The sequence below is a fragment of the Carassius gibelio genome, chromosome B18, assembly GCF_023724105.1.
Source record: "Carassius gibelio isolate Cgi1373 ecotype wild population from Czech Republic chromosome B18, carGib1.2-hapl.c, whole genome shotgun sequence".
NCBI lineage: Eukaryota > Metazoa > Chordata > Actinopteri > Cypriniformes > Cyprinidae > Carassius > Carassius gibelio.
In genome coordinates, this window is record NC_068413.1 from 4,967,030 (window position 1) to 5,039,118 (window position 72,089).

Here is a 72,089-nt window from a genome sequence, read left to right on the forward strand (position 1 = left end):
CTTTAGGCAACAAATAAACATTCTCAGCCAACTGATGAACTGCAAGAAGTGCCAATAAAATCAATAATTGAATGTTAATGTTTCATGATTTCTTTTTAACGAATGAAAATAAGTGTTGAGTTGACAATTAGAATACTGTATGTGTATTTCAGTTTTTCCTACAGAATGCTGTTTTTTAATCAAAAAGTATAAATGAAAAATGCAATTATATCCAGCTGCAAATGTAATGTTTTCAGTGTTGTATACTGGGGTAAAATAATATTTCCGAACATTTTTATTATTTTTGCAATATTTAATGCTGTTGCACTTCAATATTAATTAAATTCCACCAAATTGTTGAGACTTTTGTTAAAACTACACAACTACTGTTTGAAACTAATACATTTTTCAAACCTCTTTCAAATTATACTTAACAAGGCTGAATGTATTCTATAAAGAGCACAGTAAAGACATACATATTTTGAAAGTATTATTACAATTTAATATTTTAATATGTTTAAAATGGCAAAAAAAAAATATTTTTAGTTTAAAATAACTAAATCTTTTTATTTCTGTAATAAACAGCCTTTACTCCAGTCTTTGGTGTCTTATAAATCAAGCTGATATATAAAACATTTCTTAACGTCAATGTTGAAAAAAGTTTAATATTTTATGCTAAATATTTCTGTGGGAACTTTGATGCATTTATTTAAGGATTTTGTCCTCATGATTCTTTGATTAACAAAGATCAAAAGAACAGCATGTATTTAAAACATACATCTTCTGTAATATTATAAATGTCTACTTTGATCAATTAAGTGTACCCCTTGCTGTATAAAATATTAATTTCTTAAAAAAAAAAAAAAAAAAAAAACTTACCCCAAACTTTTGAATGGTAGTGTACATTCTGGATTTGTTTTGTGGATAAGTTATACAATCAAACAATTGTTATATGAAGTTCAATGAAAATGTGTTAAACATATTTAGAAAATCCATGCAAAAACTCATTCCAACTTTTACATTTTAGTCACAAAGCTGCTATTATTTCCATTATTTTGTGAAACACTATTTTGAACAAGGCGTTTTTTTTTTCATACAATAAAAATGAGTGAGTTCCAGTGTTACAGTGACATGACTTTGAGTAAGTGATTTTAAAATGCTCATTGTTGTGTGAACTAACCTTTTAAAATGATGTCTGAGTATGCAACTCACTAGGTTTTGGAACATCACTATAATTTCTCACAGGATGTTTTTCATGGAGACCACATAAACCCACCTGAAGCACCCTTTTGTGCTCTAATAACCTCTCCTGCGCTCATGAATAAAGCATTCCTCAGAGGGCAGACAGATGTGAGCCACTGAACTTTAGGACTTCATGCTTCTCTGTGATCATCAAGCCCTCCGTGTGTGTGTGGATATGTGTTTGTGTGAGTGTGACCCCGTGGCCGCTATGATCTGAGGCTCGTTATGCACCACCGAGCATGCTGGGTAGCGGTAAACAGCCTGTGATTACCAAGAGAGCAGGTGATGTGTAACAAAGAACTTTCACGCACACATCCCCATTTATACATTTACATGCACACAGGCCGCTGCAAAAACCAGTGTCACTCTGTTTTAAAGAGAGGGAGGAGAGCTATAAAAGAGAACGCTATAAAGAAAACTCATGGCTAAAAACTCGTTCGGCGATGACAGTACGTAACAAGCTGCCAAGCGCAGCAGATTTCCAATATAATATACTCATCTCCTGTTACACTTACTAAAGACATGCACACATGTTGGGACGGTTTTGGATATTTAAGATGTGTATAATTGATTCCTGACAAAGAGCTTATGCATAATGTTTCAAGTCGGCAGCCGTTTATGCTTGCTTATGTTTACTGCTCCTTCTGTAAAATCGGTGGTCTCGATGAGGCTTAAATCTGCATAGTTTAGAGATGTATCAACCCTCTCTTATGATATAAGCTGTTGAGAACTGTAAGAACGGTTTGTTTTAATGACTTTGCTGTTTTCCCACCTTTTTTTCCAAGAATGTACCGGGCTGAGAAGCTCCCAAACACAAATTTGGTTTTTCTGATCTCTGACGCCAAGAGTTCCTGTCTGTCCTGCGATCCCAAACCACTGAGACAAGCCGAACAACCCTGTATCCTTCAAATGATTCACTCGTGTTCATTCAGAAGAGCATGGTGCCTGAAACAACAGAGTCGTGGGTTTGATTCTTAAAGGAATAGTGCACAGTGCATATGACTTTCAGACAAATCCAAGCGGAGTTATATCAAAAAATGTGCTGGCTCTTACAAGCTTTATAATAGCATTGAATCGGGTTCGAGATAGATCATAGAAGTACTCCACACAGCTCTGGGGGTCAGTAAAGGCTAACCCAACATCTACATCCTACACCATCTGCTGCAACACCACTAACTACAGCTAGCAGAAGCTTGAGATAATTGTTTGTCAAGTATTAAATATGGATATTTTTCTTGCACAAACGCATCTCTTTGTTTCAGAAGGCATTTTTTAAACATTGGTCTCAAACTCAATTCCTGGGGGGCCACAGCTCTGCACAGTTAGCTCCAACCCTAATCAAACGCACCTGATCCAGATAATCAAGCTCTTCAGGAATACTAGAAAGGTTTGATTTGGAGCTAAACTGCAGAGAAGGAATTGAGTTTTGAGTCCACTGTCCCGAATGTACTTTTTTTGGACTTCAAAAAATGGGGTAATTTTCATTTTGGGCAAAGTATTTATTTAGTTGTTTGTGTTCTTATTTAGCTGGCTCAAATATGATATAAATAAATGAAAAACACAACAATAAATAACTCCCAGACCACTACATTACATAAATGTTATTAGAGGTCGACTTAGTGGTTACTAAGACTAAGTTCCCACCCAAGAAATGGGTCCCAAACATAGGGGTGGAAATGTATTGAATTAGTCCTCAAGTATATAAGCCTGGCCAACTTTATTTTTTCAGTTTTGGCTATTGTCCTTATTGGTTTCTTTCAGCTACTGGTCCTGATCCATGTGTGCTGGCCCAGACCCCTCGGTACAGGAAAGGACCGGACGTCTGCTTTGACAACAACATAGATGTAAGTTATAACCAAAATGGGTCATTCTCCACAAATGTGTCTTCATCATTCACTGCTTGCTTTTCTTCTTTTTTAACTAACATACATTTCCTTTCTGTTTGCACGTTGAATGCTCATTGGTTGCTCATCATGCCCGTCACTGCTAGGATGAGCCTTTGTGTCCAATCAGTGGCTCTTCTTCATTGACCTTTAACCCATCCATCATTTTGCTGCTGTTTCTGCTTTGTGTTTGATGGTCAGTTTCATCTTGTTGTGTGCTGCCATTTATATTTTGAACTATTTCTTTGAATCGTTCTTAACTCTTTATTGAAATAATTGTAGCATGCTAGACTTTATCTGGTTGTCATATAAGGGTCTAGATGTAGGTTAAAATATTGTTTATTCATTGCCTCAGTATGGATCTAGAGGCAGGACGCCACTGCTTTCCTCCTGCTGTGAAAGTAGGAAGTGCATTTTCAGCTAGTTCCCTGAGAGATTTTCTGTGGTATAAACATAGGAAACTCCAGATGTGTTTCCATCTTAACGTCGATGATGCGCCTCTATGCCTCTCAAACCTGGGGCATCCCAGGACTTTCATTGGCAAGCCCTTCATACACATACTGTAGCAAGCAAGTCTAGTTTCACCTAGACCATCAGTCGTGCATTATTTCTACAGAAAGAGTATTTGCATGCATGCATGTCATTGATTTTATTTATTCTTTTTGACTTTAGCCAAAACATGTTTTGATATTCACAATATATTTTTCATTTCTCATATATCATACTGTCATGTAATTGAGCTGCATTCTTTGTGGGTCTTCTTCCTGCTGAAAAACAACAACAACTTGTGTGTGTGTATGCATATATATATATATTTAAACAAAAGGGCAACAAAATTAATAACTTTAAATAAAATAAAAACAACTAAGATATGTTAAAAATAGTAATGATGTTAGCATGTGTTATTTGCATTCCATTGCACTATTTATTTGTATATTTTCAGCTTACATTTAAATTTAGTTACTTTAATATTTTTTTGTTTATTTTTTTTATTGTGTATTATTATTATTATTGTAAGATTATTTTAATTTAATTTTCTGTCTGTTTTCATTTTAGTATTTTTAGTTCATAAATTTTAAGCCAAAGCAACATATTTTTTATTTATTTTTTACATTTTTACAATTTTAGTTTTAGTTAACAATATAACCCTTGTTAAAGCATATATACTACCTTAAACCAGAAACAAACCAAATGCGATGTTTAAAAAAAAAACACACTGGTTAGAAATTTTCACACATTAAAAAAATATATAGCCTCACGTTGTGTTAATCACATTGACACACTGACTCCTAAACATACAGTATGTCTGTCATAAAAAAAAAAAAAAAATTTAAAATCTGATCAGGTTCTATATTCTGTGTTTTCGCATCCATAGCAAGTACTTTGATAAGAAAAGATGGCAAATAAAAGAAAGAAGAAGAAAGAAAAAATGAATATGTTAATTTCTCACTCTGTGTGCAAGGATTTTTAAGCTGCTTTGTCTGAACTGAACTGTCTGGTCTTACTTACGTGTTTATGTGAGGTTGAAATCACTAACGTCTCTGTACTGACCGCAGGAGGACGCGTCTGACTGTGGTGGTGGCTGCAGTTTGAGTCCATCTCTCTGGCCGATGTTGGTCCTTCAGCTTCTTCTACTCTGGCTGCTTACTGGACCCAGAACCTGTTTGTCCTGACCAGAGCACATCTACAGACTAGACTGACTGAAGTGCTTATTATACAGACCACAACATAACCACACTTTGACTATATGACCTACGATTGTTTGTTAGTCGACCCAAAACAATTCGACTAATGCAGATTCAAACTTTACTGTAAAATTGACATGACTCATCAACTCACTGCCAAATACTGCCCTCTCAGACCAACCAGAAAAAGCAACACAGTCAGACACGAGAGACATATATACACTTATGTTTATGACTTTGGAACACAAAACCACATTATGACCACAGAATTGAAAATGGTTCATGCTAAATGTTTAGTGCCACAAACAGGCAAATATAATGTGTCAACAAAGTGGTCAAAGATGGCTTGCAGCACCAGCCTAGATCTGAAGCAGGGTTTAATGGGACAGGAAAGGCTGTTCAGCTCTGGAGCTCATTATGAATTCTGCTGGAAGTGAGATTTGCAGCAGTAGCAGGTCAGTGATGTCACACCCAAGCCCTTTAGGCCCATCAAGAGCTGTTTTACTTGTTTTATGTTCTTTGATTTCTCTGGTATGTGCAGTAGGGGAAATCTCATGAAGAAATCTGTAAGTCATATTTCACCTCAACATTAAAAGATATGAATATATATATACAGTACCATTGAAAAGTTGGGGGTTGGTAAGAATTTTTGTAATGCTTTTGAAAGAGGTCTTTTATGTTCACCAAGGTATTTATTAAGAATACAGCAAAATATTATTACAACTAAAAAAATTAACTGTTTGTATTGTAATGTTTTTAAATGTAATTTAATTTCAATGTAAAAATGTTAAAAACATTTTTTTTTTGTTTTTTGACATTGTAAAAGTATTTACTGTTATGTTCACTTAATGCATATATATAAGATAAAAAAAAACTTACTGTCCCCAAAGTTTTAAACTTGTGTTGTGTGTATGCTTTAAAAAAAAAAATCGTCCTTTACAATTTAAATAAAATATTTTTATTTATTATATTTCAAATATTTTTTGCTTTTCACATTAGAATAAATAGCAAAAATTTGGGAGAAGATCATTGGCATGAAAATAAAGTCAGTATAGACTTTCTTTATATGTGAAAAAAAGTGTTTGTGTAATTTATTAATTTATTTATTTATTGAGGTGACATATGACCTGGACATTTCTTTCCAGTTCATTTGAGACTAACCCATGTGATTTTATCAAATTTTTGCTCTTTGGGCTTAGCGTACTTTTGTTGCTAATCATAAACATCTCAGAGATCCCCTAATAACTCGATCATCTGAGGTAACTGTAAGCATATGATATAAACGTTCGAAAAAAGTGCCATGTTGAATGTCATGATTCAAGGAAAATTTCATATGCGATCAAACCACATATGAATGCATCATCTGATGTGAAATGCAGACGACTCTAAAGACTGAACAGCCTCCGATTAGTATAGCGAAGCCTTTTTTGTCGTGTCAGAAGTCACACGCTTGCGTCCAAATGTCCAAAGCATGTTGAATGTGCTTTGTACCCTCCCTATCCCGTCTGCAGGGCCCCTGCTATCAGACGATTGCGTGTTTTACTGTATGTCGTCCAGATATTTCATCTGTCAGATTTTGTTCCAGCACGACAGACATGATATCACAAGCGTGTCAGATATTACATCCACATGTTGAACCACTATGCGAAAACACAGCACATGACAGGTTATAAAAATGCTCAACCCTGGAGAACCGTGCATTTATGATGGTTTAATGTATGTTTGTTTTATTTATTTATTTGATCGAAGGTCCGTGCATGAGATTAGACGATATCAATCAAAACTACTGCCAATGGGGGAATATTTCCATGTTCCTTTGAATGTTCTGGAAGAGGAACAAAAACCAATGGCAATGCCTAGAGCTATGAAAAATGAGATATTTATCCATCACAATCCAAAGGCCAAGTATCCAGGAATAAAATAGCATGCTTCTCTCATCGTTTGAGAGAAGTTTTAACATTTGATGGCTTAAAAGCGTTGTCTATTTTAACAGTCAGTGTGTGCATGAGTCTATGGCTTGATATTCATGCAAAAAAGAAATGATGATGGCTTAATTAGACTGAATGGAGCTTTACAGTTTTAATTTTTTTTGTGAAAGCCTTTTTGATGAGGAGCCTGTAAAAGTGATATAATTACAGTGATGATATTAAGTGCAACTGAAATTAAAGGCGGAAGGTTTAATTTCATAGTGATTGCCAAATGAGTATGAAATGTAAAGAAATGCACGAGGTAGATTTAAAGTAAAGTGTGTGTTTAGTTAACTGGAAATCCGCAAAATATAGCTCGCACCTGTGCGTCCACGTCAGGCTTTATCCTTCGGAATGAGATGAATTTTTCTTTCTGTCTTCACTGATGTAGCATTGAGTTATAGGCCTAAATATGCAGCGCATTTATGAATTATTACAGACGTTTTTGGACTCCTCTGAGGCTTTGGGGGTCTGGATTTCTCATCTCAGGCCTGGGGTGGAGGCTGTAGGATGTAATATTTAAATACCTCACTAAACGAAGATGTGAGATGTGATTTGATCCAAGAGAGCTGAACTAGCTCCCTTCTTTACAAACTATACTGGGTTTTAAATGCCAGCGAAATGTATACAAACCCCACAGAGACCGCTTCACCGTTTGAACGCAAATTGATCTCATGCCATGTCCGACAAAGAACGTCCGCAAAACGTGAAACAGGTTAATGACATGATTATTCTAAAACTAAAAACTTGAAATCTGGCAGTGCCTATACATGGTTAGTCAAGAACAGCAAATTACCTAAAAGTAGCATTCATCTGGGGTTTTATTGGCTTGCTTCAAAACAAAGTGTTTTCATATGTTGTCCATCATGGTGGAATACAAGATCATTTTTTTTATTTTTCAACTTTTATTATTACACATCACACACACAAAAATAATTTTATGACACACTCTTAAAAATAAAGGTTTAAAAAAGTAGAACAAAATCATAAAGCATTTTTGGTTCTTCAGACAGCTTTTCAATGAAAAGTTCTCAAAGGAATTGTTCACCCAAAAATAAAACCTCAGAGCAGCTGTACTCATGGCGACCCGAGTTTGATTCCCCTTTGCCAATCCTGCTCCCCTTACTCCACTCAATGCTTTCCTGTTGTCACTCTACTGTACTGTCTAAATAAAAAAAGGCATAAGAACCCCCACCCCCAAAAAACAATAAAATAAAAATGAGTTTTTATCCAACAGATGAAGTGAATGGGTGCCATCAGAATGAGAGTACAAACAGCTGACAACAATATCACAATAATCCACACAAATCCAGACCATCAATTAACATCTTTTTAAATAAAAAACTGTTTTTAAGAAACAAATGAGTCCATAATCCATGATAATGATTCTTCCAGTGAAAAAGACTGGCTGTTGTCCACTCATATTAAAATTAAACATGTTTGTTTCAGACTGTTTTAAACAGACTTTTTCACTGGAGAAAGCAATGTTATGGATAAAGAACCCCGTTACAAACACAGCTTTTCATTCACAAGATGATATATGATGGACTGGAGTCATAACTTTTGGTAATCCATTCTTTTGTGGTAAAAATTGTGATGTTTTTATCAGCTGTTTGGACTCTCATTCTGATGGAACCTATTCACTGCAGAGGATTCAATTATAAGTGATGTAATGCATAATTTTGACAAATTGTTCAGAGGATGAAACAAACTCTTAAATAGTGGCAGTAATTATTAGTGGCAGTTATTAGTGGCAGTAATAATTAGTGGCAGTAATTATTATATATATATATATATATATATATATATATATATATATATATATATATATATATATATATATATATATATATATATATATATATATATATAGGATGCCCTATTCCTTCAAAATAACCTTAGTATGATAATATTTTAATCATCTAAAGAATCTTTTTCCTCTATAAAGAACCTTTTATGGAATGGAAAGGTCTCATGGATGTTAAAGCTTAAAGAACAGGTTAAAGACCGACACAGAGCCTGTATTTTAAAAAGTATATCGTAAAGCAACTGATTAAGAAGCAGTGAAAAAAAAGACACTCAAAAGTCTAAATCATGAATCCAAAAGGTTAAAATGAATAAAATCTGTTTCATAAAAAGCATTCCACTTTACATAAGAGGGGACAGACATTTGTAAGTGTGTTCAGGTTTGCATGGTGCTCCCGCGATGCTCTTTGACATTTCGACCCTCGCATGAAAGGTTAGACGTGTACAGACATGCCACCCTCCCTCATGTAAAGAGGAATTGGTTGTGTGTATTTATTGTATGTTTTCTGAATGCTGCTCTCAGCCTCATAGGGCTGCCATGTGTCTGTACTTACTGGTGTTGGTGCTCGGTGTGCCAGAAAGTTTTCACTGAGGTTGCGCTTCTTTTCCTGAGTGTGTATCGAAGTCACTCTTTGATTCGTGTGTTCACTGGTGGGGAGGGGTGTAAGGGGTGTGGTATGTTCCTCAAAGCCCCGCCCACCTCACTATATATATCTTTTGTGGAACTTGACACGCCTGAAATTTTGTATACATTTGTACAATAATGTTGTTCAAGAAAATAAAACAAAAAAGTTTGTAAAGTTTACAAATGTGTAATTCTTGTGCAAATACAATATATTCACAATAAAATCTATCATTACTACCTCTGGGTTTAATATTGTAATTTGTTTGTTCATCTATCTATCTATCTATCTATCTATCTATCTATCTATCTATCTATCTATCTATCTATCTATCTGTCTGTCTGTCTGTCTGTCTGTCTGTCTGTCTGTCTGTCTGTCTGTCTGTCTGTCTGTCTATCTATCTATCTATCTATCTATCTATCTATTTTATCATCTATGTAGTGTTATATCTATTGTAAGTAGTGAGCACCCTAGCAATCCAAGCCCAGGCATATCTTTAAATCTGAATGTGGTTTATATCATTCATACTGGCAAGCAACCATTTAGAAACATCTACATCAAATTGTATATATGTACGCTCTTTTGAGTCGTACTAGAAAACAGAACTTCCAATATGCTACACGTGCAAGCAGTGAATAGCTACATGCTAATAGTGCCTTAGCTAAGTGCTAAAACATGATAAAACCCCCAGCTATTACATTAAAATCCTACAACATATTAAATCCTGCTGACATTGCAAACATGCTAAGAACATGTCAAAACATCATAAAACATGTAAGCATCAAGTTAATGTCATGTTAACAGTGTTAACATTATGGTAACCTTATTAGCATCTTGCTTAAATGCCAATGACATGTTAAAAACATTAGCATCATGCTAATCATATTAACTTCATTTTAACATGTTAGCATGTTGTTAGCATCTTGTTAAATGGATTTTACTGAAAAAGGTAAAGACCTCCCGAATGAAATTGGAGATCTAACAGGACTATATATATATATATATATATATATATATATATATATATGAAGAAATTATATACCAATGCTTTTTTTCTTTTTCTTTTTTTTTTTCAAGCAGCCATTACTCCAGTTGTATTATTGTTAGTATGCTGAAAACAGATGTGGTTCGCAATATTTATTTGGTTAAATGATTATTATTATTATTCTTTTTTTAGGATTGTTTGATAAAAAGAAAGTTTTATTTTAAATATAACATCATTTCTGTATAGCAATGCAAGTGTCTTACCACCACATTTGATCAATTCAACACATACTTAAATAACATTATCGATTACTTTGTTTATATACAGAAGGTATAGAATGATAGATAGAGCTATAAATGTATATTTTTTGAAGAAAATGTGAGTGGTGCATTGCTGCTTGCCATTGCACAACTCGGCAGTAGGCAGCTAACATCAACATGTTCTTAACATGAATTTATTAAGCATGTTTTTAAGCAAATATACTGTTTTTACATTTTGTTATGCTAGTTTTCACATAATATGTTTTCTACATTTTTGTTATTCACTCAAGGAATGCCCACCCAGGAAATGTGACCTCTTAAAAATTACCACAACCCTGAAACAGTAATTTCCTGCTGATTTGGCCCATCTTACGAACAGACAAAGTCAGAAAATGCACCCACCCGACCACTAAGAGGACATCCCTGCCGGCTGATGAAATGACGTTTGATTGAGGGTGACGGAGCGTGGACCTTAGTCCAGATTTTGGGAGACCGAATCTTCTGGAGCTCTTTCCTAGCTTTTTGATGGCTTTTAACAGGCTATCCATGACGACAGTCCCTGTCTGTTATTTCCATCCCATTGAGCAGAAGAGGTCCAGATGCATGTGTATCTGTGTGTGTGTGCCACGCTCCGTCTTTTAAGAGACTATCATTTAATTTCTTCAGTGGTGTTTGGAGAGCGGGTTACTTGATGTGCAGGATGCTTTTAGGGCCGGCGGATGGGTTTGAGATGGTTATCTGGGGCGTGGGGTCACCGTAATCAGATATGCCTTGTCGTCGATGCACAGCTTGTGACCCGGGGTGCAGTTACCATCTCAAAACAAGCAAGCCATGGACCAATAACAAACACGACGTGATATGAGAGACACACCATTGCTTTGCTACCCGGTAGATCTCACGACTCTATTCTCTGCAAAACCTGAGCAGAGATAATCAAAGTCTAAATAATAACAGTATTCGTTACACTTCAAGGATATTGGGAGGTTGTGGAAACTGTCAGAGGGATGAACACAGATACATGTAATGTTTAGGTTATCCATTGGGATTTAGAAAAAACCCTGTCCTTTGTGTCTATCTATGAAAATACACATACATATATTTAGGTTTAGTCTAAGCACTGCGTTTCAGTCATTACACAATTGTTTGACGTGTGAATGTTTATTTCATTTTTTTAATTTTTTTTTGTAATAGAATCATCAGTCGTGTGATTTGAGGTATGCTATTATTTTTTTAAGTGATCGAACTGGCTGACAAACAATGCGTTAGAATTATATTGCAAAGGCATTTGAGGGATCAGATTAACATTAGGCCCTTTAATGTGAGCCAGTACTGAGGTCTTGTGTGGGGCCACAGAGGCCTCTGGGGCCCCAGCTAGTCTCAGCAACCAATTACCGGACTCGTGGCAGGTTTTCCAGTGGTCACATATGTTGTCCAGAATTTTTTTTTTTTTTTTTTTTTGGTAATATTTGTGGAAAAACTTGCAGATATTTTCAGAAATAGTGCTAGTAAATGAAATTATTTGTTTAAACAGCTTTTACAGATACTTTGTTTAAGCCACGAATGCTTTTATTCACCAAGGATGTATTTAATTAATCAAATGTGACAGTAAATACATTTATGTTTTTTTGTTGTTGTTGTTGTTTGTTTGTTTTTTTATGAATTGGTTTAACTGGTTGTAACATTGCTATTATAAGAAATATTATATAGAAAATCAGCACATTAGAATGATTTCTAATGAGAATGAATGGTTTTGCATCACAGGAATAAATCATATTTAAAAAAAATAAAAAAATATATAAAACCGTTATTTTAAATTGTAATAATATTTCCCAATATTACTGCTTTAACTGCATTTTTGACCAGTTAAATGTCACCTTGATGAGCATAAGAGACTTTTAAAACATGAAAAACTACTGACCCCAAACATTTGACCCATCTAGTGTCCAACTGCACACAGTTTTTTAAATAGCTCACAGGGAAATTGTCACAATGCATTCAATTGTAATGCAGTACAGCTACCAGATTTTCTACATATATTTAACACGACTTGTTTACAGCTGGTCTCTTGTTTTAATGACGTTTTTATTCATATTTGTTGCAGGAGGTGTAGTAGCTGCCAGTAAAGAAGGTAAGACAACCACCCAGACTCTCACACAGCGCCAGACTAACTATCTGGATTCACCTCTGACCTCTGTGGACTGAAACTTAATTGGTCAGTGCTGGTTTGAGATTTGTAAGGGTGCTGTTTGTTTCTGTAAGGAGTGTGAGGGTCACAGATTAGTTCCTGTCTCTTAATAAAGCACAGATTGTGCTTTGAGAGAGTAACAAGTTCGACCGAGGACACAAGGAATTTTGTGTTCACCTTTATGTAGGTGATTTTTGTAAAATATAAGTCTACATTCTTGCCATTTTCGCTGGTGCTAACAAAGCAATAGCTGAAACTAGTTGTCCAGTTCTCAGCATGTTTTGATAATTATTTAAGATAATAAATAAAAAATAAAAAAACATGTTGTGATGCCACATTTACTTGTAGTGTTTCACATATTTGATTTCGAGTGTGTGTTTTTTACAACACGATCTCATGGCAATTCGTACATTTTTCACAAGGTGGCTTATTCGTACGAATTCGTACGACCACACTTGTACAATTTCATACGATTGTTGCCAAATCGTACGTATTTTACGAGTTGCACAATTCGTATGAATTTGTACGAATGACCTACACCTAACCCCGCCCCTAAACCTAACCGAGTGAGGTCGTACAAATTTGTACGAATAAGCCACCTCGTAAAATACATACGAATTGGTCATGAGATAGCGTATATTTTTTATTGTATTTCTATACTTATTTACAAGTTATGGTCGAATGATCAGTTATCAGCTGAAACGTGAAATAATTATTGGCTTATAGGTACTGGAAAAAAGAATATTAAACCATTCTGATGCACGTTTAACAACCTGAATACGTGAATAATGCCAGTCAAGCACTTGAACAGTGACCACTGCCAGACTCACCTGCAAGCAATAAATGCAAGAGTGCATGAAACTAGCTGCAAGTCTTCAGTGTCTTAATAGCGCAGCTTTAACTCTGGCAAATATCGATGTGGTGCTTTATTAAACAGTACAACAGGGCCCAGTCTTTGTCCTTAGGTAATTTCCATGCCTCAGTGGCTAATTGTAAAGATCTGTGCAACCACTCATATTGAACAGCCTTGTTGGACTGAGAGAAGAGAATTAGTTCTAATTTAGCTGTAATGAAATATTGATGAGTAAATATTGTATGCTATGTACTGTGTTAAAACAAGAGCCAGTGTTCATGACTGCCAGACCTTTCAGATCATTAGGAGCAACATGTTATTCTCATTACTGAGCTGTATGCTAATTAGTCATTAATATGCAAAGGGCCTGTAACGATCCTCTGGAGCTTTTTTAATGGTAGAACAAGTAAGACAACAATGTAGAACCAGTCAAATAAACAATAAAAATGAGCCCCTGTTTTCTAGATCTAGTAGATGTGCAATAAGCATAACTTCAACTGGCAGTTGCGCAGGGCATGTGCTCATGTGTAAAATCGATCGGAGAACAGAGGCTGAAACTTGATCGCGTAATCATCTACTCTTACCTCGTTGACTGTTACGTTTTATTCTCTTTGACTCATTAAATTGCCAAGACCCATATAAGCCATAGGAAGGATTTGTAGCCATTACATCTACATTACAAATCCCGAAGTTCTCCTTTATTAGTCTTCTCGTTGCTGTCAAGAGTAATGACATTCCACCATGGGAATTTCTAGCGATTAGGAAAAGGAAACCAGGGCCTCCGTGCCAACCAAGGGAATTTTTGATAAAATGGTACACAATTTAAAATGACAGATTGCAATTTGGTTTTAAAATGCAGAAGATTAGAGAGGTGCTTGTAAATAAGATGACATCAGATTCCTTTTATGAAATTTAACCATATATTTTTTTTTAGGTTGGTTTAATGTAGTTTAAGTTAAAACAACTTGATTATAATTAAAAAAATGAAAGGAAGCAACTGAATTTACGTTTGAAGTTAAAATAGGGTGGAATTCCGAAATAGGAAAAAAAATAATAATAGATAGTTATTCCTTTTAATTAAGCTTCCACTTATTGTGAATAAAGTCTTAAATTAAAATAATAGTCAATTAAGTGCATTCGAATTTGATTTACTTTCCAAATACAACATTTGGGAATTATTTTCCATAATATTAATTTGTTATTAATTATTTTTCAAATAAATTTGTGATATAGTCAAGATTTGTATATTTATATATAAAGTATTTTGTGTGTGTGTGTGTGTGTGTGTGTGTGTTCCTTAGGCGAATGACATTCAGAATAATGGGACGATTTTTATTTATTATTCTAATTTTTTTAATATGAGTCCAAATCTAATTCTTAGAAAATAAAAATAACAATAAATAATAAATAATATATATATATATATATATAAATCACCTATCGGCCTACATGTTTTGGATACATTTGCTTAAAAATCACATGTGAGCTGTCAGTGGGAACAAAGTCTTAATTCTGTCAGTATTTTTCAATGTTAAAACAGCCTAAGAGAAGAAAAAATGGCCCCGCATCAACCACAAGGAGCAAAACAATACTGCTGGCTAATTTATTATGCCCATCAGAAACACCAGACCTCCAGCGCTGCCTTCAATATGACCACTTGATAGATGATGTTCTGTCAGCAACTACTAGTTCCACTGGTTTCCTGGTACCAAACCATGACTATATTACAGAACATTAACCAAAACCTCCCACCCACATTCAACACACCCAGACATAGATTCAAAGTCATACACATAAGAAAACATGGAAGACAGAATAACACACATGTGCAAATGGCTCATCTGTTGGTCATTTAGCATCAACAGTAATTATTATACCAGGCTAGTAGTGCCATGAGCACACAAACCTCCCTGACGTTTGTTTTAAGCAACTCTATCGTGCTTATTTCAGACCTAATCGGGCTGAAAGGAGAGAAAGAGTGTGTGTGTGTGTGTGTGCGTAAGCTAAAACATTTACAGATGGCGTTAGTACTGCCTCATCAAGAGCTAATCACGCAAACATGGGGCCGCTGTAGATATGCTTCCCAAAAGCCCAAGAGTGGTGTGTGTATTTATGCCTACAGATTTGTGACTGTACACTGCATGTGCCTCGCGGTGTGTGTTTGTGTGCGTAGGTGTCAGAAGCAGGACCACACGGAATATGAGCCGGAAATCCACTAAACAAAGTACTCAGCAACTATATTCCCTTGCATGTTTGTTTATTAAAGATACACTATAAAATTCAACATATATATATATATATATATATATATATATATATATATATATATATATATATATATATATATATATATATATATATATATATATATATATATATATATATATATTAGTGCTGTCAAATTATCAATCACAATTAATCTCATCCAAATTAAAGGTTTTTGTTCAAATAATATGTGTATATATGTATATAATGTACTGTTTATTTATTATGTATATGTAAAAACAAACACATGCATTTATATATTTAAGAAAACTATGTAATGATTAAATCATAAATATATTTTGTATAATGAACACACAAATTAATAATAAATGCATACATGCACTATAATTAAATGTATTTCTTTCTTTCATTCTTTCTTTATTTATTCTTGGACTTATTAAGTCCAAAAAGGAGAATATTAATGAATATACAAAAAATATATATAATTTAATGGTTGTTAATTTCATTATGCATTCAGATATCAAAACGACTACAGTGGTCACAGTTCTGCTATTTGTAAATTAATTAATTGAATTAATCAATTCAATTGTCCAGGTATACCAAAAACATGAGCATTCACATATTCACACATCTCAAGCCTGGTTTCGCGTGGATGATTATCTTATTGCTTACAATCTGCATGGACATGATTACACTATAGGTGAGCTCAGACGGGAAACTGTACGGGTTCATATGTATTATTTTATCAGAGAATAGCATGTTTTCCGACTTACTTCTTACTACTTATATTAAATTAACTATTAAAAGCTCAATTCATTATGAGTTTCAGTTTGTAGTGTATTTTTTAGGTTTGATAACTTGAAAAGTAAAGTAAACTTGAAAGTAGCATGAAAGTAAAGTAATTAGTACTCGGATTACTTTTTTAAATGCAATAATTAGTAATGTAATCAAATTACAATTTTAAAGAAGTAATTATTTATTTTCAGTTTTTTTTTCTTGCTTACAATATTTACTGTATATACATACATATGCTTTAGCTGTTCCACAGGTTTTCCCCCAAAATCTATGCAGTAAAAAAGAAAGAAAATTCTTCACATTCCGTTTGAGGCTAGTCAGTGGTGTGAGGTGGCATTCTCCATCTCTTTGGTCTGTCAGAGCCCAGCTGTGTGCACAGGTCCCAGTGCAGAAGTTCACCGGTGTTCCCCTCAGGCTGGCTCCTTGATTCATGTCGACCAGGACCTTCTGACTTGTGTGCAGCTGCCTGTAATGGACCTTCCAAATCTGGCTACTATCAATGGAATAATTAGGGGGATGCATATTGACAGGTGCTTAGGGTATAGAGAGAGACTGATGTGTGTTTATTGTGTGTTTGGCAGCAAGTTGAGGTGGCTGGGGCTTTGTTTCTTTAAAGATCTAAAACATGGCATTTTTTTGTCATTTCAAATGTACCCCAGACTATCCCCAAATGGGATGCATTCAAACATTTGCAGTCACCATGTGAAAGATACAAGTTTTACGACCGCCTCATTAGTGTTTGCATTCACCCAGGCTCTTCTGGATCGCCCATAAGTGATTGAAACACTTTACTCTAATAGGTCTATTATAGACACAGTAAAGAAAGAACAACATGTTTGTGCACTGCACATACATGAGCAAGCTCACTTTGTCCTTCTCACATAGTTTCTCATTCTAAGTCAATATTATTTTGTACTCTTACATGTATGTTATTCAATGTGGCTGTGTAATAAATCAGTAACAATAAAACGTTGACATTTTTTTGTGAACTAAGAAACAACTTTAAAATGTTCTCACACTTTAAAACAATTTTAGTGAGTTTTAGATCAGGTTTCCTGAATCTTTTATTATTTTATTTTATTTTATTCTGTGAGACTTCAGACATTTTACATGGTCTTTTTTGGCTATACCACACAGAAGTCATAAAAAAAAAATGTTTTTGTTTTTTTACTGATCTGAGAAACAAATAACCTTAGTTATATGATATTTTGTTGGAAATTGTTTTCCCATGGCAATTTTTTAATGTATGGTTATGAAGGTTATTTCCTCGTGTTTCTTCTTTAAGTTTTCTAGTCATTTTAGAAGCAACAAAGGTAAATTGTATTACATCTTTGATTTAGTTTGATCTTTTTTGTTTATATTGGTGTATTAAAGTACTTGGGATGTTTGTTAGGTCATGTGACGTGAAAAGTCTATGGTAAAGGATGCCACTTCCAAACACTACATGACACAAACACAATGGCTTTGTCATGGGACTGTTCTGTCGACTCTACATACAATGTATTATGGCTTTCGTGTGGTAACACCCATAAATATTTGACATGACGTACAAATTTTTGCCATGTGAAGTAAATGTACGTGACTTTGAGAAAGTTCTGGAGACTTCTTGTCCAAAGGAAAGCACAATACTGTTTATAAAGGAAAACAAAAAACATCCTTAACTTTGCTTTGGTGAAACTACTTCAGAATGACCAAATTCATTGTAACTGAAACAAACTCACTTTTCACTTTTCATAATGTTTATAAATGTTGATTATAATTAAATTTCCTCTAATAGACTGGTTCCTATATCCATTTAAAAATGGTTTGGATAAAAAAAAAAAAATGAAAGAGATGTGGTTTTTATGTGAAATAAACACATTCCATGTGTTTTTTTAAAGTACTTTGTTTACATTTGGTTTTGTTGTCGATCATGATAAGTCAGTTTACAGATTTCTACTAATTTATCAAGTTATTTTCTGTCTTTTTTTCAAAGGGAAGTGCTTCACTGGGAAGAGTGTCAACTCTCAGCTATCTCTAATCCAGAGTGAGAGTCACACTCAGGAAGTGTGCGTTTATTTGGAGAGGATTCTTCTGTTTACTGTGCCTGGAAGCTTCACCACAGGATGCTCAAATGCAGCTGTATGCTTTGTTTGTAAGTGACTGCATATTATTGTATCATTTTGGGTTCCGAATACCTGCTCAACGTTTTGAGTATGTGGGGGGAGGCAAAACTCAAGTGTGTCTGTATGTATTTTAGGAGGGGTTACCAGGATAGAGTGAGTTCTTGGAGGTCAGAAACGGGTTCAGGTAATTTGCTGCAGCTGAAGCTAAAAAGTGCAGCAGATCTGAATGACAAATCTCTACAAAGTTGCAGGAAATCTATTAGCACCCTCAGGAAGTAACCTCCTATGCTTTTTTCCTGCTTGAAAATTGCTCTGTCTGTCTCTCTCCATGTGTCATAATTTCCATCTTCCCCATCTTAGTTTTCCACATGGGGCACTTTGCTCTTAATACCATCATCATTTTGTCTGCAAAGACTGTCTGCCTTGTTTTCCACTACTCCTTATTACATCAGTGCTGTGTGTGTGTAGCACTTCAGATAGCGCTCTTTCGGACTGTTCGCATACAATCTGATAACTGTTACACACATAATATACATCCTCAGAATGCAAAGTTTGATCTTATTGGCTAACATTATGCAATTTCCAGAATCCACAGCGGTGGTTTTTATCAGTCTTCTGATCAGTTTCTAATTACTAAACTGCTAAACTGGATTTGAACGCTTGCAAGGTTTATGTCAGCCAATAATATATATATATAGCAGGTTGAATTGAAATTGAATTGAAAATGCCTCTCAATTTCCAAATCATTGTCTCAGTTTGAATTAAATTTCAACTGAAGTGGCAAACAGGCTTCAGGGTAACATTTTAAATTAGGGAACGCTCTTCACTTTTAATAGTTGCTTAGCATGCATATTACTTGCATATTAGCTGTTTATTAGTACTTATAAAGCACATAATGCCTTATGGATGACCATATTCTAGATCTTTATTCCATACCTAAACACAACTAATGCAAACAACTTAAAGCTGCAGTCGGTAACTTTTGACGCTCTAGCGGTTAATAAACAGAACTGCTTGCGTCCTGCGTCTTGCGGAAGAACATCGTAGCCGGAACTACTTCTCTCTGTTTATGTCTATGAAGAATCACAAAGGTACTGGGTTACTCCGCCGCGGTACCCCCGAAGCAATCTAAAATAGTCCGAATATAAACACTTATTATAGGTGCAACCTAGTGATTCAGGACAAGCTAAAAACACGGTTTGGAAAATGGATTCATGGTGTACTCGCTTATTATATAAATTTTTCTACATTTTGAACACAAACAAAGTTACGGACCGCAGCTCTGATTGGTTGTTTCTTAACGGGAGCGATGTATTTCTGCAAATGGCAATAGGACCACTGGGAGGAGCCAGAGGAGCTTGATTTTTTCACAGATTATCTGTCTCATATTCTACTGTCAGGACATAATGACAGGTTTAACAAATATGTAAAAAAAATATTTTTACAAAAGTTACCTACTGCAGCTTTAACTTACTATCAATAAGCAGTAATTAGGAGTTTATAACTAATAGCTCTTCAATAGCTCTTCAATACCACGACTTAGGTGCCCTTGAGCAAGGCATCGAACCCCCAACTGCTCCCCGGGCGCTGCAGCATAAATGGCTGCCCACTGCTCCGGGTGTGTGCTCACAGTGTGTGTGTGTGTGTTCACTGCTCTGTGTGTGTGCATTTCGGATGGGTTAAATGCAGAGCACAAATTCTGAGTATGGGTCACCATACTTGGCTGAATGTTCTTTAATTTTTATTTTTTAGAAAACTCTAAAACAGATGGATTGACAGATGGATGGATGATAAATTGATGGGTTGATAGAATGATAGATGGTAAATGGATGGATGAATGAATGAATGAATAGATGGATAGATGACAGTCAAATGGATGTATGGATAGAATTAAAGATGATAAATATATAAATGGATTAATGACGTATGGTTTGATAGATGGGTGGATGGATGGATGGATGAATAGAATGAAAAAGTGAAAGTGACGTGAAATTCAGCCAAGTTTGGTGACCCATACTTGCTGCAGTGGGCAGCCATTTATGCCCGGGGAGCAGTTTGGGGTTTGGTGCCTTGCTCAAAGGCACCTAAGTCGTGGGATTGCCGGCCCGAGACTCGAAATCACAACCCTAGGGTTAGGAGTCATACTCTCTAACCACTAGGCCACGACTTGCCACAACTTTTAGAATGATAGATGATAAATGTATGGATGGATAGATGGGTAGATAGAATGACATGATAAATGCACTGTAAAAAATTTCTTGTTGTTTTTACAAAAACTTTTTGGCAGCTGTGGTTGCCAGAATAATTTTGTAAAAATACAGAAAACTGTAAACACATTTACGTCAAAAACTGTTAATTTTACAATATAAAGCTGTAATTTACAAACAAGAAAATGTGAATATAAACCAGTAAATTCAACAACACACAAAATTAAATCTGTTTTGTACCTTGAAAATACTGACAACCACCATAATAATAAAGATGGTACTGTATAAGAGAAAGCCACATGAAGTATCAAAGCTCATCACAAGTAGCTTCACCACAAGCAGAAGTATATATTAACATATAGAAGGTGCACATTTATGGAAACACAAAACACCATCATGGTAACACACGTGATACTTAAATAATGCAAAAAACTTTCATTAAGCAACAGAAGATGTAACATAAAGCTCAAATGTACATAACTGATAACAAGAACTATTTAAAAACATGATTATTTAAACAAAATACTTTCAAACGTGGAGTGTCACGCAGGGAATTCTGGGAATATCAGTTTACAGTTTTAGACTGTAAATTATACATTGATTTGTTCTTTTTTTACTTCTAAAAGCTGTATAATTAACAGAATTTTACTGTAAATTTACATTAAATGCTTTGTTAGATCTTTTACAGTTTTTCCCTGTATATAGTATGGGAACTTACTGTTAACCTATTATCAGTTTTTTTTCCGTAGCGTTTTTACAAAATTTTACAGTTAAAATTACACTTATTTTTTACAGTGTGGATATATGATAGATGGATGGTTGGTTGGTTGGTTGGTTGGTTGGTTGGTTGGTTGGTTGGATGGATGGATGGATGGATGGATGGATGGATGGATGGATGGATGGATAGATAGATAGATAGATAGATAGATAGATAGATAGATAGATAGATAGATAGATAGATAGATTAAGTGTGCTTGTAAATGTGTATGTTTGTGTTTATGTGCACAGCAGCAGTAACACATCCCTGTGTTGACTGAAAGGTAAATTAGTCTGCCTCTTTACATCTTTACCACATCAGTACCACACTGAATGACTCATTATATGTTTGTGTTCACTGCACATGGTCTTCGTTAGACACCAGACACACACACTAGAGTTAATTAGTATGTTGCTTTGTTTATTTGTGGGAACAAGGGCTAAACAAATAGACCAAACCACAGATATCAAGCCTGTTGAAACTTCAGCAGATTATTAATATGATTCATGCGATTTACTTTCACAAAGTACCATGTTATGTGGGAATCACAGCTGCACCTTTGTGCAGCCATAACGAAGTAACAGATTCCACATGGATAATTTGTGAACGTTCCCTTTAATTAAGGATCATTTTCAAAACTTCTTCCTTGAAGACTGAAAGTGACCTTTAGATGTGTTGTTCTGACCACCCTGAACACATCAAATTCACTGCACTTGTTCACTGATGTGGCTGTGAAGCAAATTCCTTGTTAAATTCCCAATCTGATCAATGTCTTTTCTCATCCTATAAATGTCATTTAATGAATGTTTCTTAATTTATTGCCAATCTCCACATATGTGTTGCGCACAATTTTTTGCAAACTTAGACGCAAGTAAGTGGCCTGGTTGACCACAGATCTCGTAATTCTGACATGAACAGTGGGGTTCTTCTGATGTCCGCTTGTGCAATCTACATCCATCTGCTCTTAGTTTTGGTGGTTTAAGCCTCTTACGCAGACCAAGGGCTCCTGACACGATGATCCATGTTGCTACATTGTTTTAGTGTAGTAGAGAGTCACTCAGAAGTTGGCAGAGAAGGAGATAGAAAACACGTTAGGAACATTCACCACTGACTTTGATTTGCAGCAGAGAAGCATCTAGAAGTCATTCATCTTGGCCTGATGCAATAGTTGAGGATATTAACTTGAGCAAATAAGTAACTTGGAGCAGCAAATACTAGTAAGGGTGAAGTCAGTGGAGCTCAAATTATATATATGTATACTGATAAATATATATATATATATATATATATATATATATATATATATATATATATATATATATATATATATATATATATATATATATATATATATATATATATATATATATATATATATATATATATATATACAGTACAGACCAAAAGTTTGGACACATCTTCTCATTCAAAGAGTTTTCTTTATTTTCATGACTATGAAAATTGTAGAGTCAAACTGAAGGCATCAAGGGCTATTTGACCAAGAGGGAGAGTGATGGGGTGCTGCTCCAGATGAGCTGGCCTCCACAGTCACCGGACCTGAACCCAATCCAGATGGTTTAGGGGTGAGCTGGACCGCAGACAGAAGGCAAAAGGGCCAACAAGTGCTAAGCATCTCTCTGGGAACTCCTTCAAGACTGTTGAAGACCATTTCAGGTGACTACCTCTTGAAGCTCATCAAGAGAACGCCAAGAGTGTGCAAAGCAGTAATCAAAGCAAAAGGTGGCTACTTTGAAGAACCTAGAATATGACATATTTTCAGTTGTTTCACACTTTTTTTGGTATGTATATAATTCCATGTACTATTCCACATGTGTTAATTCATAGTTTATATATATATATATATATATATATATATATATATATATATATATATATATATATATATATATATATATATATATATATAAAAGCCTCTAAGTGCCATCTGAAATTTATATTATATTATAATATATATTTGCATCATATATATATATATACAGTATATATATACATATACATATATACGCTGCAAAATATATTAGTATATTACAAATTATATATATATATATATATATATATATATATATATATATATATATATATATATATATATATATATATATATATATATATATATAACATCTGTTTTCTATTCTATTTACAAATGTAACACATTTCAGTCCAAGAAATATGTCCCCTTCCTATTTTTTTTTATAATCACTGAAAACAATTCTGCAGATTAAATATAAAGTTTAAAAGTACAGCATTTATTTACAATATGTATTTATTTATTTTATTTATTTATATTATTTATTTTATTTGTTTGTTTGTGTATATGCATGTGTGTGAGAGAGAAAATATAAAGGTTTTATTTTCACTTTTGATCAATTCAGTGCATCTTTGTTAAAGTTTTTTTTGGTGAAATGTGTTTAATTGTCTTTTCTGTTAATTCTATGGGTGAAATGTTATCTGGATATGTTGTGAGATTCACCCAGAGGTGTGGAGAGATGTGAGGACAGGATGTGGAATGACACTGCTGGAAACGGTTTTAGATACACGCCCGCAGTGACTGATTGCTCCCATGAGGCCGTCAGGCATGTCGTTTGGCATTTGTAGTTTGTACCTCCATCATCAGAGGAAGGAGAAGCAATACGATCACAGAGTCACGGAGGACATTCACATAAACACTTCTCCTATTAACTAAACTAATACAAACACAGCGCGCTTAAACAACCAGCCATGCACAAACATGCCAAACTGAGTGAAAAATTTATATCCAAACAAAAAAGCTCAAATCCATCCAAAAGCAAAACAGCCTGGAATACCTGTTTGAAAATGAACGCACCACAAATAAACAGATGGAGAGTGTTTCCATAACGGAGCACAATAGAAGAGCTCTTTCTGTTCCAAGAGAAGAGGAGAGCATCTTGAGTGTAGTGCTGTATAATAAACAAGTCGAGCTTCCAACCTGCTCCCATCCCTCTCTTCCATTTGAAAGATGAGTTATGTTCATCGTGACATCAGTATTGTAAGTTTCTGATTACAATGAGTAGATGAGCTCCATTTCTCAGCAGAAAGTTGCTAATTTAAAACTTCATATGTTGTGTAGTTCTGAGAATTTTCACAGATGTAGGACTTTAATGTGCTGCCTGCTGGTAAGAATCCATTGAACAAATAACAAGAATAACAGCTGAAAGGATCACATAAATACATTATAGATTATAATTACTTCATAAACAATTTCTGCTGCAGTACCTGTATTTATTTAGTTGGGTTTCTTTCTTTCTTTCTTTCTTTCTTTCTTTCTTTCTTTCTTTCTTAAAAAGCACTTAAATAGGTGTGTGTGGGTATATATGGTGTATGGTGTTGGTGTAAGGCGATAGAATATACAGTTTGTACAGTATAAAAACCTATGGGATGACCCCCCTTTTCACAAAAACAAATGTGTGTGTGTGTGTGTGTGTGTGTGTCTGTCTGTCTGTCTGTATGTTTGTTTGTCTATCTAACTTATATTTCTTTGGCTATATATCATTTATGAATAACAAAACTGTCATTTTGTCTAATCAGTTATTTATTTTTAATTGCTTATTCATTTATTCATTCATTTTTTTTCTGTACATTGTGTTCTACAATAAGTAGAAAAGCGCGGCAATATTTATTTATTTCACGTGTCTAATATCAATAGCCTTATCTATTTTATCTGTAAATTAAACTGTGGAAACTGTATTATCTATAATATTTTGGCATGAACTAAGATTGGCATGGTAGATTTTTCGTAACGCAGAAAATGACAGCATGTTTGGGAATGATAACGTAATCGTGATTAATAATTTCTTGCAATGAGTTCCTGACTAAAAGGGCTGCCGATAACCAAATGTAAAATAAGCCATATCGCGTCTTACAAACAAAAACAACTTGAGTGGCCCAGAGTTTATCAATTCACAACTTTCCATGCGAACACCCTCAGGGAGGTTAGTCAGCATCTCACAGCTGTGTTGACATCTCCTCAACACTTTCCACCCGCTCCAATAAATTAGACAGGCAACACATATAAACAATTTGTATTTATTTTACTTCCCGTATCGGTTCAACAGCCTCGGTGTGTATCAGGAAATGTGATAATATGCGATAATATTATGTGGAGGAATGGACAGTGGCGAGGCGACTTTAAATGGGGCTGGGGAAAGGGGAGGGAGCGCGTGAGGTAGAGTCTCTCAGCTCGCGCTCATCTTCAGTCAGTTCACTACGCGCTCGCTCACTGTCCGCGAGAGTCAGCAGCAACCACTTAGAGACTTTCTCTAAAAAATTGCCTTATTCAGAGAAGGAAAACGACAAGACTTCTGACATCTCTTGTGTCTTTTGAAGGGGGTCACATACAACTATCCAAAGCGACATGTGGATTTACAAAATTTTGCTCTGTGTGGCCGTGTTGGTTTACTCAGGTAAGTTTTCCTTCAGTCAGAGAAAGCGTCTTACAGGGTCTCGTGCATTATATTTTAAGGTAATAACTGTATTATGTTTTACAGCAATATACATACGTGTAATACATGGTTTTAGGACGAAAACTGAGGTTACCATGGTTATTTTTTGTAGCATCTTTTTTCATGAAAGTAACACATTCAGGTTTTTTAAAGTCATACAGATTATGCTTACTGACTTATATCTACTCATATAATTTTTTTTTTATAATTTTTTTTTTTTTTTAACAAATCAGTGCTGAGTCTGCTGACACAAATGTCCACACTGCTATGGACAAATAAACAACAGCATAATAGACTTTTGATGTAAACTTTGTTTTACTATCTATTGCTTGATAAAACATTTATAACACATATCATTAAAATGTGTTATTTTATGTGTTTATTTCCTCAAAAACACTGTTTACTTATAAAGATGATTTACAATATGCATATATCTAATAACTGTGAATAACATTATGTAAATATGTAAATTTGTACTGCATTATAGTTGAGCATATGTATAGGATATTTAAAGTCTGCATGAAATCAAAATGAACTCTTTTTACATTGTTAGCACACATGTGCAGCTAAATCTACAAAAATAAAAATTATTTGTAATCTTTTAATCTGAAATTGGCTTGAAATGGCATTCCTTCTCCGATGATGTCAGTTTGACGACTTGGACTGAACATCCTAAACAACTTCCCTCCTCCAATCTTTAGTCTCTTGCAAGCTACAGATAGTGAGTAGGTTTGCTAAAATCAGGTCTCGCCTTATTTTTTATTATTCAGTATTTTTTTTTTTTTTTTTACTGTGAAGTTCATCTCAAGATTAAATAAATAAATAAATAAATAAATAAATAAATAAATAAATAAAAATCAGTTACAACATCCAGTTAACACAGACTTTAAAGTTCCTTAATGTTACTTATTTTGTATAGCCCCCCCCCCAATAAAAGTACAGTAGTCCCAAAAGAAGCCAAATCACATACTCTGACCTGGAACTCTGCAGAACTTCTTTATTATTCACTTAAATTTCAGTTGTTTAATTTTTCAGCTATTGAAATACATTGGGCATGCAACAAATTTCAGTTCATGACTCAAATTACATGTGTATCAAAAGCGTCACAGTTCCCAAACATCGTATGAAGTTTCACTACGGAAAACTTCACAGATGTTGACATTCATGGTGAGTGGGCTGTTTCTTCGCAAAACATCTGGATAAATGAGTCACCGACAGGGTGCATGGAGCCGAAGGGAGAGATATATTGTTGGAGTGTGGCACTGTGAAACCCTTCTTTTGAAATCAAAACCGCTTTATTGCACAGAGCCTATTTATTATTCTGTGTTTTTAATCTTCTGTACTTCTGTGACATTGAAGGGTCGGTGTAAGTTGCCCAGAGTTTAGAACAGCTTCGTTTTTATTGATTTAATAATAATAAATTCTGTGTAATATTGTGCAAAAACCTTTGTTCAGACATATTGAGCCCAAGGAGATGTTTAGAAAACCTTTCCAACTTATCTAACCATGGTGCTTGTTGTTCTGTTCAGACTTACATTCTAATAATATCCAGAGTTAGTCAAGAGTTGGAGTCTCTTCAGAGAGCATGATTGTTGGCTTTGGGTCAGTTTTAGAGCTTAGACTGGGTGTAATGTTCCTTGGTTGGTCTACTATCAAAATGTAGGGCTTGTTCCACACACACATAACAAGCCTGATCTCACAATGTGGTTTGTGGCTGTGAAATTGGTGCTTTCTAACCATGTGCTTGGCAGATAACTCAATTCTTTTGACTGCAGCTGGCATGGATGGGCTCTGGTGGTGATTTGAGAAGGTTTGGTGATTAACGCGTGTATGCATTATGAAAGGTTTGGTGCTGATCCTTGTGTGCAGCACCAAACCTTTTCCCCTGGCCTTCAGAATCCTCTCCACCACCTCACCAAAGCAGACAGTGATTGATGCCTTTGCATCCTGCTGTACACATAAAGCTAATTTATTGCTTCACTGACTTTAATAGCAAATTATTTTTTCCCTTACTGTTACGACTCAATAAGGATATGACCCAGTAAATATTCTACCCACCGCATAACTGAGTAGTCGATTCATGACCTTAGTATTAGTAAGTTCTTGCACAACTATGATCTTTGTGAGAGTAATACTTCTAGCTGTGTTTCATTTAAAAGGATACTTTTGGCATGTTAACAGTCAGCCTGGCAAAACTGACAAACAATTAAATCTGACCAGGACAGAGGGATTCCATAAAGGGATAGTTCACCCAAAAAATGAAGACTGCATCATCATTTACTCACCCTCATGTCTTTCCAAATATCTATGACGTTCTTTCTTCTATTGAACTCAAAAGAGGATATTTGGGAAAAAAAATAGTATAAAATATGCGTATAATAATAATATAATTATTGTTTATAGCCTCTCCCACCACGTTCTAACATGTGTCATCTGTGTGGCAGAAACGAAGAGGCATGCCCTGCAAGATTATCAGAAGACTGATGCTGTGCGCCTGGTCACGGCACCTGATGTGTCCTACATGTCCAAGGGCCGCAAGATGAGTTTGGTAAAGTGTGCACGTCGCTGTAGCCGCAACAGGAAGCTTCAGTTCATCTGCAGGTACAGATGTCTACAAAGATTAAATCACAAAGACACTAAACTTCATATGTAATCATAAACAGCTGAAGTGTGTCTAGAAAAGGAGCACACTACCAGTTTGCTCTTGGAAACCTGCTGATTTGAAATATAATTGGGTTAGCTAATTGTTTACAACACAGTGTGAGAGGAAGCAGCTGGAATCTGTTTAACCAGTGGAAATCAAACATCAGCAGTCCAAGTATTTCCTATTTTGATGTGTCAGGTCGATGACCTCTGGGTACTTCTGCATAAAAAAGAAAATGCAGCTCTTAGTAGATAAAAATGCCATGAGGTTGCATGACATTTGACCTTTAGCTCTTGCACTGCTTTTCTTTTTTTGAGGCATCATCTGACTTCAAAATGTAAAAATGTGACTACAATAGCTATTTTATGCTTTGCTTTAAATTATAAGAGTATCTACTAAATACATTAATTGATGACCAATTAATGACCTAAATACATTGATTGATCTTGTCACCATCCTCGTTGTTTTTTTTTGTTTTTTTGTATGCTTAACGTTATTTAATATGATTAACATGTGCTATATATCTTTGCAGAGCATTCAACTTTGATCAGAAAAATGCAAAGTGCCATTTACTCTCCTATGACAGCCTCACTGTCAGTGTCCGTATGGAGAATGACTTCAACTTTGATCTATATGAGAAGAAAGGTAAAAAACCTGCTTTATTTCCACAGACTTTTTTTTTATTTAGGCCAGAGAGCATGTATAATTGGGATTCATGAGATATCATTGATCAAATCAACATCTACCAATATCAGTGTTTACAATTATCTAATTAATCCCATATTACGAGTATATATATATTATTTTCAATTCAAACAGTACTATTTTTTACACCGGGTTTAAAAAATATGAAACCATTAGCAATCTTATTACTGTGTAATACCTTAATCCTGTTTGTACTTTTTTTGTTGTTGTAGAACGTAAAATTATAGATTTGGCTTTGAAATTCCGAAACAGTATAGATTTCTGATATAATCCATCATATCAGGATATTTTTTTATGCTTATTACTGTTATTGCACCTAAATGTCTATACTGGGGCATAGTTTGTTTTTAAACTCTTTTAAATCTCAAAGACATCTAGAATTAAGACTATACTGACATAATCTGCCACTGTTTCAGTGTGAATAATTGTGAGTGTCCATGTGATGATGACACACTTATACAAACACACACACACACACACACACACACACACTAACGTTATATCTATCCACCACCAGGATAAGGATGATACAGCAAAATGACTTTCACGTAAAGTAAATATCCCACTGTTTGCCCCCTACTATTTCTAAAAGTACTGCAGATTTTCTGAAGTGTAAAACTATTGAAGTTCTTAAGACTTGGCATTTATCAAATGTTTATGCAGACCCAGAAACACAAAGATCAGGCAGGAATTTCTGTTGACTTTGCTTGTCTGTATGTTTTACTGCTGACAGCAAAGTGCAACAGTGACATTTAGAGACTTTAAGCAACCTTGGTTGAAAACTTTGTGTTCAGTAAATTATATTATTTAGCTTTTATTCAGCCAGTGCACATCAAGTTGATCAAAAGTGACAGTAAAGGCATTTAAAACAAAAAACACAAATTCAGCATACATCATTAGAATGGTTTTTGAATGATTGTTTAACACTGAATACTAGAGTAAAATAAAAAAAATAAAAATAAAAAAGCTTTATCATCACAGATGTATAAATAAATAAAATAAAATATGTTAAAACAGAAAACAGTTATTTTTAAATGCGATAATATTTCACAATATTATTACAATTTTTTATGTATTTTCAACCTTGGTGAACATTAGAGACTTCTTTGAACAACATTAAATAATCTTCCCAGCAGACACCTGGATTTCAATTTGATGCCAAATATTAGCCAAGGCTTGAACAAAATGATGTAGCATCTTTTTAAATTCAGTTTGGATGGCAGTGGTAATTGGGTGAAAATAGGTAATTAATTTCACATAGTGAAGTCAAGTCTTTGATGTCAGTTTGATTGGCAATCAATTTGTGATGTCAGTCTGATTTGTGATCTATTTTATCACAAAAATATATAGATATATAATATAAATATATTTTTAGTTAGACTTTTGCACATAAATATTATGTAACCCAAGGTTTGTCTGAATGTTTGTTGTGCTTTAGACTTCATGAGAGAATGCATCATTGGTAATGGATTCAACTACAAAGGAAAGAGATCGGTGACCAAGAGTGGAGTCCAGTGCCAACTCTGGAATACCCAAAAGCCGCATGAACACAAGTAAGTGCTTACTCATCCTCTTTACCTCCCATTCGTGATTTGGTCTGTCTCTCTCTCTCTGTGGGCAATTAAACCCAATTATCCACCATGTGCATTTTTTTTTTGGCTATCAAAAGTCTTGTGGAGTGTAGATAGTTGTTAACATCTCCTTGGTAAGTTTCAGTTTATTTATTTATGCACATATTACCCTATTAGAAAGCTAATGGCAAAACAGACTTTGTGAGTCGTAAAAAATCCCCATTAGTCTCTAATGATGATGAATGTGTAGTTTTATGCATGTTGTCTTACTGGCTTTGGTTGGTTAGAGGGTTCTCACTGAGTCTAAGTGTGACAGTCGTTGATTCTCAGAAGTGGAGGGCCAACAGAGACAATTAGGTCAATGACAGGAACGCCAATGAGCGGCCAGCACATTTTCAAACAATTGCTTCCATTCTTTCATGACCAAAAATAGATGTTTGTTTACAATTATGCCTATATGCATAAATACTTCAGGACAAGTTTACCCCCAAATATACATTTTTGTATACACTTACATCTAAAAATAAACAACAAGAAGCCATATGCAGCCTGGAACAGATGTCATGTTTAGAGGATTTGTGCATAAGTGGGAGTTTGACAGAAAGCAGCACAAAGCTAAGATAAGATACCTAATGCAGAACACGTCTTTGAGTTCATTACGGCTACAGGAATTCATTAGGGACACCACATGGTGCTTCGATTTACTTCCTGTACTGAAAGTCGATACGATAGATCTGCCCTATTTTTTTGGCCTTTACAGCACTTTTCTTAAAACCTGAAAATGTAATTACCTTTTTAGAGACCTTGAACCCTTACCACCAACTTTCCCGCTCTAGATATTTCCTTCTCTCGTTCTCCTCTTTTTTCTTCAACTCTTTTTATCTCTCTAATAGACATCAGTACAGTTTTAAAGCCAGCTTTTGATATGCTTGCCTCTGAAACATCACAGGCATGCTTTATCGGCTCAAAAAACCAATGGACCTGAACGTTCTGAAATACCACACAGGCCTGTAGGTCAGCTAATTTGTCACAGATTGCATTTTTATCTGTATTCATCAATCATCATGAACTTGATGGTTGATTTGTGTTGTGCATGCCAAAGGCAATTACACAAAAGATAATTACCATTTGGCTTTAGGGAATGATTTATTAATGGTTTACAAATATTTGCATGGCAAGGGTAAAATACTTTTTGAAACTCTATGCATTATCTGTATCTCAGAATTTTACCATAAAGTGGTACCCATAAAGAAATGGTAACTTTAGAAAAATAAGTCTTAAATTATGTACAGTTGATAAATATTCCAGTCATAATTGTGGCCTGTATTGGTCTATATAGGATGGGTCATCCCATCATGGTGGTCACCAATGTCACATATACCAACTCCTAACGTTATTGCCATAACCCATTTATTTTAAAATATTTTGGTTTCAGAATAAATGGATTATTAGATGAAAGATAAATGTGTAATTCTATAATGGCATTGGTAGCCAAAAACATTTGTTTTTGTGTAATGCTACTTTCATAACTTTCAAATAATAATAATAATAATAATAATACTTAATTCCTTACATTTATAATGTATGGCGCTTTTCTAGGCACTCAAAGCGCTTTACAGCATCCAAATAGCCAAAGTAAAATGCTATTAAAACAACAATGCTCATAATGAGCGTTCTCTCACTCAAGCACTGTTCAGTTTTTGACCTTGTCTGACCAAAGACTTTACACTACACCATTCGCTTGCCAAAATCATTATTTAACTACATGCATTTGTTGTTTTAAGATTCCACCTTTGCGCTTTTTCCATAAGTAATAAGAAAAAAATTAAGATGCAACAATTCCCCCGGAGCCACGTGCATGTTAAGATCTTGCATCACAATGAAATGTAGAGTAGCAGATGTGTTCTGATGTAAAAGATATTGTTAGTCATGCCATTCTTATTAATATAGATATAAGTTATTGAGATCTCCTGTTGTACTTGGCTGGAAGTCACAACTGTGTCATGTGACATCCAAGTTAAATTTGTGATTCTTAGTTCAGTTGTAGTATCAGATGTTATTGTAATAAAAATACAAAAAACCGAATAAGTGTAAAGGATTGCTTACATCAATAAAAGAGTATTAAACCTCGCTCTGCAGCTAAAAATGTCAAGTAATGTGTAAAAGAGTGACAGCATGAAATTTGGAGCAATTCAGCTTAAGATTCACAAACTTCATTTCAGTTTAATGTTTTCTTCTCACTCTGTTAGTTTCTTACCCCTGAGGCACAAGCACAGAGATCTACAGGAGAATTTATGTCGTAATCCAGACAACACCACAACAGGTCCTTGGTGCTATACCACAGACCCCAAAATACGGGACCAGGACTGCAGCATCCCACAATGCTCGGAAGGTGAGTCCAAGACCATCAACCTTTTATATTTGATAGATCACAGTATGCTCTTTTATAGCTTTTATTTTTTTTAGATATTTGATAAAGCTATGAAATGAATGTCAGTATTATTAAGATAATTTGGCCTTTAAGAGAAGAATTACAGAAAATCATTGTACATTTCTAATTTAAATCTCTGACATTTAATTGTAAACAGTTTCTTGGCAAAACTGAGCTTTTTTTTTCATCTGGAGATTTCAAAAGCCTCATTTGTTCTCATTTGTTCTCAGTTGACCGTTTTGGAGAAACAGTTTTGATGTTGAAAGGATCTCACTTATGATATCTCTTTTTAAAAGCTGTTTAATATGAGCACTTGGTTTGCATTGATTTTCAGCCCTTTAAAAACACATTTTTTATGTGAATTGTTCATTTATTAGATTCAAGACTTTATCTATTGAAGAAGAATGAAAGCGCTTGATTGTTGGGGTGACTGGAGGTTTCCGTTAATAGGAGCACACATTGAGTAGCATATGCAGAAAAAGGGGTTTTCTGCAGAAAAAGCCAACAAATCAGGCCAACAAAGAGAGCCTCTTTTCTATTTGAAGGGTTTCATAGTGTGGCTGGGAGGGTTTGTGAATAAATTAGTTTCCCATAATCAAATACCCGCACAAACACAAGGAAAATTATGCTTTCATGAGAGTGGCTGACATGTTTCTGCTACAGCGATCTGCTCCTTATACCGTGTGTACTGTACAACTAATAGCAGGATTTAGAGAGATGACTCTAGCTGAGGTGACCCCCATCTGCTGTGATATTTGGCTTAGTCTTACAGTTACTAAACTCTTTACTAAGTACTGTAATAATTACATGTTGCTTTAACCTTTTATCAAACAAAATATTTTAGAAGCTGCAACATACATTAGGGGTTAAAAGCAAGGCCTCATGATTGGTACATCTGCCTAGTAAATTGAAACGTCAGATGATTTATTTTTAGACAATCTGAGGGGTCACATGTGGCTGCGTAATTGCTTGTCTTCTTGATAAATGCGATTACAATCCCTGTGATCATTAATCATTACTGATTAGTCTATGCGTAACAAACATGTGCACTAATTTACTAACAGCATTCAGCCACAGATGCAGTCTTCTAACTGTTTAACATGACAAACAAGGTTGAACTCTGTTGAGTCATCCTCACAAGCATGCTAATATCGCTCAGCTGGACTCTTTTGGGCCTTGTCCTGGTTAAAATTCTTACCAGCCATGTTCCATGTTCATAGTGGAATGTATGACGTGTAATGGAGAAAGTTACCGTGGACCATTGGACCACACAGAGAGCGGCCGGGAATGCCAGCGCTGGGACCTTGATGAACCACATAAACACCTTTTCCACCCTAAAAGGTATGAGACCTACCAGAAAACGCATACAGTAAGGGACAACTTCTGTTAGACTGATTTTCATAAAACTTATTATTTTGCACATGGAAGACACAAAATCCATAGACTTGCATTAAATGAAAATGAAAATTATGTCATCATTTACTCACCAAGTTGTTCCAAACATGTACACGTTTCTATATTCTGCTGAACACAACAGAAGATTTTGAAGAATGTTTGTCACCAAACACTTTCTGGTGTCCATTAACTTTCATAGCATTTTTCATTGTACTTTGCATGTCAATGGAGACTGAAAACTTTGTTTGTCCACATTCTTCAAAATATAATAAAATTTTGAGTAATTTTTGATGAACCATTCCTTTAAAGAGGAACCTGAGACTAATCTAAAATATTATAGGGAGGTGGCCTGATTTGCGACAAACTAACAACCAATCAGAAAATGTTAGCAACCCCATAGCAATGCTGGAAACCATAAAATCCACTCAAAACACTTGCGTGAGTTTTGCATGGCAAACAACAATCACACGTCTTCAGATGATTAAGCTTCAAAGAGAGTTTCAGATATCATTTGAAAAAACTAGTCAGTGACTTATCAGTGATAATGTTTTGCTGAAGAAAGCTAGGGTCATGAGTGGATCATTGGGCTCATGTCATTTAACATTAATTGTGGAAAATTATTCAGATATGTTTTAATCTGTCTGAAATCACGATGTGTGCAAGCATCTTACAGTGATGGCCAAAAGCAGTCATGAACAATTACATTTTGTTTTTTGGAAAACATCATCTGTTTTGTTCATAATGGACAGAAATAAGTTTCTTGGACATCTTTACTCAATTACATACCTACTCTGTGGAGAATAACAACTGAAAGAGTTGACCATATTGCTACCTGATGTACATGCACTTTCCATTCAATGGCATTTTCATTTTGCATAACCATTCCAGTGGCCCAGTTACATATTTAGTTCTGGGAAACAACAATATTGTTAATCTTGAAATAAATGTCAGTTTGTTTTGAATACCTCCCTTAAGGGTTTCTAAACACACAAAGTCTATTTTCTTAATATGTCAGATTGCATACATGGTAAATGATTTTGAATTTAGCCTAATCCGGAATGGCATTTGTGAGCAACTTTGAAAAATATTTGAAAAATCAATAAAGTTTTTGTCCCACTTGACCTCATGGGAACTGTGTCATGCCCCCATTTGATATAAATCACTAAATTAAATGACTGCTTTGTGTGAACCTACCAAAGAGGCAAAGTGTCTATGATGTCTTCAATCAACCATAAAAACCCATTTAATATTACAAGACAGAAGCTCTTCGACCTTTACACGACAAATCTGCCACAAAATTATAGACAATGTTAGTGTAAATTGAAAATTAAAATCAATTCAATCAATCAAATAGTTAAGATTGAATTTAAATTATCTAAAAATGTATTTAATAGGAACAAATATAGGGTATGAGCATGCAAAACTAAAAATTGTGCAGTATGAGTCTTTACTTGTATGCAGAGTGATGAGCTTCTTTCTTGTGTGCTTTACCTAAGAGGTCCTGTTGTACCAGTGGCAGAGAGCATGTTGTGTATTTTCTGGAGGTTATTCAAATTTTATTCTGCCTATAAGTCAAAGATTTGTAGAACCAGGATAGTTGATATTTGGCATGTTAAGTGTATTCGTTTCGCCCTTCCTATGACAGATACCCCGATAAAGGTCTAAAGGACAACTACTGCAGGAACCCAGACGGGCGCCAGAGACCCTGGTGTTTCACCACTGATCCGAGCACTCCATGGGAGTACTGTAACATCAAACAGTGTGGTGAGTGTGCGCGTCCGCATCTTATGTGTAAGATGAAGAGACAGAGAGAAGAACAAAAAGAAGCCAGAGAGAAGGAGAATAAAAAGAGGCAGAGTTTGCCAAATTTACAACTTCCTCTTCCTGTAGCGCTGGCTCCCCTCTCGTTTGGGACCCTCACAGGAATGTTGTTTGTAAATGAGAGAGAGGAGGGTCCACCTATAAAACGCTCTCTTCTCTCTTTCTCTTTCCTCAGCTCTTGCCCCGTCTTTTCAGTACTGTGCCTCTGTGTTTATTTTCCCTCATCAGTGCAATAGAGCGTTGCCTTATCTGCATGAGAGAAATGTGCTTGAGTTTCAAGTGCTATGTAAACCTTCCACGCTAAAGACAAAACACGCGTGTGGGTTTCAAACCCCCAGTTCGTGCCCAAAAACCTATTATTATAATGACACCCTCACCCCTACCTCCTCCTCGCACTGCCTCTGTTTATTTTCATTAGCGAGGCGACGGCATGTTGGTTCAAGTGGGAAGCGAAACATAAACTCAGGCGTCCGACTCTCGTGCTCTTCACCATTCTAGACCGAGGCACGGGAGTTTCATTTGGATTTCAGAGCTATTTGGCTAATCCATGTCCATGTAACCTTGAGCAAAATCCAGTGATGGATTCTCAAAGATCACCGTCTTGGGAGGAACTTTTCACCACACTCTTTCCTGTTTGGCAGAGCGCAGCTTCTTTTCATACACCTCAGCATCTCAATAAGTAGCTAAACAGAGTTTAGCTATGTATGTCACTCATTTTTCACCTGTGGAAACCATCATGTGCATCTCCTTTACAAGATATGGCTATCGTCTAATTGCAGAAGGAACATTATATTAAACAAGACTATCTGATACTCTATAAAGCTAAACATGCTCTTAAAAGATACAATACTGCTCTGCAGTAAACATAGTAAGAAAAAGTGCCTCATTGTTTCCATTTGCTTAACTGCAAATATTGCTAACCTAACATTGTACAAAAATGATCCCAGCTGACAGAGAATGTTCTCAGAACATTCTGGCAAGGTTCTCTCAAAGGTCTGAATAGACATTGTCCCACTAGTGTTAATAGAATGTTTGTTCAAATCCTATCTGTTCTTTAATAATGTTAAAACGTTAGCTCAAATTATTATACATTCACAAAAAATTTTTTTTTTTTCCTGAAATGTTTAGTTGGATGTTCGTCTAACATTTTTTAAATGTTACTTTTTCGTTACTACTTTACTAGTTTCAAAATATTTTCAAAATGTTCCCAAATGTTCAACATTAAAAAATCACGTTACCATAATGTTTGTAAAATCATAAAATGGAATGCTTCCTTCTTGTTTTTGCAGACCTTCATATAAACCTAAAAAAACATATATAAAACATTCTGAGAACATTCAAAAACAACGTTAATTTAACTTTAACATTTTTGTTAGCTGGGATAACACTGCATACACTGGGATCCACTGTAGATCTCTTCAATTTCTCAGTGTACTGGATGCATTTAAGAGTTTGATTTTGGGTTTTAATAGTATGACTAGGACTATATTCCTATGCTGCTAGCCTCATTAGCAGACTGAAAAACTTTCAGTTTATTGGAGGTAAACATAATAACTGTTTCCAATGAGCGTAATTTATTGCAATGAGATTCATAGGCAAAAAGAATATATATACTATATCTGTTGTGGACTCATAAAACACTTACGTTTTGTCCTAAAAAAAGCTCTGTAGGCTACTGTTTCAGCATTTGTCACAGACTGAGTGACTGCTTTGACTCATTCAGGAAGCATCTCTCTCTGTTATGAAGGATAAAGCTGTTGTTATTCCTCCCTCAGACAGCACAGTCTTACAGTTAATAGTGAATCTATGATTCAGCGCTCATCATGCCTAAGGAGTGATATTATGCTTCATTCTCTCAATCTCCTTGTCTTTCTGTTAATGTTTTACATTGTTTACTCAGATTCAGACAACGGCGGTCACATTGAAAACACAACAACTTGTTTCCATGGGCGTGGAGAGGGTTATCGTGGAACGGTTGGCATTACCCACGAGGGAGTGACCTGTCAGAGATGGGATGCCCAGTTTCCCCATCGACACTTTTATACACCACAGAATTACCGTTGCAAGTAAGAAAATGCTCCTAAAACATATGCATTAAGTATCGATGTAGTTCAAATATTGACCTGCCTTTTATTGAAAGACTAAAACATTTAGTACATTTAGACATCACAACAGATGAGAAATTATAAAAATGGGTGAAAAAAATGTCATGAAGATACCTTTAAATGAGGAACCCATCAAATCTAAGGAACAAAATAAAACGTTTTACTTGGACAAACACAGCCAACAAATGAAAGAAAATAAAATTTTTATATTTTTAAAAAAATACTTTTTTAAGATCAGTCTCAGTCAGTTCAGAATATGCTCTTGTAACTCTATATGTGTGATGTGTTTAACTGTAAGATTGGGCAGCTATGGCCTAATGGTTAGAGACTTGGACTAGTTACCAGAAGGTTGCTGGTTCGAGTCTCGGTGCTGGCAGGAGTTGTAGGTGGGAGGGAGTGAATGAACAACGCTCACTTCCACCCTCAATATCCATGGCTAAAGTGCCCAAGACACTGAACCCCCGGTTGCTCCCTGGGTGCTGGATATATTGCTGCCCACTGCTCCGGGTGTGTGTTCACTTCTCACTGCTGTGTCTGATGGGTTAAATGCAGAGCACCAATTCTGAGTATGGGTTACCATACTTGGCAAATGTCACGACTTTCACTTTCACTTTGTTTATATGATTAAATGTACGCATCTGCACTGCAGGGATCTCCGGGAGAACTACTGTAGGAATCCTGATGGTCGTCATCTCCCATGGTGCTTCACGACTGACCCCAATGTACCTATGGCATTCTGCACCAACATCCCTCGCTGTGGCGTACAACTATCTGAACCTGAAGGTAAGAGTCATTCACATTATTTTTTTTTTCTGGTATCCATTCGAAATTTTGGCATTTCTGTTGCATGTTACCAGCATTACATTTTCCATTCTCATTCAAACAGATGTGCATGAACACAGACATTCAAAAATGTTTTAACCATTTAGACCTCATTGCTCTTCATAACAACTCAAATTTATTACAGCATATGTTTTTAAATAACAGTAAAAAAATATATACAAACCACTTTATGAAATCAGTGTCTGACAGGCATTGGGAAATACACTATCTTACACAAGGCTACTGGGTTTTGAATTCAGTGACGCTACCATGGAAAGGCATCGCCTTATTGGCTAGCTAATGTTCAAGAGTGTCATGTGTTCTCAACAAATAATTATCTGTCCAAAGATCACAGTGTTGTACTTTTATTCAGGCCATGAACTCTTACAGCCTAATCAGAGCTCAGGGATATTACTACAGTATAGAGATAATTTTATGTAAAATATCAGCATCCTTGATTTTGAGAAAATCCAGGGAGAAATGTACTGTTTTATTGAAATCCAAGGCATATTGATACTTTTGTTTGCGTTTGAACATTTCAGTGGAAACTGAAACTAATTGTTTCAAATATAATTTATTTGGTAAAAGCACTGTGGCAGCTGTAGCTTATTGATAGAGTATTTTAAGCCATGCCCTTGTCCAGAGATATTTAACTCTTGTGAAGTTTTGTGACATGTCTGACCCTGGCGTTGCCTCCTCTCTGTCTAGATGTGTATTTCTGTACTGCGGACAAAAATTCCAGTACACTAGGCCAGTTTACAGACAGCGACCATAAAACCTATTACACTTATTTGCTTTTCAGAAACATGTTTATAATCTAATGGTTTGATCTTGTTTTCCATGATGTTATGGCTGGCGTTCTTCCAACTTTGTTTCTCTGGCTGACTAAAACTTCTGAAGTAGTTCCTCCTTTGCATATCAAAACGACCCTCAAAAAACTTCCTTGACTTTGTTCTTATTAATCCTCCCCAGCAAGACATAATATCTAAATAACTGCTTTTCATGATGCTCAAGAATGTTGTAGCTCTTTACCCCTTCTTTTTACTCTCTTTCATTTGCTCTTTCTTGGCTGTCTTGGCATCGGTATACTGTGGTCCCTGTAGTCCGATCTGCAAGGCCACTAATGGGGGCTGTTTGAAACATGTGCAGGGAGCAGGAGCCACAGTGTGGGAATGAGACAGCATGAGTCAAGCATTAATCACTGCTGACAGCTTCGTGTGACTGGCAGGGCCCAGAAGACGCTTCATAGAAGGACTCGCACAAGCGCTGATGTTAAGATCGATTTAGCCTGTGTTCCAATTGAGGCCGTTGGGATGATCGTTCGACAGTTGTGTTGCACTGGGAGCCCTGCTGTGTTTCCATAAGCAGTGTTTCCACAAACCTGCTGTGTTTCTTTAAGCACTTTGACTTGCAGAGTTTGATAATAATTTTGGGGCATTTAGGTTAACAGCATTGATTAAAAGCAAAGTTCTCACTGGGATCAATAAAATATCTCTATTTAATCATGCTGTATATGAAATATATCACTTTATGCATAAATTAATTTGTATTTATGTTATTGCTTAGTGAGTTCAGAGAACTTGAATTTAAACTTTGGCAAAATCATATTTTGTGTATTTACCTTTTTTTTTCAACAACTGATTGAATATACTTTGATGTAAAAATAAAATAAAATAATTAAATAATGTATTAAATTAAATTAAAATTAGACACGATGCCTTTGCAGTACTAAAGTACTAAAATTACAAAAACTGAAATGTAAATTCGTCAAACAGTAATTTAAATCTAGATGACATAATATAATAAAAAAATACTAGAACTTAAATTCAAAAGGAAACTGAAGATTTAAAAAAGCTAATTCAAAATATTAATAAATACCATAATTGTATATAAAAAATACCCAACACAGGCAACTGGTTGAGAAAAGTGTGATATTACTTTTTAAGCAATTTTATGTATAGTGTTTGCCTGAAAATTTGTAAAAGTTTATTTTAATGAGGGACCAGATCCATATCTACATAAGTAAGTTAAAAAGTAACTAAATATCATAGTGAGTTTTGCACTGGCAAGCACACACACAGAAAATGTTATTGTTTACTATTATTGCACAGCATCTTTATAATATCTGCTTTAGTTTGAAAATATAATGTTTTTTTGTCTGTCTCAGAGTGTTATATGGGCATTGGTGACACATACAATGGAAAACGGGCAAAAACACGCTCTGGCCTCCCTTGTGCTCCATGGAAAGACCACAGTAAAAGGTAAGATCTGTCCATACACTGCAAAATAAATGTCTGTGTATCTTAATTTCAGAGTAATAATTATATCTTTTTTTCATTGATTGAGCTTTAAATGGAATAAAATAAAGAAACAGATTTTTTACAGTCCTTCAGTATGGACAAACATTTTGTTTTCTATATGAATTTTCCATATTAAGCAGAACCACAATTTATATCAGTGCAGCACATAGATTCAGTCATGGACATTCACTCAGTTTCCATGGAAACCAAACTAGGTCCACCTCTTGCTATGCAGGATCTCAAGGACAATCCCATGATGCCTTTGTGCCACTTTGTAAGGGGAACAAACTCCATTTAATCATCAGGTTCAAGGGTAAATCACAGCAAGTTGTCGTTAAACTGGTGAGAGTGAATAAATGGGACAGATGCTTTGTGAAATATCTCATGTTTGTAAAATATATGTAAGCATATGGAGCTATCAAATATGCATTGACAGTTACGTACAGCCATACGTGAGTGTTAAATAGCAAGGGTTTAAATTTGTTGCTGCCAGGTGTGGTCTGTTTCCTCTAATGCAGTTATGGTTTTGCCTGTGTTTAATGTGCACTGGCACATTATCAGTGAGCGTGCATGTGTAAGTCTCAGAGGAGTCGAGCAATCATTTCCGCAAAAGGCCTGTGTTGTTTCTGCCATCCACACTCACCCTGAGATGTGTGGCGTTAAATAACTTCCTGATTTATGAACAAGTTCCAGGTCAAAGGTCGACCTTTCCAGAACCCTGCCAGCTCATTGATGCAAAGCTCAGGGATTGTCAGGTTGCGTTTGTCTTCGTTGAGAAAATAAGACCCTCACGGTTTTCTGAGGAAGAAAAACACGTTTTAGTGCAGGACCCCCATTCTGAAGAGCTCTAATTGATGGTAAATGTATAACAGTTGGAGTGACTCAATTCCTTAAAAATTGTAGGCAGGCCAACCCAGCTGGAACTGGATTCTTTAGAGCCACACTCTGACCCCTTTCCTCACCCTAACCCTTCTCAATGAACACATCAAAGTCAATCAGCTCCTTTATTTGGCCCGCAGCCTGTGAGCCGCCATGGCCGGGTTGCAAAGGTCACTGTTGGACGCACATTAGGCGTAGATTGTTTACATTGTATGAACCCTAGAGTAGCACGGCAAGAAAACCACCGGTGTCATGCATGTGCTCTTCATTGTAGCAATTTTGGTCTCTGGTGAACATTTGGAGAATTGTAGCATCTGTGGATCTTCCTGAATCTGAGTGATAATGTGGAAAAGCTTGGGGAAGCATGTCATGAGTAATGCACAGGCTAAATACTTCACCTTGCCTCCTGGGAGGAGCTCCACACAGCTGGGGCTTAAGATGAACTTATGAGAAGAAGATGTTTCTTTGGACTCTTCTTCTAAATGGATTTAGATGTATTGTTTTGTTACAAACACTGGATAGACTGTTTGATTCGTGTTAAATAACCCTGGATTTGCCTGAATGATGCACCTGATTTGTATGTTTATATTAACGTGATTTTTTTTTACTATGTTTTTAAAGCTGCACATCTTCTGTTGTAATGATGAAATTTGTTTTCGTTCTCAGTAGTGAAAGAGATGCAGACTTGCTGATGGCTGAACAGGGGGGGAACTTCTGCAGAAACCCGGACAAGGACAAACATGGCCCGTGGTGTTATACCAACAGCTCATCCATCCCCTGGGATTACTGCTCTCTCAAACCCTGTGAGTGAGCTGCATGTAGTCTGTGCTAACATTACAACCTGATTTTAGACCTTTGGGTTCACTAAAGATGCTGCTTGAAACATGAAGAGTCTAACAGAAGCTGAGGAATATGGGGCTAATTTAAACCACTGAACCCCCAAAAGCAAAATGCTAAAAAGATATTTCCTAAAGTAGACTAAAATTATGTATTCTATTCATTTAGAATGAGCTATGTCAGAGGTGTATAGTTAGAGCAGAACATAAAAGTATGAAAAAGAAACACTTTTCCTAGACCATTTCATTTGAGACTACAAACCATTGCAAAGCTGCAAATTATTGTAATGGAGGTTCTTAAAAATGTATCTAATATGTTGATTTGATGCTCAAGAAACATTGCTAATCATTATTAATGTTGAAAACTGTGAAAGCCTGTTTCCGCCACTAAATAAAAATAAAAAAAGGTAATTGTCACTTTTTATCTCACAATTGCGACTTTTTATCTTCACAATTTTGTTCTTGCAATTGCGAGTTTATATCTTGCAATTCTCACAATTCTCACAATTGTGTTATGAAGTCAGAATAGCTAGATGTAAAGTCAGAATTGCGGGACATAAACTCACAATTTTCGAGAAATTAAGATATAAAAATATTTTTAACATTATAAAGTGAAGTGACATTCAGCCAAGTATGGTGAGCCATACTCAGAATTTGTGCTCTGCATTTAACCCATCCGAAATGCACACACACAGAGCAGTGAACACACACACACACACACAGTGAGCACACACCCAGAGCAGTGGGCAGCCATTTATGCTGCAGCGCCCAGGGAGCAGTTGGGGGTTCGATGCCTTGCTCAAGGGCACCTTAGTCGTGGTATTGAAGGTGGAGAGAGAACTGTACACGCACTCCCCCCACCCACAATTCCGTCCGGCCCGAGACTAGAACCCACAACCCTTCGATTGGGAGTCCAACCCTCTAACCATTAGGCCACGATTTCCCCCGATTAGATGTCTATTAGATAAATGTTCATTTGTTCTTGCTGATAAATGTATTCGTTCCTTTAAAAAACACACACACACACACACACACAACCTTTTTAACAGTATTGTAATAGTTCACTCATTCACTGAATCATTTGAAGTGCTTCTGGAGTTAAGAATTTGCCCACTCAATTGTTTGTAGCATTTAACAGCTCTCACACACTTGTGTTGGAAGTTTTTACTTAAGTACAAGTAATGTCACTAACTTTAATTTGAGTCTATCTATCTTTATTTATATTAATGTATGGCAGTCGATTTCTGTATACATTACAGACAATAACCATATTTTGGACCATTATGTACCCACATATGCTTTTTTTGACTCTCATCACTGACACCGCAGACTTGTGTTGAGCATGTAGGCCATGTGTTACGAATCTACATACGGCACATCAATCACTCACACACACACACATGCGCACACTTTCCACAGAGGTTTCAGTTTAATTAAAGAGTGTAAAGTCCAGGTGGCTCGAACTGTCAGCACTCCCTCTGTCTCTGTCACACACACATACTCACATGTATAAGTTAAGCTTCAGTGCTGCGCAGGTCTAACTGGTCCCACATGCTAGACCAGACTTGTCCAATGCTAAAGACCTCACACACTTTCACTCAAATTATACTCTAAACAGCCATCACTGGTGACCACATCTTTTTTTTTCTCATGCCTATTCATTGCTTAGAACAAAAATAAGCTTTATTTCCTTTTCCTTCCTTTTTAGGTGAGCCCTCACATAACAATCTACCACAAAAAGGTAATCATGTCTTTCAAGTGTTGTTAAGCTGTGCAGATTTCCATCTGATAATCGTTTGCATTAGAAAGATTATTTCAAAAGCACTTTTGAGAATTTGTGTGTTTTTCTGTATTCTGATAAACTTCTATGTCAGCCCTCATTTTGTCTTTTCACTTCTCTTTACAGATGAGGGTACAAAGACCTCATGTTTTGTTCACAAGCAGGTGAGAATCGTCGGTGGTGGGCCTGTCCGGATTAAAGAAGGCAGCTGGATAGTCAGCATACAGAGAGGGTAAGTCATTTGCAAAATATGTAGATAACATATTTAACATAAGTTAAATAATATCATTAACAAAAATTATTTGTGGTTCACTAAGAATTGGTAACTCAAGAATTACTCATGTGTATTTATTGAAAGGTGAAGAATTACCAGTTTGACATTATAGTAAGACTTAATTGACTATAAAGCAGTTATTTGGAATTTCCTGCTTTAAATTGTTTTATTCCACAGTTTTCTTTTGTCATAAATGTCAGTTTTTAAAATTACTTTTCATTATTATTTTATTACATTTATTAGTTATTATTTATTTATTAACATTCATTATTTTATTCATTAACATTTTCTATTTTTAAGTAAACATATCAAGCATAAGGTGCTTATATAATTGTATATAATTATTTAATATAATACATTATATGATATTTATATTTTTTAAATATTATTTTTTTAATATGTTTAATTGTTTAAAGAAAAATGATTTATATAATGTAAAAATTATAATTTAATACTTATTATAATTATAATTATATATATATATATATATATATATATATATATATATATATATATATATATATATATATATATATATATATATATTTATATTTCAATTATACTGTAATGTTGAATGGCTATAATTAATAGTGGAAATTAAGGGAAAAGGCAGCAGCATGACCAATAAAAAACATTGTAGATATGTTTAGTCACTTTAGTGATAACTGGCTGTTTAATGGCCAAAAAAAAAAAAAAAGGCCCTTAAATTTCATCATATCACCTGTATATATATAGCGCATTAATAAGCATCAATATTACTGTTACTTTTGTTACGAATTCATAACCTTAACTAACAAGTTAGCATGCAGCTCATCCTCCACCAAAATACTTACTTGTTAGCATTATACTGTTAGGTAAAGTTAGAGTAATTTTACAGGATATTTGCGTTTCCCAAATCTTTGTATCCACTTTCTTTATATCAGCAGGTCCTAAAAAGCAAATCACAGGGAGATTGAATGTAAAATTCCCTCCAAATAAAGTGCAGTTGTCCATGAAGTCAGTGTACAGACAGCTTCTCCAAAGTAAAGCCCTGCGCTGTCATGTTTTATAATGTGAGAGAGTCATGTTGGAGATGCGTCAGTGTCTGATGTCTCTCGGTCTCTTCAGGAGCACTCACTGGTGCGGAGGTTCTCTGGTCAGGGAGGAGTGGGTGCTGACAGACAGACAGTGCTTCTCGTCATGGTAATTATCTCCAGCCTTGCTGCACAGTCACCGTCGTGCCCTGCCCGTGACCTCTGGATTCTCAGGGTCATAGGGTCAATGATCAGTGGGCTTCCTTGAACATGTAACCCAACAAATCAAAGCTGCGGATCTTATAGAACATGCATCTTATAGCATGAAACATCCATATATCTACTTATCCACAAAAAGAATACAGAGATCATATCACAGGGAATCAAATTTACCTTGAACTTTTGAGATTAAAATATTCCTTTTACTACAAAAACATACTGTAACATCATTCCTGGTCTAAAAAAATACAATTTTCAGATCATTTGCAAAATCAAAGCTGCAAAAATAATCTATTCTGAACTTTTTAATTGCAAAAAGACTAAAAAACATTTTTTGGACTTGTCACATGCAGTTTTCTAATATATCTGATGCATCTTGTTATAAAAAGCTGTTGGCATAAAAGACATTAAAAAATGTCCCATTTAATGTTGGAAAATATCAGAAAAATTGGTCATACCAAACTAAATTACTGAATTAATAAATTACTAAATTGCACGCACACAAATAAATAATTCTGAATTATTTATGCCCAAAACTTGAAATCATTCTTTTATGATATGCTTTCCCCCCCAGTGTGCCTGACCTATCAGAGTACAGAGTTTGGCTTGGTATATCCCATTTGAACGAGTCGGGTGAGAATGACTTCCACAGACAGGAGAGGAGAATCTCGCACGTCATCTGTGGTCCGGAAGGCTCTAGTCTCGCCCTGCTCCGACTGGCTCAGTAAGGACTGCTGATTAATCAATATGTATATTATTAATATATTCCATCTCTGATCTTATTCCTTTGTTGTTGATGGAATGACCTCTCTGTTCCTCTTTCACACAGACCTGCACTCCCAAGAGAGCATGTCAGAGTTATTCAGCTGCCTGTGGCAGACTGCAGAATTCAGGAGGACACCATATGCTCTGTGTACGGCTGGGGTGAGACCAAAGGTGGGTTCAATTTAAGAGCCAGTCATCAGAGACTCCCCACCACCTGACAGCTTTACAGGCACACAACATTGCTGTCTTGCTTCCAGCCTAACACAACAACCACCCAGTGTCTTCAACTGACCATAACCTTTGGTTCTTATGATAGCATGAATCCATTACCCAAACTTGTGTGCACACCATGGAACAGCATTTGAATACATTGTAAAAATGGGAGCAGAGTAGGAAATTAACCAGGGCTTGGGAGGGGAAAAAAAGTCACAAAAATGCTGCAAATATTTAGAATGTGAAAGTAAAAAAAAAAGTTCTAGTTTTGTTGTGAGGCAACATTAACAAACAGCTTCCAAAATAATTCATGTTTATGATGACAGCATTTTGGAAGGTTTTTGTGCTTCGGAACTACATAGCGTAACAGTGTGAAAGCAGGAGGGAAAGCACACAAATCTGAGTTCATATTCAAGTAAATGTGCCAAATATAGTCTCTAATAGAGTGTTTTCTGGCTTTCTCAGGCACTGGACATGAGGGAACGTTGAAAAGAGTTCATCTGCCCATAGTGAGCAATGGACGATGCCATCAGCTTCACAAAGGGAAAATCCCAATCAACAGTTCAAAACTGTGTGCTGGTGGCAGGATGGATGAAGGAGTGTGCGAGGTGAGTTTATTCACTATATTTACTCTCTGCAGGACGAGCTACCATTCAAAAGTTTGGGTCAGTAAGAGATTTCTTCTATTACTTTTTTAAATATATTAAAATAGAAAATTGCAGCTTTGGTGAGACTTCTTACTTTTAAAAATATTCCGTCCTCAAACTTTTGAATGATTGAACGACTGCTTATTTTAATCACTGACTTATTGAGACAAATGCAATCTTATTTTCAAACTGAAACACATTATAAGGGTTTTGGTTGCACTTTAACATTTATTCATACCTTTTACCTTTTGTTTTTTGTATTTTTCATGCTCACAGAAAGACTATGGCGGCCCTCTAGTATGCCAAGAGAGTAACAGTAAAGTCATTGTCGGCGTGAGCATAAATGGCAGAGGATGTGCCCTAAACAACCGGCCGGCCGTTTTCGTGAACGTGGCCTTCTATGCTGGATGGATTCATAAAGTGTTCAGAAATTATCCAAACTCAGAAGTAAACAACTGATGGAGAATAAGCAGGACTGAGCATACAATTTAAGAATAAAATTTTAGACTCTCCATAAATCCCACAGGTTATTTCTTGATTTAAGGGTCACCTGAACAGCTCTTTTTGAAAAAGCTTGGCCGAGAAACATACATTCAGAAACTACTCAAAGAGCTAGAACTGCGGCTGGAACTGTTGCTATGAATTTAAGCAATTTGTTCACCTAATAATGCCAGAACCGCAGAGAAAGGCGTTAGGAGACAGAGTCTCAAAGGCTAAATTCGCAACTAGCCATATGGAAATATAAAGACTACTGGACCGAAGTGCGGACGAGCAGCCAGAATCTGTTTCAAGAATCAATAGCAATTCCTGGCCACCAACCAAAAACCTCAAGTCCTCGAAGAGAAATCTTGCTGCAGTGCGCTACAAAGCTTTCATACGTACATTCAACCCACACATTACCCATCAAACTAACAATCTGGACTTCAGTTGGGATATTGGATTCAGAGACCTAACCCAAGTTTGAGTCTGGATTCAGACCAGGACTTGATATATGGATACAAATTCTCAGATCCCAACAGGAATCTGCCGTTCCCTCCTTTAGAAGTGTTCAAAGCTGACCGACGTACACATTTCGGCCACTCCTCATCGAGAAAGAGGGCTGTTATGATTACAAGTGCTTGTTGATATAAAACGATCATTAACAGTGTCATTCAAAAAGCCCCTCGATAAAGTATTAGCTGTTAGCTGTTAGCTAAATGTAGAACATCTTATGGGTAAAAGTATACATGGAAGGTTTTTTGCGTTTGTGCTCCTGATTATACTTGAAAACACACATGAGAGAGGTCACTGTGTCCCTCAATAACACCTACTCGTGTCGCCATTACAGATTGCTGTTTGGTCAGTGTAGGTGTTTATGTAGTCAGAGGTGTTCCATCCATTTCCAGTGTTGATATTTTGTCCGCAAGCCTGAACGGAGATGACATGACCTGCTTGTAGTGACATGCAGCAAAAAAATCGTAGTTGTCATAACATATCAGCATCTGAGGTTCCCATACACTCTGTTTGGTTTAGAGCGGAATTCAGAGGAGGATTTGGAAATGTGTGTTGTAAATACTGTGGTCATGGGAGTGGGGTAATCACTCCCAGTTCTTTCGTAGGTCTCATAGACCTTTATAAGAGGTTGGCCTCCTCCATTCCAGTGTCCTCATTGGGTGGTTTTATATATTTGTAAATACATCTGTATTAATTTCAAATGCACATTTTGTCTGTTGTGAAACTCAAGAACGAGTGTGATATTTTATGTTCATGCACATGTGTATGCGAGTGTGTGTAATGCTGCAAAGATGCATTGAGGCCGAAAAGTGCATCTCTGCAGGACAGAGAGCAAAACGAGCACACATCTTCTGTTCTTGTAGACATCAGAATAAAGAAATTTAGCGATTAATTTAGCTGTTTTTCAGATCAGAGCCGGTGTAAGATAAATCTGAGTGATTTTCTTTCTTGTGTGGTCTTGGATTGCTCATTCCGCGAGCATCTCGTTCCCTCACTCTGGCCTGCCTCCAAAAACAATCAGCTTGGGAAATTACCTCCAAAAATCATGTCGGCTTAAACAAATAGCTCTCTGAGTGATGGCTCATAAGTGTTTGTATTCCAACCACTCCCGATGCTAATTATGTTGGTTAAAATGAAGGATGAGTTTAATTTGTAAGAGTCCTAAGGCACAAGTCCTATGTAAGGACGTTGTTGAACACATTGAGATTAGTGTTACTAAAGCACAAGACAAGGCAAAAGATCCCTTCAGTCTTACCTCATTTGGCTTTAACATTTATCAAAACAAATGTTTTCGTGTAGTAGAGGTTTTTTTGTTTTGTCTTTGTTTTTTACTTTAGAACAATACGAAACCTGTGTTTTAGGAAACCTAGAAGCTGCTGGATGATGAAGCAGCTTCTTCTGAACTTTTTGAGGAAGACTCGTTGAGGAACAAATTCACTCGCAGTATTTGGTGCGAAAACCTGCATCGCATTCCATAACCATAATCAAATTTAACCAGCTGATAAAGTCATTGTCAATATTTTCAGTGCAAACATACCTCCTTTATGGATATGCATATTAGGCTAATTATGGAGTGTGTATTATTCACAAAACCCACTGATATTTGCCTGCTGCAATTAATGTCCCGGTACTGCAGTTAAATGACATTTCATTTTCAAGAGCTGTACATTATCTATTGAACATGGTTTGCACTGTTTCTTCATTTACATAATGTCTTTTTGAATCATGAGCTAAAACTTGTAAAAAAAAAAAAAATGCTTTGTTAAATCATAATTATGAAATAAAATGTTATTTATGAGATTAAAAAAATATGGCAAAAAAAAAAACAACAACATCATGATTGTGAGAGCAAAGCCATAATTGTAATTCAAATAATACAATTGTAATTCAAATGACATAATGTGTGATAATGAGGTCAAATAAGTGAATAACAAGTCATTCATGAAATAAATTCATAATTGTGAGTCATTATTTTGAGATTAAATTAATTGACATAAAAAGTCAAAATTATGTCAAAAGTCATAACTGAAATAACTAACAAGAAAAATATGTAATTGTAACACAGAGGTCATAATTATGAGATCATATTTGAGTCATATTTGAGATACTCTAAATTATGACAGGAAATGTCAATTGTGAAAAAAGATTAATTTTATGAGTTAGTTATAACAGTCAAAATGATGACAGGCATAATTATGACATAATAGAAAGTCAGAGTTCTGAGATAGGTATAATCTTGACGGAAAAATATATCTGAGATAAATTATGCCCAAAAGTTGAAACTGACACGCATATTTCAGATCAAGTTGAAATGGACATAAAAAACAAATGTATTATGATGGTCACAATTATGACATAAAAAAGTCAGAATTATGATATAGAGTCAAAAGAATGATCTTTGTGTCAATTCTAGTTTTTGACAACTTTTATTTCGTATTAACTTTTTGTTATAATGTTGAGTTTTATCTCATAACTTTGACTTTTCATCTCATAAATATTTGTTTTTTATTTTTATATCATAAGTCCTATGTATGTACTGTATCATAAGTATGATTCACCAAAGCATTTTATACTTTATGTGACAGAAATGGGCTTTACATTAGGCAGCACATGCGAAAAAAAGAAAAAGAAAAAAAAAGGCATGCGCACTTCAACTCTGAATTCTACTCTTAATGTCTGAAAAGGCATGTGGTCTGCCAGTTCATATGTGTTTGATAGATTGCTCCTCTCTCTGATGTTTATATGTGAGAAAGACGGCAGGTGAATGTATAGTGAGCTGCTACGGACAATGTAAAGTTGTAAAATGTTGTCTTTGTACAGTGTGTTTAATGTCTCACCTATTCATGTACAGTAATATTCATACTCAATGTATTATTCACCTCTCATACCGACTACAGTATTTATCAACTTTGCCTGTGTTTGTGTTTATTAATATATATTTGTGTTTGTGTGTGTGTGTGTGTGTGTGTGTGTGTGTGTGTGTGTGTGTGTGTGTGTGCGTGTCGTGTGTGTGTGTGTGTGTGTGTGTGTGTGTGTGTGTGAGTGTGTGTGCGTGTGTGCTCCTTCAGCATATCTGACAAGAATCTTTTGAATAGTAATAAAAAGATGAAGAACACAAGAAAAGAATAATAATAATAAAGTTTGCTCACACATCAACGAAAGTAGAAGGATCTTGCTGACTTGATAGACAGAAATGTTTGTGTATGTCTCCCAAGTGCTTTAGATATGAGATTTTTTTCATCATTTAGCAGATCCCCTGTCATCAAAACCATTTTATAGTATACTGAATCCACAGATGGTCCAGAGCAGCCTGGGGTAAAGCACACCGAATTGAGATTTGTTTTACCCTTGAGTTTTTTGGATCCCCCTTTACATTACACAAATGCAAAGATTCAAATCCTTTGTCACATAGAAAAGTATTTTAAGAGGCTGTGCTGACCCTCTCTCTTTGTCCATTTACTTTCACATCAATGTGAAATTCTGCTGCCCTCTTCTGGAGGGTTATCTTCAGTGAGATAAGGACTCTAAAAATGTTCTTAAACTCTGCGTGATCTGGTTACATTTCCTGTGGTGCTTCATAATGCGTAATCAGAATTATACCTCACAGTGTGACTTGTTAATGAAATCCCAAGAACAAGAATATTACAGAGACTATTTTTTTTTGACTTGGACAAGTAGATAACTAAAGCCAAACACACACAGTAACCATTTAGAATAATTAAGCAACCATATAGCAATACCCTGGCAATTGCAACATGGTTGTGAGTTCCTTAATTTTTTTTTCTTTAAGAAAATGTAAAAATCGAGTTTAATTTTGAGTTTCAAAGTTTCCCCTGCTGAAAAATTACAGCTAAAACCAGCTTAGCAGATACCCTGGGTAGGCTAGGCATTTGGACTTATACTTATCATTTATCATTTGGAGTTTAAGAATTCAACGACACTTTTTATTTTATATTATATATTTTATTTTTATACTAAAGCAGATTGCGTTTCTATAAAGATAAATGCCTCCTTTCACTTGAGCATCCTGGTCTGAAGCCAAAATGTGATTGTTTCAGTAAAACACATGAACAGAATCCATTCATATCCCCTTTACTACCCACGCAAGTGTGTGCAAACAAACAAATTAGTGATATGATGCATTGTGATAAATGTTGTTTATCGGTTAATTTTAAAACTTCAGACGTTCCGCTTGCAGCCAAAGAAGAACACAGAACCACAATTACAGGGAAGGGCTTATTTTAGGGTTTTATTTTGAGGTGCTGAATGTACCATTTCCTCAAGAGTTAACGCCAACAGCACCCGGGGGTCGAATAAAAACACGTTTAAAAGCGCTGACCTGTTTCCTCAGCCTGTTTGCTCATAAAGCGAGGGTGTTAAGCACCGGTTTTATGGAGAGGGACGGGTCGGTTTAGGTGGAAAGTGGCTTTCGGGAAGATCTTCTCCACAGGGAAGCTGCGATAGATTAGAGAGGTGTGTGTTTAGCACATCCAAGCCCGTTTTCCCAAATTAACCTGGGGCTTTACAGGCCTTCGGAGCCGGACACTGCAGGGAAAGCGGCTAAGCTAATTAACGGAACGGCGGGACAAACCGGTGTCGTGTCCGTCAGATGGTGTAGTGTCAGTCTGCGACCGCTGGGTGGCGATGATGCCACACCAATGATGAGACGGTTCTTACTTATCCGCTAATGTAATAAAGGTATCTGAATGATTAGTTTTGAACAGCTTGGTTCCTCTCTCTCTCTCTCTCTCTCTCTCTCTTTGTTAAACCCAAGCAATTTATGTTTCCAGCCAGCCAGCAGTGGAAAAGAGTGATGTACTTTGATCTCTCTCTCCGTTCCGTGCGACGGTTGACGCTGTGTGCTGAGGCTTTGTAGTGTGAGTCGTTTTGGCCTTGGCTGGGTTTTAATCATCGGTCTGAGCTCAGGGACAGCAGCCAGTACCCTGCAGGGGTGGCAATACTAAAATTGAAGGTGGACAGATGAGCTAAATACAAGCTACACAGCTCAGCTGGATCACATATGACAAGAGCTCTTCACACAAGGACGAGGAGCTCAGCTCATAGAGCAGATCTAGTGGCATCTGGCACCAGTGTTTTGCTCTCAGGATATACAGCAGACAATAAGTCAGATATTGTTGCCATTATTTTTGTGAAATATGATTACAATTTAAAAGAAGTGTTTTCTATTTGCATATATAAATGAAATGTATTCCTGTGATGGCAAAGCTGAATTGTCAGCAGCCATTACTCCTGTCTTCAATGTCACGTGATTCTTCAGAACTCATTCTAATATGGCGCTTTGATATATATTTGTAAAAATATAAAAACAGATTTACTTCCATGATGTGGCATATTTGGAGTGAAATGGGAGAGTCAGTAAGTTAATTATTCATTGCTCAGCAATAATTGTATTAATTGTTTGGGTGAACAATACCTTTAATAAAGTAAATATGGTCCATTCTGATGTTACATTGACTGTAACTGCATTTTAATTTCTAATTTTAGGCAAAATCAATGACATCATAGTTGTCATCATCATGCCCATTAACATTGCTCATATAATACAATTATGTATCATAATAGTCACTAAAGCCATAATCATCATTATCACCATTGTCACTGACACCATATTGTGCTCTTTTGCCGTATATATATATTGTCCTTGCAGTCCTAATGGAAAGTAGAGGGCAGGGATTCTAGTTCTTGATTGGCTGACAGCTGGCAGTGAGATCCAGTTCAGATAATGAATCAGTCTCGTTGTTTCATATTTTCTTTTGTGCTTTAATAATCTCCGGACACTCGCTGTAGACAGTGTCATATATTAGCTGATTAGTCTGAGACAATGTGTCATTGTTGTCTCAAGAAGATCATAAATTGCGGCCCACTTCATGTGACGCAGCGTGTGGCCCTGTGATCGTGCAGCAAATCAAATAAAATCATTAGTCCAGTATGGAAGACTCCAAACAAACTGGCATCTACTGCCATCTTTGATTCAGTGAAGAACTTTAAGCATCCATGGAAACTTTCCACTGCACAAAAGGTGCTGAATATTAAAAAAATAATAATAATAAAATTAATTAGGTTATTAAACTGTTCTTCACACTAAAAAAATAATAATGGTTCTTTTAGGATCTGTTCACTGAAAGATTCTTTGGGGAACCCAAAATGGCTATTCCATGGCTAACCCCCTTTTGTAAACTTTATTTTTAAGTGTCCGATTATACAAAATCTTTTTTTTTAGGTTTATGTTCTTTTCTCCTCTGTACAAAGGCACTCTCTTTACAACACACCACATTGGTGTTTTAAAGAGTAGTAGTAGACTAGTAGTATATATATATATATATATATATATATATATATATATATATATATATATATGTGTGTGTGTGTGTGTGTGTGTGTGTGTGTGTCTACTCAGTTGAAGGTGTTTTTTTGGGGGGGAGGAGCTTTCTCAGTTTAGAGAGAATTTGATTGGACAAACATCAGTGCAGCGCAGGATGAGTCATCAATGTTTTTGGCCAGTTTTGGAGATTTGATAAAAGTTTGTCAACATTTACGCTTTTCAAACCTTTTTTTTTTTTTTTTTTTTAATACCCCAAATATGATTTCCTTTCAAAGGACCCTTTTCCTAAAAAATAAATAAATAAATAGGACCCATGTATTCTGTGTGTAAAAATAGCAAGGTTGATATTATATTACTGTATATTATTTTGGAATAATATAAACAAATACAAAAAAATGTAAAAATGCAAATTGTAAAAAAAAAAAAGATTTTTTTTTTTTTACCTGTGGTGAAAACAAATTTCCATATATTTTCGAAATTAAATAATTGGTTTTATGTTTTAACAAATAATTAAAATATTATCTGAACATATTCTTCATTTAGTAGCCATATTTTTCTGTCCCTTTTAAATATTAGATGTATTATTCTTAAATATTTTCAATATTTATTTCAATATTTAAAATATTTTGAATCCCATTGTTTAATTTTCAATAATGTTACATGTTCTACATAAGTTTAGATCCCCTGTTGTCCCTTTGCATTGCAATCTTACTATAGCTACAGCCCATCTACCTGCTGTTTGGTTAGTTATGTTTTGTATGCTTTCATGCCAAGCTGAAAGTATATAATTTGTCTCTTTAGTGTATATTACCAAGTGCACACTTTTCAGAATATTCTTGCACCCTGGGGCTGAATGATCGACTCGCAAGACGACTACACAATCGCTCAACTTATTGAACGATTGTACTTTCATCCCTTGTTCGTTGATGTCAAATTGGATACGCCGACTGCTCTGTCTACAGTCTGGCTTGACATAAATATAACACACTTGGCTCTTCGTTTCCTCATGCAATGCTTTCCCACATCCTTCTTTAAGGCATTAGTGCACTTTCTTCCAATTTCCCATCATCCCACACTGGGAGTCGACGTGCAGGCTCTGCCTTCCAGCTGAAGTCGGCGAGAATACACTCCTCAGTCTCTGTCCGCTTCTGCCTGTCTGATGCTCTGAGGTGTAAAATAATAACAGATATGTGCCGTCTAAGGTAGAAAACATCCATGTTGATATCGAGCAGAGGAAAATCAATATGTGTCGAGCACGACTATCTCAACCTGAGACCCCGGGCTGGCGTTTGAAGGTGGTGTGGGCGCCAGGCGGAGGATGAATGTCAGTCAGCAGTTGGTCGTCATGGAGACTCAGGGGCCAGGTGGCAGGTGTCCTGAGGTCATCACGCAGCCAATCAGGGCTTAATGATGTGTGAATGAGACTGACCAAATCATCACTCTATTGGCGCAGAGAAAGGTCTGCATCAACATGTGGAAAATAGCAGTGAACTGTGGAAATGAATGTTTTAACCAAATCTGTAGTCCAGCTTTATGAGTACACCAAGGCACCAATATAGCAGGGAATTCATCTGTCAGACATGTTGAAATGCCAGCTGTTATGAATGTCCTGTGGCCTGAATCATAATTTATGACCTGTCAGTCTGTGCAGCTGAGTAGAATGTATTGCTGTGAAGACATACAACGCAAAATGGCAGCCTATAGGTAGAAAAAGGTTTTAAAATGAGCGCAAGATTGTATGAATGAACGTTTATCTTTAAAGTTTATCACTATTTGGAATCATGGGTGAATAAAATCTGAAATACTTCTATTAAGTATAAGAAGTAAGTACTACAGTAAGTGGCATATTACTACAACCTTAAATTGATCATGATAAAAGACATAACTGAATGCACCCTAATACTACACTGAAAGAAAAATGGTCAAATCATTTTTCCTCAGAAATTGCTAGTAAATTTCACAAACAGGTACAAAGAAGCAGCTAGTAACACGATGAATAAAAGGTACGGAAGTACATTATGAAGTACAGTGGTCAACATTTGAAGAGGATAAAAATCTTTCAAAGGCAAAATGCGTTCTTGTCTTAGAACAACTTTGATGAATATCTTTGATCTGCTTCAAATGTTGAATACTATAGAAAAACTGTAGTCCTATAGAAAAAAGTAGTATTTTCTTGTAAAATGTACTCCAATAATTTACATTTTATTTACAGCCTCAAAAAATATTCTACAATGTACACCAATATGTACACAGAAGAAACATTGTGTCTATATATATATATATATATATATATATATATATATATATATATATATATATATAATGTAAAATGTTCCATGCAAAAATGTATTGAAATCTCTAACTGTTTAACCTTCATGTAGCTACATTTTATTCCAAGATGAATGCAGTGCATCTCTATTCAGTGCTAATTAATTTTGTTATTTCTAAGAACTGCTGATTTATTATCAGTTCTGTAAAAAGGAAATGAGTCAAAGAACAAATACCTGCCATAATTCATCTGAATAATCACGTGACCTAACACCCCCAAGGGTCAGACCATTAAAAATTCACATCTAGCTTAAAATTAATCAAATGTTTATTTATTTATTTATGGTGAGCAAATGTATTTGACTCTTAAATCTTATGATGGTAGGTATTTTATTTTTAATATCTTCAAGTCCTTGACCCTTTCCTTTTTGGCACTGTGAACTTTGTAACGTTCTTCTTTACTTTAAACACCAATGCAGGCTATCTTTAGACACATCAAAGAACTCAATAGCCCTAAATTATGTACAATTTTGCCAGTTTTCTGAAGGGGAGAATTAAATATAATACTCTTATTTAGAAGCTTTTAAATGAGATTCAGAATAAAGAGGACAATAATGGTGATATCAACAAGGACAGGTAGGACAGATAAATTAATATGTTAAATGTATAGGACAATGGCAGACAGCTTGCGATCTAATCTTTTTATGTTGTCTTTAAACACCTGTATACAGCTATCAGGAAAACACAAATGAAGGTCTTCTCAACAAGAAACAGTAAATGACACTTTAAATAAAATTAACTGTCCTTGTGCCTCAGCTGTCAGCAATAGAAAGTATCTTCTGACAATACAGAAGGTGAAAATGACAGATGGGCAATTATGGATGCAAAACATTAAGAAGATTAGGCTACATAGCAGTCTTTAAAATAATACTGTCTAGTCCTTTTAAGAAATGAACATAGAAACCATATATATATGTAGAGTATGTATGTGTAATGGCATTTCTTTTTAGGTATGAAGTAGAAAAGAAAATACTCCCTTAACCCCTTACTAGTAACCCCCCTTTTTTGGCATGGAGACCGAAATTACATACCCAAAATAAAAAGGTTTCTGCTCATGATTCTTTCTGACTAGATACATAATCAACCTTTGTTCACAAAGCTGACACTTTAAAGTTTACTGTTCAGGAATCAGAATCACTCAGACTGTTATGATAATAGAGATATATAAGCTCAAACATAAAAACAAAAATAAAAATATTAAAAACATATGTTTTAAATGTATTTTAAAAAATGTTGATGTAGGAAATGAGTTTGAAAACACAGTGTAGCTAAGGCCACAAGTCTTCCAAGACTTCATAAAAAATTTCATAATCGAATCTGTAAAACTGTGAATTTTATGAAATATTTTCTAAGGCCATGTCATGTGTGTTTTTAGAGAAGGCTAATCAGATTGATTTATGGCCCTTGTCATCTCTGTAAGAGCTCACATGTAAACATTCCTGTGCTCTGTGTATGTTTCACTGTTGAAAACTGTCCGAATCATGATTGTATTGTTCTCACCAAACGGTTCTTTCACACCTCCGCCAAGTATGACACATTATCCGCATTATTCTTTTATCATTATTCTTTTGTTTTTATTCCACCTTTATTAGCCTTGATTGTGGTTTTTCAGGCTTTACAAAGCAACAAAGCAGCGATCTCACTTCAGTCTCTCTTTGCATTTAGCCCTTATTTATCAAAAGTCTTACTATAAAAATACAACAAAACATTTTCTTACGACCTTACGTGAATTATTGAGACAAAAATGCATTAAGAAGAAAAGCACCTGCTATTAGTAGCATTGGTGCTAACGTTAGCATCAAGCTACATCTGACAATTTATGAAATTATTAGTACACTTTTACTCAAAACTCACTTTAAACCCCGATCGAGTGTTTATAATAACTTCCTTTAGCGATCAGGGGTGGAATTTGGTCGTTTACTGTTGTAAAAATATGTTATTTGTAGCCTTTTTCCATCGCTGCACAAGTTAGCATTTCCGATGTACATTTTCGATTTTTTTTATAAAAACGCCCCAGATCTCAAGAAATTCTCATACCAAGCTTTACTATCGTAATCGCGGGTTTATTATTCGGATATTTTGTGTGTACAGAGGTGTTTCAGTGTTGTTTTGGCCAGATAACTACCAGGAAGTGTGCAGGAAGCATGTGACACGATGGGGCGGTGTCCAGATATGAAACTCTAAGATTGACGTTTGAAAGACCCAATCAGAGTCTGAGTCACACACCGCACGAGCTGTGACTACTGCACGCGCACACAGATCGCTGGGAGAGGCTGTTTATCATCTGATCGCGTAAATCCGTGGAAAATGAATAGAAATGACGATTCTGTCTGAAGAAATATGAAGTAAACATCAGTAAATATATCCATATATCTCCGCAGATATGCATCTTTGGTCTATAAATCCTTATTGACGCTGTTCAGTGAGTCTATGTGAACACAAATAAACCGCTGCTGACGTGACTGAATATGAGTGAGTGGTGAATTTCTATTCAAAATGTGGCATAATACGGATTTATTATTTTGCACTCTTGACATAAATCACTAAATATCTGTCACTGCAACAATGTTTTATCAAAATATTGGTCAAATATCGAAGCTTGAGTCTTTAAACTTTCCATTGATGCACAGTTTGTCCAGATGAAGTAAGACAGTGATGTTTAATGTGCTGTGAAAGTGAAACAATAATAAACTGGGGCCGTCAGCGATGTTTGCACGTAAAGGGGTTAAATACATTTAAACATCACTGTCCTTCAACCTTTTTCTCTGATTTCTCAGACCAGTGCTGGTCAAGGTTTTTTCAGAGTTCTACTGTATGTAGGCTTATGTGTGTCTGCCAGCAGTCTGTGGAAGCATGACCAGCTAAACTAGATTCAAGATTCAAGATTTTTATTTGTCACATTCACAATATAACCAGCAGTGAAATGTGAGTCAGGTCCGCTCCATGGACAGTGCAATTATTAAAGAATACAACACAGATGAAAATATACATAAATATATCTATGAAAGAATGAAATAAAAGTAAACAATATAAATATACGAATAAAAAAATATAAAAACAGATGTAAACTGTAGAATTAAATATAAACAATGTGCATGAAAGTACACTCTATTCTTAAAGGGGGGGTGAAATGCTCGTTTTCACTCAATATCCTGTTAATCTTGAGTACCTATAGAGTAGTACTGCATCCTTCATAACTCCAAAAAGTCTTTAGTTTTATTATATTCATAAGAGAAAGATAGTCTGTACCGATTTTTCCCGGAAAAACACGAGCGCCTAGAGGCGTGACGTGTGGGCGGAGCTAAAGAATCACGAGCGCGAGTAGGATTTTGTGTTGAGCGAGTCTGGAAGCTGTGACACAGATCCAGAGGCTGAAATTTAACAAGAGCAGCATCAGCAAAGGCTTCTCTATGTGGTATGTACTGAAACTGTATATATTTGCTTAGCGGTTTTGGAAAATGACTAAGTTCCACTTTGTCGTCTTTTTTTTTTTTTTTTTTTTTTTTAAGCTGTACATGTGGAAAGTGCAGTTTGATAACAACATCGCATGTTGTTTACTTGATGTGCTTACGCGCTGATAGCTAAGTTAACAACACAGAGATATTTGAAGCAGTTTTACTCGTGCAGTTTGATGACAACATCGCATGTTGTTTACTTGATGTGCTTACGCGCCGATAGCTAAGTTAACAACACAGAGATATTTGAAGCAGTTTTACTCACCGCCTGCGGTTCCAACACACGATCGTGACCCTTTTTCGTTGGGATTGCATTATCCTTAAGAAATAAACGATGTGCAAATCCAGCGTCAACCTGGGCCTTGTTTGTAAAACAAGCATCTTCGAAATGCAGGGGAACAAACACAAACACTTGCACAACTCCGTTGATGCTCTGTAAAAATAAACTCCATCCACTGGTCCCTTAATGCTGTTTCTCTTTTGGTAATCTGTGCAGGGTTGTCTTGCCCTGGCAACCAAAAACACACTCCTTTTGTGACATTTCGCGACGCTCTCGCTCTGATCAGTGATTGTCTGTGCAAAGCCTCTCTCTGCTCTGCTATATGGGAGCGCGCGCTCTTCCGGCAGACGCGCCCTTAGCACCCATATAAGGAAATTCCGCTCCATCTAACGTCACACAGAGCCATACTCGAAAAAAACTTTCCGAAACTTGTGACAAACCGGAAGGAGTATTTTTGGAACAGAAATACTCCTTCAAACGTACAACTTAATTTTTGAAACTTTGTCCATGTTTAGCATGGGAATCCAACTCTTTAACAGTGTAAAAAACTCAGTATGCATGAAATAGCATTTCACCCCCCCCCCCCCCCTTTAAATATTAAGATACACAGGAATTTAAAAGACGCAAATGTGCAAACAGGTTGACACTTTCAGTATGTCAATGTGCGGAAGTGAATGATGAATATCTTACTGATAAAGTGAATATTAAGAAGAGACATGTAGATGTTAATAGGCTGGTTTTGAGTCTAGGAGCCTGGATGTCCTGGGGGAAGAAACTCCTCCTAAGTCTCTCGGTTTTTGCCATCAGGCTACGGAAGCGCTTACCAGATGGCAGCAAAGTGAAAAGATGGTTACTGGGGTGGATGGAGTCCTTGATGATTTTAACAGCTCTGCTTTTGCAGAGTTTGAGGTAGATATCCTGCAGAGAGGGGAGAGCAGATCTGGAGATGCGCTCAGCTAAGCTTAATTACCCGTTGAATATATGGTTTACATACACCTCATTAGATCCATTAGGAAAAAGGTATGATGGCAGACAACATATGAAGGATTCATGAAATTACTCCCTATCTGTTTTCTAAAATGTAAGTTATAGATCTTTTGTGTAAGTGTTTCATAAAAAAAAAAAAAAAAAACTTTTTTGACTTAATTTGACTTAAACATTACTTAGTAATGTTTCGCCTAAATAACACAATCTAAATGACGAAAACATCTCTCCTGAAGCAAATAGAGTCCAATTCATGCTAGTGATTCGATTCTTCTCAAATGGTCCTCTAGCGTAGGCTATTTCATATGATGTAGGCTAAGTGCCTGAAAGTTTTTCTCATTCTAGTGAATAAGTTCTTCTTAAATCTTAATTTGTTATGTACGTAGTGCTGAAAAGTCAAAATCATTTTAGTAAATCAAATCAGTTCTTCTCAGAGCCACTGCTTGTAAGTTCAAGATTCTTCTTAAACTATACTCTTCTATGAGCTCTTCTAAGTATAGCACTGCAAAGTTGAAATCATTATGGTGAATCGGTTTGTTGTTTTAAATAGCCCTCTCGCTCATATTTAGCATTGGAATGTCTAATTTGATTCCAGTAAACCCGTTTGTTTGTCAGATGGTTTGCATGATTGAACAAATTCAAAACAACAATGCTGTAATCCCAAGTCCCTTTATTGCATTTTATGTCTGTTAATTATATCAGAATATTTATCTTAGGCCTAAGTGCAGCTGTTCATAGCTGTTTTAGACCTATTTACCATGTATTCTAGTTTTCACAGTTCTATTTAGCATGAATGTATGTGTTATAATTAATTCAAAACCCTCATTCTCTCTGCATAAAAATACAGCTCTGATGAAATTATAAAATGTGGTGTTTATTTATTAATATGTAGGCCTATTGAAAGCAAGCTCTGATATAATTTTTTCCATGAATTAATCAATTACATCATATATAAATTATATTTAATTTATATACCGTCCTCTTAAGAAGCTTCAACTTCGCTTTTTCTTTAAAGCTTATAGTTAACTTTTTTTTTTTCAATGAATAATTATTAGTGCTTTAAATTAGCTTGCAGCTTTGTATTCTACAGTATGCAGTTACAAAACAAAACCTAATTTATGTCAGCTGGAATTGTTGCCTAATCGTGAGGAGCTGACAGAAAAATATGTCTTGGCTCATTAGGATTCTAAGCTCAAAGAGAATATTTTGGTATCACGGAAAGGGCCCCATCTCATTAAACATTTTTATATGACGTTATTAGCCCGCACCAATTCTCTCAGCACTGATTGGTCCCATTGCTGCCTGTGAGTTCTAATCACCCACAGTCTCTAAACCAAGAGCTCCAATGCCAGCACCTGGCTGTCCAAATACCAACCCTGCTCTCCTGCTCTGAAGGGAGCACTTACTCAGCTATAATTATGGTAGGAGTCCTACAGCATTGCTCTCTTCAATGCTCTCCAGCAGAGGCCTCAGGGCACAGCAAAGTCAGATTGTTCAGAAACAGCGAGGAGATGCAGAATTCTTGCCTGGATCGCTGGGAAGAGGCTAACTAGCTCTGACAGTGGAGGGGTCATCTCTGAGGCCTGGCCGTCAGCTGGTGCCACACCTAATGCAACCTGAACACTATGGGAACGGGAGAGTACACTGCAGAAATCCACTCTCTCGCTGTCACCAGCATGCATGGACAAGTGCAGGAGAGTTATTCATGAACGTGAGATTGCTCACTATAAAATGAGTGTGTGTACATGTGTGTGAATTTGGCCATCTCCTTTATGAGCAGGCTGTAACCAATTCATCAGACAAGGAGCTAATGCGGCTAGATGGGCCATGGCATTGTGGGACATGAAGGACATGAGAGATACTGGCTCTGTCTTCATAAATAGATATTGAGGGTATATTCACCCTTATATATTCAGTTCAGGTGTCTGAGAGCCATATATATTAATATATTGATGTAAACTCTAACCCGGGGAAACAAATGAAAACATCTTTGGACGTATGTTTTGAAGCCTGCAATGCAGTTCACATACTGTGTGTAAAGCAGACAATATTCGCTTTATTTTAACATGTATTTCATGCTGAATATTTTTTGGGTGTTGTCATGCAAAGCTAACGGTGACATGCAAAGACGAGGTTCTTATTTTTATCTCTATGGAGATGGCAGGAGGAGCATCGTAAACTGCTCATTGACTCTCTAAGGTCTCCTTCAGTGTTCTGCACAAATGAAGGCTTGCAATGACGCGTGAAATTACAACAAAAGTATAACACTTTTGTATTCCATAAATTAATGTAGGTTGAGGCTGTTAGTAGATTAAAAATTAATCATGATTGATCTATTTTGTAGTTAACATGATTCATCTAATGTGGTGATATTTCGAATATTAAAATATTGTGTTCTAATGTAATTCTATTAATGTTTTGATTTCCTATGATCACCAATGTTGCATTTATTTGATCAAAATACAGTAAAAACTGTAATATTGTGAAATATGATTACAGTTTAATAGAGCTTTATATATATATATATATATATATATATATATATATATATATATATATATATATATATATATATATATATATATATATATATATTAAAATCTAATTTATTCCTATGATGGTAAAAAAGCTGAATTTTCAGTGTCACACAATCCTTCAGAAATCATTCCAATATGCTGATTTCTACATTTATTAAATGTTTTGGGTTATTTCTGGGATGACTCAGGTTGCACTGTTATGAGAGTATGAATGATTGAGTCATTTGAATCATCCATTCAACTGATTTGTTCAAATGTGATGATTCATTCTGGAGCAAAACAAGCGACTTTCATCTAACAAGTGTCTTAGTCACAGAGTCATTTGAAAAAAATAAAAAATAGTAGAGGTCGGCAGACATTTTTCTTAGTCTATACACTCATATTCATCAAAGGATTTTCAGTCCAGTAAAACTAAGTCCAGCAAGATCAATCTAACTTTTTTTAATGATTTGTCTACAAGATCTTGCTTTCAGGAAAGTGAAGGAAACCAACTACAATGAATCTGCCTTTCGACAAGCTATGTGCATCTTTATATGAGCCTGTGACCCAAGGATCGAGCTACAGTAGGTACAAAAGCATGTTGTGTTTAAGTTATGCATTCAGATACAATCATACTGACTTTCAGCATTTCTTAATCATAAGGTGTATGTGCAAAGAAATGTTTTCTACCCAGAAACAGATGCACTGAGCCTCCCATTTAAGAAAAGTCATTGCATTCAAGAGCACTTTATGTAAAATCGTCTGATTACATCCAACTAATGAAGTAGATTTTTTTTCCAAACAAAGTTTACAAACACATGCATTTATCATTTTCAAATGAAGAGCTGAGTCATGAGCTGTACCATATAGCCCATTATGACTATCTCTCTCACAACCTGTTTCGTCTGAATGACAGTTGCATCACCCAGCATACATCTGCTGTAGCTGTATCACTGCTGGAGCTGACATCAGCAGCGCCTGTAATCACTGGACGAGGCGTTCGCTTTCCAGATGAAGTTGGCTCAGAGATGTGTAATGCGCTTATAGGGAGGGAAAGCCAGATTAGCCCACCTCTTCCACAACATCTTTGATTTCAGCATGGCAACATACGTGATGGTGCGTTTAACATGTATAATCACATGTCTAAGCGGAAATTGGATGCATGGGGATGCTCTTTATGTGGCGGTTGTTGCATTATGTATTAGCAAGTAATTCCAGGCTGTTACAATACTTCAAGGATACAAAACATGGCACTGATTCTTCAAGAGCAGAAATTATTAGTTCATTTGAATTTGGAGCGGATTTACTTCAACTGGGATTTTACATTTACATTTTTTTCATTAAAAAAGTGGTCCTTTCAGAGTTTGCCAACACAATGTAATGCTGTTTTTATGATTATTGTTTAGGTGATTGCAGATGTGTTGTTTGTCATTACTGGCCTGTGCATTAGTGGTGACACTTTTCATTGACTCTCTTTGCTGGTTACATCGTTACGTCAGTAGTGGGTGAAAAGTGACTATGTTCATGAGTGAGTCATTTGATTGATTCGTTGAACAAATTCTTTCTTTCTTCTTTTATTTTTTTTGTTTTTTTTACAGAAACGTATCTGTCACAGTGTCTGGGTTATGTTCCCTGGGTGTCCACTAGGTGTCCTCCGTTCCCACGGTGTCTGTCATCTTATCACTTCCTGTTCCCTTATTTGGTCACCTTCCTCCTTGTTTTAGTTAATTGATTGTTCCCCCACCTGTCTCCTGTTTCCCCATTATCCTTCTGTGTTTAAATACCCGGTCTGTCTGAGTCTTTGTCACAGAGTCCTTGTCATATGTATGATACTTTCCAGAGTCTGCTCTTCCCGTTTGTTTTTATGTTTTTGGATCTCTCCCGTGCTTCTTGTATCACCGTATGTGACAGAGACTCAGATAGACCAGGTATTTAAACACAGAAGGATAATGGGGAAACAGGAGACAGGTGGGGGAACAATCAATTAACTAAAACAAGGAGGAAGGTGACCAAATAAGGGAACAGGAAGTGATAAGATGACAGACACCGTGGGAACGGAGGACACCTAGTGGACATCCAGGGAACACAACCCAGACACTGTGACAGAAACGACTTTTTAAATGTCATTTCTTTGATTCATTCAACCGATTTGTTCAAAAACGTTGGTTCATAAGAGCAAAGCCTAATGAGTGAGCCATTCGAATCATTCACTCAACAGATTCGTTCAGAACACTGAATCAGTCAGGAACGAAACGGTTGAAGATGCACATCGGCCTGTTCTTTTGTGACTTTGTTTGGATAATTTCGTTGGTGGAGAGACACAACTGGTAATTTTGACAATGTAAGTTACTTAACACTTTTAATAGAACTAATGTCACAGCCGCATGCTGTTTTTCCAGCAGCTTGCTTAATTATCTGTGGCACTGAACAACAGCATTTTTGCTATGAATAAGATAACTGCCTTACAGTTTAAGTAACCAATCACAGTTTTGATATAAACAGTGCTTTGTAGAATAGTGAGTTACCACGGCTGTAAAAGAATATAAGAAAAAAACAAACAAACAAAAAAAACAGCAAGTAACCTGTTTAATCTTGAACACGCATGCGCATTAATTTGAACAACCTGGAAAATGTCAGGTATAACTAGTGATCCCACTGTTTTCAGATTCTATTTCTGATTTGAAATATGTTTATCTTTATATAATGTTAACAAACAGATATGGAGATTTCAGTCAGACAGAAACTGCTCTTGGATGACTGGATAGGCTTATTTAGTTAGTTACAGTAGTGCCATATTTAATTTTTGACTAGACTGTGAGGGATACAGCTTCTTGTTGTTTAATTGTTATGTCTGCATACCTCAATAAATCTAAACAATAATAATAGTGATGTTTTCCCTCACGGTCACACTGGATCTCAACGATAGGCTCCAAATAAGCTTTAGTCTGTTTCAGAAAGCATGAAGGTTTCCTGTATCTCAGAGCTGTGATGGTTTAACTACAGCTGCCAGGAATTAGAGTTTTATGAAGTCTCTATAGAGCTCCAGGAAGGAGAGAAGCCAACAAACCTAAATTACTCCTTTGTTAATTCCTCTGCCCGTCTGTCATACACCCCTAGTGATTTGAGAAACAATAGCTCCAAAGCAACCGCAGCCATTTCCAATACTGTGTCAGGTTTCAAGCACACCTGGAGCAACTTATAATATTGCCTTTCACACTAATCACATTTGTCATCTTTTCCCCAGCACTTTGTTCTGTGAATGAGCCACTAGCTTCACTCATCGCCGGATGTGTGAGAGACATTCAAGCTAGTTTTGACATTTTGTGGTCATTGTACCTTCTTTGAGTTTGAGAACAAGATATTGAATAAGTCTAATGGGTGCTCACAAACACTCAAGTGTATTACTGCAGTAAAACTACACCTCTGCTGCTTGGAAATGCTCTTAGAGATATCTGAGCAACTGATAAAATGCTTTTAAAAGAGCAGAGCAGCGATAAGTATGGACTGAAATCATATTAAAACAACAGTGTTCTTACTCTTGAATGCTTTTTCTGATGTCCATTTCAGTCACTGTATACAACATGAGGACATGCACAAAATTATCTGATATACCTTTATGGTTAAGCAGTATATATAATACATTATAAAGTAGTGCATAGTCAGTATTGGGATGAAACTCAAAGAACCGTGCTAACTTAAAGGAACAATTTTCTGAAATGTACACACCCTCAGGCCAACTAAGATGTAGATGAGTTTGCCTTCATCTGAACAGATTTTGGAGATTTAGCATTCAATTGAATCTGCGGTGAATGGGTGCCGTCAGATTTAAAAGTCCAAACAGCTGCTGGTAAAAACATCACAATAATCCACGACATGACTCCAATCTATCAATTAATGTTTAATGTGAAGTGAAAATCCATGTGTTTGTAAAAAACAAATCCACGATTAAGGTGTTTTAACTTTAACTTCAAAGAAGTCCATAATCCATAAAACTTCCAGCGAAAAAAGTCCATTCCCTGTTCTCCCTTTACATCAAAATCCACTGACATGTTTGATGTCAAATCTAAGATGTTAACTGACGAACTCGTGTGGATTATTTTTAGATTATTGTAATGTTTTTTATCAGCTGTTTGGACTCTAATTCTGGTGGCACCCAATTATTGCAATTAAAGCTATGTTTTTGCAAACCGGTCCTGATGAATAAACAAACTAATATGCATCTCAGATGACATCAGTTTTTATTTTGGTGTGAACTATTTCTTTAAAATCAGCTCCATTAAAAAACAAACAAACAATTTATTTTAAAAAAGCACAGTGGTTAATGGTCATTTATAAGACAAATGTAAATGTATATAGTTTGAGAAGATATCAGTGTAACTCCCTTAACACTCTGCCTAATGCTTTATAATACACAGTGCATTCCATTTAATTTCTCATAAATAATGGATGTTGATTTAAATGTGATGTAAATAGAAATGTGGTTGCTAATAATTTAATTTGAATGTTAATAGAAGAAATGGAAGGGAAATGAATGATGTTTATGTGCCAGTCTCTTTGATTGACAGAGGAATGTTTACATGAGGCATTTTTCTTTGATCTTCAGCCTCTTAAAGATGGTTTCCGTTCCTCTGCTCAGCGAAGCGTGAGCAGCACATTTTCAGCCAATGAATGCAAAGCGTGTATGTGTGTAATCAAGTCTGTCAAGTATCTCAGCATCCTTCTCAGCTTGAATCACACGAAAACAACATCACTAAAATCAGACACTAATCAATGCCTCAAAAACCAGATGAGATAATCCTCCAGTGAGTGGCTGTCTTGAATCACCCTTTTCCAGAATATCAAAGCATCAAACGAGCAGTTTTATCCCATTATTATGCTGTTGTTTGGATTCATTGGACCTTATCTGTTTCACTGTCGTTTTGGTGCATTTCTCATGATATATGTGTGCTTGTGCTGTAGTCAGGGTTGGGAAATAATAGCATGCATCACATGAGAAGATTTTCTCACACAGTGCCATATTCTCACAGTGTCACAAGTGTCAGTTATGTTTATATGAGTTCCTTGTTTTGATATTTCTAACATGCAATATCGTTAATGCATGTATTTTGTAATCTGTAATGAAAGAAACATAGTTTTAAAGTTACCTTTCTTGCTATCTTGCTGTAGTATTGTAGCCATGGCTTTGTTAAGTTTTTGTAATCACGAAATCCTAAAGAATTGTCCGAATGGATTCTTATTTGATTCAAATCGTAATGATATTGTGTATGCTTCAACAGAACACTGTTTGAATATCATCTTCCTAGGGGACAGTTTCGAGCTTCATAAAATATATAGTTTTAGTTGCTTATATTGTTCTAAAGAGGCACTTTCCTTTTGGAAACGGTAATTAGTAAGTTGTTATTAAAAAAATGACAAACACAAAACAAAAATACTTAAGCTTTAACTAAACAACATTAAATTCGAAAAATTAAAAAAACTAAATCTGATCCAAAATACACACGCACACACACACACAAAATAAATAAATAAATAAATATATATATGTCATCAGTTTTTTTGAAACTGTGTGTTGTATTTTATTTCTTTATTATTTGAATTATATACTGTAGGTGAAATCTAACAAAATCTGTCCAAAATATTCAGGTTACATTTAAAAATAATTAAATAAAAGATAAACATAATTATGAAAAAAATATTATAATATTTTAGATTTATGCTATTATATTAATGGCTTTGTATTATTATATTATAATATTATTTATCTATAAATTATTTATTGTTTTATCCAGTAGTTATTTTCAATTAACTATTATTACTATTATTATTATTAAATATTTTCTTAATTGTTAAATTTAGTCATGTATATGTCGTTAGACAGCATACCCCTAAATTTTCACAACTGTAGTACATCTGTGCGTTTAGACTTTTAAATTTATTTTTTGTTTCTCATTGACTATGTGAATAGGCTTAATTTCTTTAAGTAAATATAAATGTGTTTGTTTGTGTGTGTGTGTGTGTGTGTTTGTGTGTGTGTGTGTGTGTGTGTGTGTGTGTGTGTGTGTGTATATATATATATATATATATATATATATATATATATATATATAATTATGCTACATATTCACATCGGAATACTCTACAGTTTCTGTTGCATTCTTTTGGGATTTTTTGGCTAGGGCTGATAGGAATAAATCTGAATTCAACATCAGACGGCTCAGGTAGACAGGGAAAATAAGTGTAGATGATCTTCCCTTGCCTGTGACCTTTGTCGAGCTCCAAATGCACTCGGTAATGCACCAATACCTTGACAGCCCTTACAAACCATCACTCTTTCAATCACATCTCTTTCTCAAATCACATTCCCTCACCCAAAAACACACAGCGAGGACAAACGCAGCGGCTCCTGCACTCGGCGGTGTGCCCAGACTTTAGATGACGCTCTAGATTACCAGAGCTGCAGATCTTCCCGAGTCTGGGGAGCTGAAGCCTGACGATGCGACCTGTCACGGTACTTCTTTTTCATCACGTCCCTCCAGGCTCCAGATCGATGGCTGCACTAAGTCACTGTGGCGATTGCCGGGTGGATATTGATCATTTATTATTTAATCAAAGCCTCATGCAGAGGACAGACGGGAAGAGTGTGTGGGATTAGACACCGCACAGGGCCTGATATCGCTTCCAGTTACAGTAAACACACAGCTAGTGGACTTTATCACCATTAATAGCGCTCA

At 35.7% G+C, this 72,089-nt stretch overlaps 2 protein-coding genes across 3 annotated transcripts in view; both read left to right on the forward strand.

Annotated features, from left to right (window-relative positions):
- LOC127977265 (voltage-dependent calcium channel subunit alpha-2/delta-1) overlaps nt 1-7,975 on the forward strand; it is a 92,607-nt gene extending 84,632 nt beyond the window's left edge. The window contains exons 36-39 of one of the 2 annotated variants that reach the window (XM_052582052.1): nt 2,007-2,119; nt 2,983-3,065; nt 3,212-3,300; nt 4,661-4,787. In XM_052582052.1, the coding sequence (XP_052438012.1) occupies nt 2,007-2,119; nt 2,983-3,065; nt 3,212-3,298 (283 nt within the window). In that variant the 3' untranslated portion in view covers nt 3,299-3,300; nt 4,661-4,787. Of the gene's footprint in view, nt 1-2,006; nt 2,120-2,982; nt 3,066-3,211; nt 3,301-4,660 lie in introns of both variants that reach the window. The other variant, XM_052582051.1, reaches the window with a different exon arrangement.
- Nucleotides 7,976-25,771: 17,796 nt separating this feature from the next.
- LOC127977266 (hepatocyte growth factor) lies at nt 25,772-52,364 on the forward strand. Its single transcript, XM_052582053.1, has 18 exons — nt 25,772-26,000; nt 28,484-28,640; nt 29,216-29,328; nt 30,827-30,941; nt 33,209-33,351; nt 34,611-34,731; nt 36,431-36,549; nt 38,507-38,672; nt 39,361-39,494; nt 41,701-41,794; nt 43,379-43,515; nt 45,257-45,289; nt 45,455-45,560; nt 46,710-46,784; nt 47,409-47,558; nt 47,664-47,770; nt 48,278-48,420; nt 48,736-52,364. Exons 1-18 carry the CDS (start codon nt 25,952-25,954, stop codon nt 48,916-48,918), a joined length of 2,145 nt encoding a protein of 714 aa, XP_052438013.1. The 5' UTR covers nt 25,772-25,951; the 3' UTR covers nt 48,919-52,364.
- The last annotated feature ends 19,725 nt before the right edge of the window (nt 52,365-72,089 follow it).

Excerpts from the sequence above, each read along its gene's own strand:
- LOC127977266 (XM_052582053.1), top strand. The coding sequence starts at position 25,952 with ATGTGGATTTACAAAATTTTGCTCTGTGTGGCCGTGTTGGTTTACTCA. Across the intron at positions 41,795-43,378 it reads TGGAAAGACCACAGTAAAAG|TAGTGAAAGAGATGCAGACT; the intron begins GTAAGATCTGTC and ends TTTCGTTCTCAG. Across the intron at positions 45,561-46,709 it reads ATAGTCAGCATACAGAGAGG|GAGCACTCACTGGTGCGGAG; the intron begins GTAAGTCATTTG and ends CGGTCTCTTCAG.